Source organism: Saimiri boliviensis, chromosome 10 (assembly GCF_048565385.1).
Source record: "Saimiri boliviensis isolate mSaiBol1 chromosome 10, mSaiBol1.pri, whole genome shotgun sequence".
NCBI lineage: Eukaryota > Metazoa > Chordata > Mammalia > Primates > Cebidae > Saimiri > Saimiri boliviensis.
Window position 1 is genome coordinate 33,160,697 of NC_133458.1, and position 72,089 is coordinate 33,232,785.

The following is a 72,089-nucleotide window of genomic DNA, read 5'->3' on the forward strand; positions in this document are numbered from 1 at the left end:
CTCAAACTCTTCCAAGAAATCAAAGATAAGAAAATACTTTCAAACTCTTTTTATGAGGTATTACTCTTATATAAAAGTCAGACAAAGACATTATAACAAAAGAAAATTACAGGCCAATTTCCCTGAGGACATAGATGCAAAAATCTTCCACTATTTTTTGCCCTATTTTTCCATAGGGCAAAAATAATAGAAATCTAAATTTGACAACATATTAAAAGGATTATTCACCATGATGAAGTAGGATTTACCTGCGGGAAGCAGAATGATTCAACATAAACAGATCAATGTTATAGATCATCTTAACAATGACAGAGAAAACCAAATGATTATCTCATTCGATGCAGAAAAAGCATTTAACAAAATTCAACATCCTTCTATGATAAAAAATTTTCACCAATCTAGGTATAGAAGGAATGTACCTCAACACAATAAAGGTCATATATGATAAGCCCACAGCTAACTCACTGGTGAAAAATTGAAAGCCTTTTCTCTATGATCTGGAACAAGACAAAGACACTCACTCTGACCACTTCTATTCAACATAGTGTAAGTTCTTGCCAAAGCAATTAGGCGAAAGGGAAGTAAAGGCCTCTAAATATAAAAGGAAGAAATAAAATTGTATTAAAAGCAGACATAATGACCAATGAAACCGAATAGAGAGCCAAGAAATAAACTCATACATGTATGATCATTTGATTTTGACAAAGATGCCAAAAATACACAGCAGAATAATCTCTTCACTAAATGATGTTGAGGAAACTAGATGTCCACATGCAGAAGAATAAAAGAGGACCCTCACCTCATGTCATATACAAAAATTAACTCAAAATCGATCAAAGACTTAAACCTAAGACCTAATTCTCTACAACTACTAGAAGAAAACATGAGCGGGAAACTACATGGCATTGCTCTAGGCAGTGATATATTGGATTTGACCCCCAAAGCATAGGCAACAAAAACAAAAATAGACAAAAGTAAAATAGATCAAAGGAAAAAGCTTCTGCACAGCAAAGGAAACAATTAAGTGTGAAGAGATTGTATTAGTCTGCTCTCATGCTGCTGATAAAGACATACCTGAAACTAGGTAATTGATAAAGAAAAAGAGGTTTAATAGACTCACAGCTCCACATGGCTGGGGAGGCCCCACAATCATGGCAGAAAGCAAAAGGCACATCTTACATGGCAGCAGGAAAGAGAGAGAATGAGAGCCAAGCGAAAGGGGTTTCCCCTTATAAACTAATCAGATTTTGTGAGACTTATTCACTACCTCAAGAACAGTATAGAGGAAACCACTCCCATGATTCACTTATCTCCCATTGGGTCCCTGCTACAACATGTGGAAACTATGGGAGCTACAATTCAAGATGATATTTGGATGAGGACATAGTCAAACCATATCAGAGATAATCTATGAATAAGAAGAAAATAGTTTCAGTCTTATATTCAATATGGGATTAATACTGAAAATATGTAAGGAATGCAAAAAATACAATAGCAAGAAAACAAATAACCTGATTTTAAAGTGGACAAAGGATACAAATAAACATTTATCAAAAAAAGACATACAAATGGCTGACAAATATATGGAAAAAAATGTCCAGCATCACTATTAGAAAAATACAAATTAAAACCACAGTGACATAACACCTCACATCCATCAGAATGACTATTATTCAAAACATGAATTAAATGTGTTAACAAGAATGTGGAAAAAGGAGAATGCTTGTATACTGCTGGTTGGAATATAAGCTATTAGAGTCATCATTGAAAACTTAATAGAGTTTCCTTTAAAAACTAGTAATAGATTATAACATAATTCAGCAATCTCACTTTTGGGCATTTACCCAAAAGATCTGCAATCAGTTTATCAAAGGGATGTCTTTTTGCCCATGTTTAACATTTTGTACATGTGTGTACTTGACATATCAAGCAATAAACTAGAGGACTAAGAGCTAACACACGCAAAGAGTAAATAAAATACATAAGAAACAAAATAGAAATTTTGCACAGTAGAATATCTACATATTTTAATTAACTTGCAGTCAGAACTATTTAATTCTGAGTCACAATAAAATTTTTAGATGTGTCCATTTCTTGGTTTTGTTTTCTTTTTAATTGCAAAAGATATTCTGGCAATTGAACTTCCAAAGTTATTTGATTGAAGAGTAACTTTTTTCATCTATTTTTGTAAACCAAAAAACACTTTCACCTTTGGCAAAAAGTCAAAAAGCCATTTGTATGCGCCTTTAAATGAAGGCTTTCATTTGAAATCAGACATGTTAACTGAAAAATGGTTACATTTAAAGTGTTTTCTACAATTAATCTATATTTCTGCAAAATTCCTAGGACTTACTCAGAATACTGCACCTACTATAATGGCTTGAATACACATACAATAGATAACACTTTATAAACATTTGTTCAATTTAACTATGTAGAAAAGACATTACACCTCCTGACTTTGGCCCCTGGTAGTATGATTACTAGACATTCCAAAAGACCTTTGTACTACAAAACTGTAAGATTTTGGATAAAACATACTTCTAATGCAATGCTAGATTCAAGGATAACATGAGGAATCTGCAAATCTCTTGCCCCAGAAAATTAAAAAAAAAAAAAGTGACTCAAACTGGACTAGAGAGTATGAGCTCAAATAGCAAACAAATACTAATGGCAAGATCCCTTAAGGGCACATACCAACATCACTGTTGCCATGAGAAGATCTCTATCCTCAGACCTGCTGTACACTGATAGAGGGGAACTGAGATCGCTATCAATTTCCCATTCAAATTCGTAATCCTCATTAAGTCTGGGGCCCTCAAATAGAACTAAAGTACCTCCAGATCAGCAGAATCTTATGACTGTCAGATTAAATAAATACAAATCCTTTCCAGAAGACACCAAAATCACAAGCAAAAAAATAAAGAAAATTGATTAATTTGTCATCAATATTTAAAACGTTTTTATCTCAAAGTGCACAATCAAGAAAGGGAAAAGGCAACACATAGAATGGAAGACAATTTTTTTCAAATAATGTATATGATAAGGGACTTTTGTTTAGAATATATGAAGAACACTTTCAACTCAGTAATTTAAAAAAAATTAAAAATGGGTAAAGAATATGAATAGAATTTTCTCCACAGAATATATACACATATAGCCAAAAAAACCATATTATATTAATTTGCTAGGGTTACTAGAATAAACTACCACAGACCAGGAGGTTTAAACATCAGAAATTTTCTCCCAGTTCTCAGGGTTAGAAGTCTAAAATGATGGCCATTGGTTTTTTCTGAGGGTCTCACCCTTGGCTTGTAGGATGGCCATTTTCTCACTGTGTCTTCTCATGGCCTTCCTTCTGTGAGGGTCTACGTCCTAATCAACTCTTTGTATAAAGACACCAGTCATATTGGATGGCCTAATTTAACCTTAACCACCTCTTTAAAGACCTTATCTCAGCTGAGTGTTGTGGTTCGTGCCTGTAATCCCAGCACTTTGGGAGTCTGAGGCAGGCGAATCATGAGGTCAAGAGAGCAAAACCATCCTAGTCAACATGGTGAAACCCTGTCTCTGCTAAAAATACAAAAATTAGCTGGGCGTGGTGGTGCACACCTGTAGTCCCACAGTGAGTGGAGATCACGCTACTGCATTCCAGTCTGGCGACAGAGCCAGAGTCCTTCTTTTTTAAAAAAAAAGATCTTATCTCCAAATACAGTCACATTTTAATGTACTAGGGGTGAGGATGTCAATCTATGAATTATAATGGGATGCAATTCAGCCCATAGTGCACATGAAAAGATGATCAACTTTATTAGGTATTGGGGAAATGAAAATCAAAATCAAATTAGATACCACTTCGCACTTATGAAGGTTATTATGATAAAACATATGAGAACAAGTATTGATTAAAATGTAAAGACATTCAAAACTTCATACATGAGAAATATGAAATAGTGAAGCTACTTTGAAAAAAAAAAGTCTGGGAGTATCTTAAACGGTTAAACATAGAGTTACCATGTGACCTAACAATTGCACTTAGGCATATACTCAACGGAATAAGAATATATGTCTATGCAAAGACTTGTACCCAAATGTTTGTAGCAGTATTATTAATAATGGTCAAAAAGTGAAAATAACACAATGAAAAGAAATGAAGTGCTGATACAAAGTACAAGATGAACAAAATTTGAAAATATGCTCAGTGAAGACGTCAGTCACAGAAGACTATATATTGTATGATTCTATTTGGATGAAATATCAAGAATAGGCAAATGCATAGACACAAGAAAGTAGGCTAGGGGTTCCTTAGAATCGTTGAGGGAAAAGGTTGAAAAAAAAGTGAGTAGTGACTGCTAACAGCTGCAGGCTTTTGTGGGAAGGGATGATGAAAATGTTGTAAATTGTATTGTGTTTGTTGATGCACAACTCTATGTATATACAAAAGCCACTGAATTGTATGTTTTAAGTTGATAAATTGTATCATATATGAATTATATCTCAATAAAGCTCTTACAATTTTTAAAAAATCATCTCTGAAAGAAAGGAACCCAAATTTTGGCCGTTAGAATTCCCACAGACTAAGATCAGCAAAATATAAACTCATAATCAAAGATTGCCAAACATGAAAGTTAAATTAGCTACCATGACTGAGTCCGGCAGAAAAAAAAAAATGAAAAGAAGACTCAGATACAGTATTTTCTAATATTTAAGAAATAATATTAAATACAGAATATTAAATATCTATGTAAAGCGTATTAAAAGACTAATCACAAGAAACTATCAAGTAAGCAACAGATTTGAAAACACTGACTTTTAAAATGGTAACACAGTTATTGAAATTAAAACTTAATGTGAGTCACACAGAAGATTAGATTAGATATGGCCAAAGAGATCATTATAAAGTGAAAAACAAGTCTGAAAAAAAATGCCCTCACTGCAACCTAGAAAGATGAGGAATTATGGAAGCAAGATTAAAAGAGAATTAGGAAGAGATAATATTTGATGAGATGGTGGCCAAGAAATTTTCGGAATTTATGAAAGTCATTGATCTGCCTGTGAGAATGCTCTACGTGCCAAGCAGGATAAGAAGGAAAAAACATCCACTTAGACACTGAACCAAAACTATAGAACTCCAAAAATAGACATAACACATTAAAACGAAATAGAAAAAGATTATTTACCAAGGAAGGCAATTAGACAGAAAACAGTATTCTCAACAAAAACAACAGAAAAACACAATTGCTGTCTCCTTTTCCTTGAAAAGGGAATTGTAATTTACTTTTGAGTATCAGTAAATTTTGTTCTTCAATAAGAGAGGAAATATCAGAGTACACTGCTTAGCTCAGCAGTGAATAATATTTACACAGTTTAAAAAAATTCTGAAACTGTCTTATTCCGTTACCCAGCCTCACTGCAGCCTCAGTCTCCTGGGCTCAAGCAATCTTCACACCTTAGCCTCCTGAGCAGCTAGGACTACAGGGGCACATCACTATGCCAGTTAAAATTTTTTGCTTTTAGTAAAGGCACAGTCTTGCTTTCTTGTCCAGGCTGGTCTCGAACTCCTTCTGTTAAATCAGATGATATGTCCTTAAATAAAATGCCAACTTGAAGAAACAGTCTTTGAAATCAATGATTTAATGTATACTTTTATGTATGTTCATTCACGTAAAAACTAAATTATACTAACTTTAATTTAAATGTAACTTAAATATTCCAATAAGGAGGAAGCGTACATTGACTTTACTCCAGATCTGGTTTCCTAGCCAAATTGGAGGCAAATAAAATAATATCCTTCTGTTTATGTTGTGACATGCATAATGTCTACTTATAATACCTCTCAATAGAATTCATAGGAGAAAAAAATTGTCATAAGTTACATCTTTCTTTAAATGACTTGGCTAGAGGCCACATAATTCCCTTTAAACTCAATTATCTCACAACTGAATGCTTTGATAACTTGCTAAAAGCAGCAGACACAGTGCTATTAGTGAGCCAGGAGAAGGAGAAACCCCAGAGCAGCCATCAGCCATCTTCATTTCTCTGCAATCAGCTCCTTCATATCCCTGATAACAATGACAGAAAAACTTATCCGCCATCACTGCCAGGTCTGTATCAGATGCTTTTCCTTTCACAGTAAATTCCCCATCCTCAGAGGCCTCTATGTGGTAACTTGCAGGGTTCAAGTGAAGGTAACTGGGTGCGTTCCACATCTTCCTTATGCACCTCCCATTGTTCCTGCAGAGGTGAAGGCTGCATACCTCAGCAGCTCCGGTCACATTGACTATGTAGCTCCCTAAATCAGAACTCACAAACTGCTTCACCTTTGTACAATTGGCCTAGAAATGCAGAACGAAATCCATTTTAGTGTTTCTTCCTGGTACTGGTAGAATTAGAGCTTCTAGGCCCACAAGGTAGTTCTTTGGTCTTGATTAAAACATAATGTCTTGGTTCCAGTTGTTGAACTTGTAGGCTCCTGGCACTGTAACAAGGTCCCCAAAACAGAAAAGGGAGAGGTCTGAGGGGCGGGAGACACAGAGTACCTTAGAGTCAGGTTAAGTAACTGAACTTGCAAATGGCTCCCAGAATCAGCGCATGAGACCTCGCCTTTCTCCCATTTACATTCTTTATCCTTCCTTCTTACTCCCAAGTTAATAGGTATAAAAGAAAAAGGAACAAACCCAAATTGGGCATCTTGGCGCACTGCTGCCCTCAGGCTACCATTCAGGTATGTGGGGCCTTCCGTGGTTGTGTGAGAACCTGAATCATAGGCCATCATTTACTGTCAAATCATCATATTCCACCATTCTACCACGTAGTAGAGCCTTCTGGATTTTCCTGTTAATTTCCATTAACTGCCCTGGGTCCTATACTTCTAATACAATTCAAATACAGGAAAGCCTGCATGGCTGACTATGCAACTTTTGTATATGTGGTTCTTACTATGTTTTCTAAACAGAGGCCACCTGGGTTGTGCACCCACCTTCCTTTTCTATGTATCAGGCACTGATTCGGAATATTTATTCTAGAGCTGATGAAGCTCTTCTCAAGAGCTGCCTAGGGCCTGGGGTGAAAATATCACACCTGGAAAGTCAGGAATTAATTCTCTCAGTTTCTAACTATTTCTAATACATGGGCATAGGCATAAACAGTTTCATGAACACTACCTCGGTAGCAACAAATTGAGCCTGTGAAATTCTAAGGATAAAATCACATCGTCATGGACTTGCAAAAAAATTCAATTTAACAAGAAGTGTCAAGGGTATTCAAGGTAAAATGTGTTACACTATAGAAACATAAACAGCATCTGGAAATACGGAAGAGATTATGATTAATGGGGACTGGGGAAAACTAGGAATCTTTCCTGGAGTAAAAAGTAAGAGCCATATACATCTTTTTTTTTTTTTTGACAGAGTCTCACTCTGTCAAACAGGCTGAAGTGCAATGGCACCATCTCAGCTCACTGCAACCTCTGCCTCCCAGCTTCAAGCCATTCTGCCTCAGCCTCCTGAGTAGCTGGGATTATAGGCATGCGCCATCACACCCGGCTAATTTTTATATTTTTGGTAGAGATTGGCTTTCACCAAGTAAGGCTGGTCTCGAACTCCAGGCCTCAAGTGGTCCCACCTCCCAAAGTGCGGGGATTACAGGTGTGAGCCACTGTGCCCAGGTGTAAATATTATTATAAATGCTGTTAATTTTCAGCTGATTTCTCTATAGACAAAAAATAACTTCAATGTGGAGAATTAAGTTACCACCTGTTTCTACCTCTCAGAATAGTATATAACATATTTTCTATAGTTGTTAAATGCAAGGGATCCATCATCAAACTGTGGCTAATGCCAGCTCCTCCACTAACTATCTTAAATAGCTGTTAACCTAATTAGGTTTCCCCTCTAGTTTCACCATCTGTAAATGAGGAAGACAGTCACTACCTCGTATGACCAGTAAGTGAGAAAATCCAACTCAAAAAATCTCTTAGTACAACCTTAGCACATCATAAATATTCATCAAATGTCAGGGTTATGATTACTATCTTTATAAAAGTTAACAATATTGTTTAGCCTTTTCTATGTATCAGGCACTGATTTGGAATATTTATTCTAAACCTGGTTTGCTATGGGGGTCATGAGAGCTTTATTAGATAGAGTAAGCTCTCCAAGAAAACAGAGAAATAAACCACCTGACCATGTGTGTATTTATGCAACAATCCTGCATGATGTGCACATGTTCCCCAGAACCTAAAGTATAACAACAACAACAACAAATTTAATATAACTTCAAGATACTGACTTACCTTGGATGAAGTTAAATTCATGTCTCCCCAGATAACGATGCCTGCAGCTCCCAAGGCAGCACTTTCTCCTATGGTGCTGACTAGATCTTGCTAGATTGAAGAGAGTAGAGTTCATTATTAATTTGAATGTAAAACAGCCCACCAGGGATTAGGATTAGAGTCTGAGTTCAGTATAATAGGGCTGGTACTGAGCTCATATACTCTATAGAGACTATTTTCTGCTTTCTTAGAATGACTCAAATGCTGAATAAACCAATGCTCAAAGATCACACTCTGTAATCATAAGCAAAAACATAAAAATATTTTTCAAGACAAACATTTTGCCATGCAGGATATTATTTTGAAGACAATGAGCCTGTACATGGTTGTCAGAAATTATTTAATTAAAATAGATTGGCACACATACCCACACACCAGGTCATGTGTATGTGCCCTGAAAACAGAATCCAAAAGTTTTCCTTTTCCAAATGGAGTCCTCTTAACCAGATTCCTTTTCCACTTTGCAACACGCCCGAGTGACACTTCACCCCCACAGTGACTTGGATGGGTTTATATCATTTCAATTCCAAGGCCAGGCAAAGAAGCAACGTTAAGGGCTTGCAGGCTCTAATTTGGTCCAGCTTTTATACTTGTCCCTGAAATAAATTATCTGTGTTTAATTTCTAAGTACCTGACAGAATGGGCTTTATTTATGACTCATCCAATCATGATAAAGTCACTGGAATTTTCTGCAATATGGTTAAGACAGACAAAGTTAAGGTTTTAGCAGAGGGAATTTTGATTTTATAATATTAAAGGGTTTTTTTTTTTTTAGTGTTTAAAGATTAACTTGGATCTAGGCCATTTTATAACTAAGATTTGAGTGTATGTAGTTGATTTCCCACTTTATTAAATTATAATACATTCCCCCACTCTTTAGGACACTAAGCATTCACCTTTTACTCCAACGATGAATTTCTCGATTAAATGCTAGAAAATGTAATTAGGTGATTTGGTGGAAAATAAAAACAGAACTGTAAATGCTATTTTGCCATTGGACACTTAATATTAATACTTAAGAGATAAATCTCTTTATCTGACACTTTGATTGTCTCACACTCAAAGGTTTTAAAGTTTTTTTTTGTTTGTTTCTGGGCAGTTGTCTTGTGACTTTCAAAAAGGAAAGATATTTTGGTTTAAACTAATTTCCCTTTCGGATTAACATCAATTTTCATTCCTTATGATTATAATATCTGCTGAACAAGTCATAGCTGACATGACAGGAAGGAGAGGAGGTTTTGAGAGGCTCAAGTGAGATAGTATCAATGAAAGGATTTTGAAAATTGTCAATGGTACGATGAACAGGGCCCAGAGGAGGAGCCGCCCCGCAGTACTCAGACTGCAGACTCTGCTGAGTCCATGTTTGCCTCCTCTTTAGATAAAGACATAAGGGAGCAGAACTCCTCACTCCCTTCACTTTGAAACTTCTCTGGAAACAGTGTCATGGTAGTCACATGGTGTGATCAGGGCAGAAATCCCCAAGCTCTCCATTGTCATCAAAGGAGGATAAGGTCATAACATTTACATTTTATATCTATAGGTTGTTGATCTATAGTAAGTATGTAAGTGGCAGATATTTGTAGTAAAAGCCACAAACACCTTCTGAAGTTGCTGTCAGTTTCTTCCAAATTAGTTTTCAAATTAGTTTCTCACCAAATGAGTTCACTGTCACCTCACAGAGAACAGAGTACTGAATGAACCACAAAGCAGCTATGTTTTGGGGATCAGAAAAGCAAGGGCACTACCCAGCAAGGGAAGTCACAGATAAAGTGCCTCTGGGAGCAGATTGGAACCAGCTGAAAGCTTGGGCATGGGGGTGATGTCACATTAAGGAGAAAGAAAGGAACAAAGTAGATGTACTGAAAATGAGCCTCCCAGGTCCCAGTGTGGCACAGGGTGCTTTCATCTACCTATGATCCTTGGACCTGAATCAGGGTTTCATTAGCAGAGGATAGGGCTACTCAAGGGATTCACTCCACACTTGAGTGTCAGTCCCTGACATTTACCAGAGTGCATGTAAGCAAGGTGCCCACTGTGGGGAGCTGGAGCATTACTAATGAGCTGCCTTTGTGCCTTACCAGAGACATCATGAATTAATGACAGGGATAAACATCTTTAAATCTATAGGCAAGAAAACTCCTTTTGTTAATTTTTAAAAGCACAGCTCACAGATGGAACAGGAGGCCCTTGTCTTAAGTGAAATCACTCAGAAACAGAAAGTCAAATATCACATGTGTTTACTGAGAAATAGGAGCTAAACAATGGGGAACTACAGACATACAGAGTGCAATAATAGACACTGGAGACTCCAAAAGGTGCAAGGGTGGGAGCAGGTGAGGGATAAGTAATGCTCTGTTGGGTAAAATGTACACTTTTCAGGTGATTGGGTACACTAGATGCCCAGACTTCACCACTACTCAATATTTCCATGTAACAAAACTGCGCTTGTACCCACTAAATGTATAAAAATGAAAAAACAATAATAAATAATAAATGTTTTAAAAACAGATCATCAAGTTATATCTAGGTTGCATTCATATGTAAATAATATAGGCAATCTTCTGTGTGAAATGAGGTTTGACTGCCTTTATATTCCCCAAGCTGTAGCTACTGCCTGAGATTCCATTCTTAAAAATCCCATGTTTAAGTTTAAGGCATTGATGGCTGTTAAAAGAAGTAATAGCCATACTCCATAGGTTTCTGTAGAGCTTCACATTTTCATATGCATTTTCCCTTGTGATTTTCATAATAGTTCTGTTAGGTGAGTAGGGCAGATAATATTGTCCCATTTTGTACATTAAGACACTAAGACACTAAGTCCAGGGCGGTTAAGAGATTTGCTACTTACCAGTGAATCTTTTTTGTAATCTTAACTGTATGTGTGTGTGCATTCTAAAATTCAGACATTATTGGGAAAATCAGAAATGGAAGCCATTAACAGTCACTTAGAGTTTGGTACAAATGAATATCAGGTTTTTAATAATTATGGGCAGGGCAGGGCACAGTGGCTCACGCCTATAATTCCAGCACTTTGAGAGGCAGAGGTGGGTAGATCACTTGAGGCCAGGAGTTTGAGACCAACCTGGCCAACAAGGTGAAACCCCATCTCTACTAAAAATACAAAACTTAGCCCGGTATGGCAGCACATGCATGTCATCCCAGCTACTCGGAAAGCTGAGGCAGGAAAACTGCTTGAACCCAGGAGATGGAGGTTGCAGTGAGCTGAGATCATGCCACTGCACTCCAGCCTGGGTGACAGAGGGAAAATTCCATCTAATAAATAAATAAATATTTTAAAAAATAGGCCAATTTTTAAAGTCAATAGGGTACAATGATGGATACCCTTATAGTTTAAAATACTTGGAAATAGCTTGTCACTCAGAAAAAGAGTGCAGAATGAGATGAAACCCAAATTGTTGCTCCTTTTTCCAGAAAGGAAAGAGCATTTCTGAGGCTATCGCTACCAGAAAAAGAAGCTTAGCCCAGCTTCACAGAATGTGCAGAATGTCCCGGTAGTCTAAATTCATCTTTTGAATTGAACATTTTCTCCCTCATACTTTATTGTTTCTTCCAAAAGTCAATTTATTATCACTAAAGAATTGGTTTAGTCAAATATAGAAAAGACGTTTTATTTCAAAAGCTGGTATTTAAATTTCTACTCAATTCCAGAGTCAAGATTATTTTGTAAATACTTAGGTGACTTTTTAAAACCTTCCAGACAGTAGTGACTTTCTATTATTATTCATTCAATTATTTTTCACTGATTTTTCTGGGTGGTATGAATAGCAGTTCACAGTAAAGACATTTTTTCCTTCCTCCCTCACCTCATGAATGATGTCAGAGGCATGGCATTTACCATATTTTATACATATGCATCATTTCTCCCTCTGAAAAATGTTCCAAAGATACCTGGTCACTTTAGAGCCCTCACCTGGGTGTTTTCTATGCCTCCTCTTTAGGATGCCTAGAACTCAGAACGTCTTTATTTTAACAGATATTGGTGCGTTGAAATTTGTAATGGTGGAGAAAGGAAAAATGCCTTCGTTAAAATATATTAAGCCGCTAGTATACAGCAATACGTTAAAACATCACTGTACCACACATGTGAAGGCCCCCACAAGTCCCAAGTTTTCTCAATGTAGAAAGGTCACACAAAATTATCAATCCAAAGATTAGACGGGGCATGGTGGTTCATACTTGTAATTCCAGCACTTTGGGAGGCCGAGGCGGGTGGATCACCTAAAGTCAGGAGTTCAAGACCAGCCTGTCCAACATCATGAAACCCTATCTCTACTAAAAGTACAAAAATTTAGCTGGCCAAGGTGGTGGCTGCCTATAATCCCAGCTACTTGGGAGGCTGAGGCAGGAGAATCTCTTGAACCCCAGAGGCAGAGGTTGCAGTGAGCTGAGATTGCATCATTGCACTCCAGCCTGGGTGACAAGAACAAAAAACTCTGTCTTGAAAAACAAAAAACAAAGATTAGAATACCCACTACTTTCCCTAGACTTTTTCATGTAGTGGCTAGACTAGCAAAGAGAGAAAATGAGAGGGAAAAATCTGGGTGAAAGCTCACTTATTTTAACAGTTACCTTCACGATTTGTACGAGGTGTTTGGGAGAATATGTGGCTTGAGTAAAAATGAACAGACAAAATAAAACTAACCTGTAAGTGTGAACCTGGGTTTCAAAACTATCTCCTGGTGATTGCAGTGTTGAATTTAGAAACTCACATAACTCTTACCATCACTTTTCATTAGTTGTAGTCATAGAGGCAAGAAGAATACCCCAGATGGCTAAATCTATAGACTCACCTGCTTTTAGAAGATTCGCCACCTCTCATACCCTTTTGAAACTTTAATTTTTTTTTAATTATGGCAAAAAGCACATAACATAAATTGTACCATTTTAATTCAGTAGTGTTAAGTATATTCAGATTGTTGTAACTCTCTTATACCTTTTATCAAAGCTGGTATTATTTATTAAAAAGAAAAAACTGATCTTTTTAATCTCTTAGGTTTTGAGATGGTGAAGCCAAAATCAGCAATATCTTCAATTCTGCTTCCACGTGTATGAGCAAACACTCCATTTCAAAATATCCTTTTTGATTTTCTAACCTGCTCACTAACCATCCAAAATGACCAACTGTAAGTGAGTACAGTTGGAGTTGGTGTGTAGGAAATGTAGTAGTTGCTGATATCTACTTTCACCCTTTCTCACCTTACTTTATTCCTTAAAAGAATAGTAATAAATAAGATAATCAAAATTCAGTTTGCATAAATGAAGAGTCGCATGGCTAGTCAAGGAAGAATTATGCTCCTATACAACAGACCATCAATTGAAATCAATTCTTCGAAGAGCACAATTAACAAAGAACTGTCCTTTTAGAGATAAGGAGGAAATCCCCCACCATTGGACAAGAAGCTTCTTACCTTAGAAAGAAAAAATAAAGGCTCATCTCTGTACCCCAGCCTTGTGTAGACAAATACAGGCAGGTCATAATCATAAGATGTCATGGTGGAGATTCTCATGGATTCGTGCACCCGAAATTGGGAGAAGCGCAAAACGTTTTCACTGTCTCCAAGGGATTTCCTGATACCGATAGAAGGATATAAAGCAGCACTGCTGTTCCAGAGCCAAGAGAGCTCATTGTTCCTCAAGATTTCCTCTTCTGGACATGATCCAGTATAGTTTGGGGTATAAACGTTATAATTGTGGCAATCAGGATATAAATAATAACCCCAAAGGCCTTTGGGTCGGCTCTTAATTCCCAGTTTGATGGTTTCTTTCATAAAAGCTTTTGCACTTTCTTCAAAGGTCACTTTAGCTAAATATTCAATATCAGTAGCTGATACGTTCTTTCCCATGTCGGAAATAAACTTTCTTGACTTTTGTCTGTAGACATCTTTTGCATTCCAGTTCCGGGCCCACTGTGGTCGCCAATATTCCCAATCTATAACAGCAAGTCCACTGAAATCTTCAGCAGGGATGTAATAATTAATATCTTGGTCAACTTTTTCCAGATGTTCTTGTAAACTTATGTTCTGTGGGAGACCCCCATTAATGGGGACCCCTTTTGATGTATACCATGGATAGTATCCCAATCTGTTGACATAAAATATAGTGACATTTTGTCCCCTGGCCTTGGCCAGTGGACTTCCAATCACCTGAAACATTTTCAAATTTAGTCTTAAATTATATTTTATCAAACAATGATCTGTTGGAGCATTCCAAGCAGCTATAAAAGGCTTCCTTTGATAAATTGGAAGTCGAGCAGGTTTTAGACAAGAGATAGACTTTAGAATAAAAAATATAAGGAGCCATGACGTGAGATGTACTGGTTGAACAACACAAAGCCTTAACAGTCCTTCAGATAATGCTTTCATGGTAAGATACAAATCTTACGTTGTCTTCTGCTCTAATGCACTCTAGAAGACCTGTGGAGAGATTTAATTTTCTGTTAGTAATAATTTTGAGGAAAAAGATGCAAAAAATAAATCGATATTAACATATTATCTATTTTTAAAGTGTATCACTTAAAGGCCTTAAAGAGGCTTATAAATAAATTGAGATATAGAAGCAAATGTAGGAATAGAGCCTAGCTTCTATTCAGGGCAGGAAATGCAATTCAACAAACATTCATGGAGCACCAGATCCTACATCCAGAAAACAAAATGAATAAGATGTGGCCCTTGCCTTTGAGGAGTTCATGATCAAATAAAGATGTGAAATAATATTCACTATCATTTTAGAAAACTCATAAAATCCTTGTAATAACTGTGTAAAGCTTATAATTATGTTTCCATTTTACAAATGGGGAAACTGAGGCTTAGAGAGATGAAGAGGCTTGCCTGATATCACATTATATGGACTGCAAGGTGATGTAAAATTTAAATAAGAAAAATGCATAACAAGTACTACATGAAAATTTATTGGAGCAATTGCTTCTTCTGGGAGCAAACAGTAGGTAGGAATGGAAAGGAATGTGCCTGAGTTGCAAGAAATTAAAACCAGCCCAACTGTCCCAAAGAATAGATGTTTTGGGTTTCTTTTGAATAAACTTAGCAATTGACTCTCCCAGTGTAGAACTTAAGAAAGTTACATTTGTCTTATCTGGGTTCCTTTCTCCAGAAACCAACCATGGAGCTTCCCAGAAAGTTTCAAGGAAATGAAACTTACCAGATCATCACAACTAGACAATGAGACACCAGATGCCTCACTTGTCCTGATTGTCTAACTGACCACCTGCCTGTTAACCAACTCCTCTTTCTTATCCCTCTTTCATTCATGTTTTCCCACACATTGGTTACATTTCTTCCCTACTTTATAAAGTCCAAATTTTAATTGCTTGGGGAGATGGATTTGAGACTGATCCTTCATTCTCCTTGGCTGCAGCATCCAAATATGACCTTCTTCCTCTGCAATACTCCTTGTCTCAGTGATTGGCTTTCTATGCAGCAGACAGCAGGACCTAGACCAAACCCTTGGTGTAACAGAATGTCTCAGGGAAGAGACCAGAGTTGAAAAAGAAGATAGGTAGGTGTTTGGATAGCAGGAGATGGAAGAGGATAGTGACTACTTTGTCAAGTTGTTTTTTAGTCATCTTTTTGTAAAACTACTACAAAATTATTTTTGAAAAAGCTCATCAAAGAGTTTGATGGCATAAAACATTTTCAGTCTCGTGGATTATTAAGATGAAAATGGATTGTGGTTATGCCTGAAGCCTAGTGAGATTAAGGTGTCCAGTAGACATTTATTTTTTGGCTGTGTGCTCAGGATACAGACCCCTTTCCTCTGTAGTTAATTCTGCACCACATGTATCTTGGAAGGCAAAGCCCATATTTCATTAAATAAGCCAAAATGTCCCAGCCTTCTTTGAAGGTGTGGTGCTGGTCTATGACTGTGGTCAGCCCAATTCGATTCATCCTAATCTAGACTTTGAATTGGGATACTGATATTCAAAGAGGCTGAGATAACATTGTCAGTGGTGACAGAAATGCCCATGTCAAGGAGCAGCAAGCTGGGGCATCCAGAACCTGATGCCCATAATGTTACTGTTAAGTGGAGATATCCTCATGGGACACTGTCTTTCTGCTCAAGTAAGCAAGGTTTGTTTTGGTTGCTTACAACCAGGAACTCTGATTGATAGAGAAGTGATATGGTTTGTCTGTGTCCCCACCCAAATCTCATCTTGAATTGTAGCTCCCATAATCTCCCTGTCATGAGAAGGACATGGTGGGCGGCAATTAATCATGGGGACGGGTTTTCCCATGCCGTTCTTGTGTTGGTGAGTAAGTCTCATGAGATCTGATGTTTTATAAAGGGTAGTTCCCTGCACATGCTCTCTTGCCTGTGGCCATGTAAGCAAGCATGACTTTGCTCCTCCTTTGCTCGCCATGATTGCGAGAACTCCTCAAGCATGTAGAACTGTGAGTCCATTAACTCTCTTTTTCTTTATAAATTACTCAGTCTCGGGTATGTTTTTATTAGCAGCGTGAGAATGGACCAATTCAAGGAGCCTCTGTGGCTTCTATTTCCTCCAATAAAGCCTGTGCTACATGTTGTATGTAATTATCATGTTTAACCACCAGGTGTCACCAGCCAAACTTCACAGCATTTCTCAGGCCTCAGACATTGCTGTAAACAAAAATTTTAAGTAATTCACAAAACTTCCTCCAAAGACATTTAAGAAGTCTTAAGTAAATGAATAAACACAAAACACCAGTTTTGTTTTTTGTTTTAAGATTTAGCTTCACTCTTGTTGCCCAGGCTGGAGTGCAATGGTGCAATCTCAGCTCACTGCAACCTCCACTTCCTAGGTTCAAGCAATTCTACCTCAGCCTCCCCAGTAGCTGGAATTACAGGCATGTGCCACCACGCCCAGCTAATTTTTTGTATTTTTAGTAGAGACGTGGTTTCACCACGTTGGTCAGGCTGGTCTCAAACTCCTGACCTCAGGTAATCTACCCGTCTTGGCCTCCCAAAGTGCTGGGATTAGAGGCGTGAGCCACCGCACCTGGCCAGAACACCAGTTTTTAAGAGCTATAGAGGTAGATATTTTCATTCATTGAATAAATACTCTTCCATGCACAAAGCTAAGATTACCCCACTTAGTAGCATGAAATATATCATATTGCAGCTCTAAATTGTGGTTTGAAAAAAATAGTATTTTCAAGGGAATCTAATTTTATGAGTAAGAAAAATTGTGGTACTCAAAACTTCCCCTTCTCTTTGATTTTTTATTATATTTTTTGCCTCCAGGTAAGAAAAATAGATTTGCATAGGCATTCATTAATAGATGGGGGAAGAAGCATTTCTTTAAATCTAAAATTCAGTTCTATTGGAAAGGACTATATATGTATATCAAAAAAAGAAAAATCTACTCTGCCAGACACTTCCTGTTTTGGTTTCATTCAAAACATAGTTTTCCACTGACAATATTGTTTCCCCTTTGGTCCGCTCCCTCATCACCACCGTAAATGAACATCCTGGTTCATTTATTACAAAGTTACCAAGTGATTCTCTTCTCCTATCCTAGAATGCTATTATTCTTTTTATTCTGGTGACCTGGAGGTGCACCTTATGTGGCAGATGGCAGATTAGCTCCTGATAAAATGTGTGGGTGCACAGCCTTTTGGTTGTAAAATCCTGTGCCCGTGTCTTCTGCTTGCTGTATGTTGGGTTTCTGCTTCCTATGCCCTCCTACTTAAATGTGGCTTGCTGGGAGAAGATACCCTCACGTGATCCCTCACAGACACTGTTTTTCCTTCCGTGTCCCACCCTGCAATCTCTCTCTGTTTCTCCTGTTCTTCCTTCACTAGGGAATCTCCCCAAGCCTGCCCTTCCAAAAGCACCCTTTGCTTCAGAGCTCCCCTAGACCCCATTCGTTCACCCCACCTATGCAATCAAAATCCCCACGGCTGAGCTCTGCCTTATCTTGACTAGCTCTTGTAGCATTGCAACCTGTGCAATTATCGACAGTTAACCATGAGTCACCAGCGATAGCAATCTTCCTTTTCTTTCTCCTTTTCCACTTCCATAATCTGCCTTGGAAAACGTGCTCCTGTAAACAAACCTATAAATGACAGAATGTTCAGAAAGAGTTAGCAAGATATTGGAGGTAGACGTGAGTGAGGAATTTAACCTGGACTTGTCCCTTACATTTTATTGTACAGTTTTCTCTTCTTAGAAGTAAGGTCTGTTCTGGGAACATACATGAAGGACCAGTTCCGTTTCTTCAACAAGGAAACTTCTCTGAAGACATTTTAAAGGCCCCTGCACAAATGATTTTCAACAAAATGACATACTCCTTAAAGCCGTAGGTAAAGGGAAGTAGCTTTCTCCTGACTCCTCCCCTGGTGGAAGGAAGTGAGGAAGGTTCAGCTGCTATTATGTCCACTTTGGCTGCATAGTTCTAGTCTTTTACCCTGACCAGAGACAAACGTGACAAAAGCAGCAGACAGACAGGGCCTATTTCAAGTCAACTCAAGGACCTCACCTCATCATTGCCCCTTCTTCCTGACAGTGAAGGAGACACCAGAGAAGGTGGTAGGAGGGGTGTTCTTGTGGAGGAGACAGGAACACCACATACAGCTACAAGAGTCTGCAAAAAAAAAACCTCTATCCCCTATCCCTTACTTATTCCTATCTCCCCTCTCACTCCTTCCCCAAGGAAGCTTACTTGCTTTTGATAAATTAAAAGAAAAAAAATGAGAGCAACCCCTGGCATTCAGAAACCAGTAGTACTCAGAGCTAGGCTGCAAAATGCTTCTCTTAAACTATGTCACAGAATACCAGTCTGGACAAGTTTACTCTCAGACCACAATAAAACGAGACAAAACAAGGCCCCTTTTAAATTCTGTTGAAGATCAGAAAAGAAGGTCACTGTGCAACCCACAAAATACCAAACATCCCTCTCTCTTGCTGAATGAATGACTGCTATTCTTTATCCAATCACAGAAACGCCTCTGCTTTCTGACAACATCTAATTCAGAGCAAATCTTTGCTTTCTTAGACTCTCCCCCAAATCACCCAATCAAAACCCAAATCATATGATAGGTTCCTCCTAACACCCTCTTACTGAGACACCCCATGGCTTCCCATGGTGTGTACCCTCCCTTCCCAGAATAAGTAATAAAGCCAACTCATTAACTGCACATGTGCTCCTGGTGGTCTCTGGGGCACTGACCTCTGTTTGAAGGCAGAGGCATTTAGTGTCCATTCGTATAAGAATTCAGAAAATTTTTATTGAGCATCTTCTGTGTACCAGGCTCCCACCTAAGTACTAACAATTTAATAGTGAACAAAACGAACAAAAGCCTCTGCTTTCACGGAGTTTAAATTTTTGTAGGGAAGGCAGATACTAAACAACATGAGTAAATAAATACTCAGTATTTTGCATAGTGATAATAACAAGAAAAATAAATAAAGCAGAGATTTGTTTCCAGATGGGAAGGCCTCACTGATCTCAAGGATAAGAGGAGGATGTCTGGGGAAGTGTGAGGGAAAGCAGGTGCAAAGGCCCTGGGGTAGAGCATGCCTGCTGTCTCTGAAGACCTTTGAAGAGGTCAGTGACTAGATAAAAGGAGCCAGAGAGGGAAGAGTGAGGGTCTTGTGGAGGCTTATAGGTACTCAGGCTTTCACTCTAAATGAAATGGGAAAGATGTGGAAGGCTTTGAAAGAAGAATGACATTATCTTCCTTGGGCTTAACTGGATTCCAATCTGGCCGCTGTGTTGAGGCAAGCCTGAAGGGGAAAAGACACAAGAGAGAAGCAAAAAGACTGTAAGAAGCTCTTGCAATAATCTAAGACAGAAATTAGAGGAGTTCAATCCAGTTATTTATAACACCATAATATTTTAAATAATCACCACAAAGGAAAAGGATATCATAAATCAATAAATTAATCCCAGTGATTTGTTTTCATTTTGATGGCAACTCTAAATGTCTGCTCTCAAACACCCAGTGTACCACAGCATAGTGATCTGGACTGATCTTTATGATCAGAATGAATGTTCTGGAAAAGTTTTTCAAAGCATAAACTTCCTTCTTAATATTCATGTATTAGTGAAACAAATTGATTTTCCAAATCTACAAGTCTTCTATTTCTTTTTTTCATGATACTGGGGTTCTGTTTTACAAACTTTAAGATGTCAAGTGTCTGCTCCTAAAATCGTTAAATTTAAAGAGATATCCTGAAGGTCAAGGTCCCTAAGAAATTTAATAAATGCAGTTTTATTTCCAAGCCCTTAAGGAAAGTACTGACCAACGTGATATTTTATTGCCAATGATGAAAAATACATAGACTCAAATACGTTTATCAGCCTGAGAGACAGAGCAGAACCATCAAGTTCAAAGCTATGTGCTCAATTTTGCAGAACTAATTGCTAACCTATTTTCTAATAAAAACTTATTACAGCAACAGCCAATAATAGGCATCTATTTTTTTCTCTGATGAACTTTTTCTTTTTTGAAACATCAATGATCTGCAAGCTGGCTCTTAAGTGTTCCAGCAGAAAAAGCAAAATACTTTAATGTTAGAGCTTTCTCAAGTAAGTATTTTGCATACATTTTTCTTAAAAATTTGTTGCATATGGGTTTACAATATAATCTGCTTTATAACAGTATTTCTTTAAGGCCCATAATTTATCATTAAATACTGAATTTTATGACAACTCTACTTTATGTTATTCTCAAAGAACACTAGCGTCCCCCCATCTGAACAAATTTTAGAACTATACTATCTTGATTGTATAAAATTGTTTCCTTTCCAGTCTTCTTAAATATAGGCTTAAGTTTTGTAAATATATGCAAATGCCTGTTTTAGCATCACTTTTGCTAATGGGAAATTCACTGTATTATTCAATCTGAAAGACCTCGTTTTTTATGAAGCAAGCAAATGTTGCAGTTTTAAGAAATGCAACCTGAAAGAGATTACAATTGTCTTTGTATAAAAGTATACACTGAGTCTTTGTCTAAAAGTATTACTTCTCTTTTAGGACTTGAAATTTCTTACAGCCAAGATCAACAGATTTCTTGGAAAAGCACACAAAGTCTTAGGATCACATTTTGAATAAAATGTTCCCTCTGTCAACCTGTTTTTAACTAAGTTCCTTAAGATAACATTAAGTTGATTTATGTCTTCAGGTTTTTAATTAAAATTGCTGAACTGCAAAGCCATCCAGTAATCTGTGAAATGTTACTTAAGTCTTTCCAATGTCCATAGTCAAAATTAAAACACTTCCCTGCCCCTAAAAATGACCCAAGCCATTGATTAAGAGTGCTGGGATATCAGGGTTATGGTTATCAGACAGAAACTAGGGATGGAATGCTGAGGCCCCAACCTCAGGCTTGAGGACCAGAATAGTATTTAAACAGGAGAGAACCCAGTTCCCTAGATCCTAGCTCTGAATGTTAGGGTACAGAGCTGGAGAGGAAAAGCAAATATCTCAGAGGCCAAAAACTGAAGCCAAAACACATTGTCCTGTGTCTGGTAAACATGGCTTCATTTCAAATTTTGCCTCAGTCCTTACAGGAGTAACTTGGAAACTGAAGTTCCCCTGACTTCGCAAATGGCAACCCATTGTCTCTCCATACAAGCATCTATATTTAAGCAGGGTAAGACATTTGAGCAAGGTGAAATGTGCAGGGATTGACTCTAACCTGTTTGCAATGCAGAAAGAATACATTCCTAGTAAAAACAGAAAACTGAAAACTTCTACCTGAATTATCAGTGAGTAAAAACTTTCATCAAGAAATTCTGCTTCTATGTAATTTATTGTACCATTTCTTATCATTAGAAAGACAAAATTAATGTCTTCCTAATTCTTACAATTAGGATGACAAAATAAATGTCTACCATAAGATAAAGGCCACATAAGTCATGGCCTTGTGTACAATTGAATACTATGTAACTATAACAAAGAATAAGGTTTCTTCTACATGCTGATATGGATACTCACCAGATATTAAAATATTCTTTAAAATACATATTTGTTTTACACATGTATCTGTACATAAGCTACAAATTTTAATAAAGTGTGTATAGATTGTTGCCATTTTTCAAATAAAGGAATATATACGTATATATATATATATATATATACACACACACACATTACAAATGTACACAATATAATAATTCGTGTACTGAGGAATATCTCTGGAGGTGTATTAGTCCATTCTCACACTGCTGTAAAGAAATACCTGAGATTGGGTAATTTATAAAGGAAACAGGTTTAATTGACTCATGGCAGGGGAAGCCTCAGGAAACTTACAATCATGGCAGAAGGCAAAGGGGAAGCAAGTGCCTTCCTCACAAAGTGGCAGGAAAAGAAGTGCTATGAAGGAGGCACTTCCAAACACTTGTAAAACCATGAGATCTTGTGAGAGCTCATGCACTATCAGGAGATCAGCATGGGGGAAAAGCTTGCATAATCCAATCACTTCCCTCTTTCCACACCTGGGGATTACAGGTCCCTCCCTTGACATGTAGGTTAATAATTTGAGATAAGATTTGGGTGGGGATACAGAGCCAAACCGTATCAGGAGGGATACTCAAGAAAGGGTTACATTGCTTGCTTCCAGGGAGGAGAACAGGATGGCTAAGTGAGAGAAGTGGGCAGGGGCAAAACTGATTTAAGGAAGTTCTGTTGGAATGTTGTACTGTGTTGCTGTAACAGCCCATTCGAAACCATTAATCCGATTTTAAAAATTCAAAGTTCTTTGGATATGTAAGAGAAGATTCAAATCAATTCTGACCGCAGTATAAGGAATCAACTTTTCCTAAAGAAAGTTACATTTCACTTTGATTTTGTTATGAAGATCATTTTTATACTTTTATTTGAGAAAGTATATACTTATCTGCAATCTGACAAAAACATCCCTTTTCATGAAATAAAAATGATTTATTTTATTGCGAGAAGCACTGTCAGCCACAGCTTTAAGTTAAGGATCTATTCTGACGTTTGATTATTAAAAGCTAATAATAGATTGGTTATTATCTATGGTAAAGGAAAACTAACAGTGGTTAATGGATTAAGAGGTATTCAGTAGGGACACTGATGATAAACTTAAAGAAACTGATTCATATTATTATTCTCAACAAAATATAATGCACAATACCAGTGAATTATTTAATAAAAGAGGAAAAATATACTTTAGGGCACGCGTCCCCAAACTACAGCCCGCGGGCCGCATGCGGCCCCCTGAGGCCATTTATCCGGCCCCCCCGCCACACTCCAGGAAGGGGCACCTCTTTCATTGGTGGTCAGTGAGAGGAGCACAGTATGTGGCGGCCCTCCAACGGTCTGAGGGACAGTGAACTGGCCCCCTGTGTAAAAAGTTTGGGGACGCCTGCTTTAGAGTAATAGGCCTCCTCTAATTGTAAACATGGCAAAACTCTAGTTAAAACAGATAAAAGTATGTGGAGAAATTGGATATGAAAAGATGATTGTTCTTTCTTATTTCTTTAACTATTTATTAGTTTGGTGATTTATCCAGCCTAATTTTAAATAACTCAGGAAGCTAGATTGCTTGTTACTTCTCCAGCTTCAGAAAACTTTTTATCTTGAATTTTCTTGAAGACTTCAATTCCATTTTATCACCCATACCTTTTTGATGAAGACAAACTTCTGGTCTTCTTTTTCGTTCTTCAATGTCTATGGCATTATTTTTATTTCTTTTTACTCTTCCCCACACTTTTCTAATTCCTTCCTCAAATCTTATTGCTTTCTTTGAAATGTGTCCAACTACTCTAATATATTTACATCACAAAATATCTCAGTGAAAGGTAAAAGAAGCCAGTAAAGAATGCAGGTTAAAATCTTACACTCTGGAGCCAGTTACCATCAACAGCACACTAGACAATGTTTCACTGTTTTACCTATCCAATTTTTATTTCTACTGTTTTAATTTGCCTTTCCAGCATATCACGATACTATCTTTTTTGGTGGAGGAGTGCAACAATAAAGAGTTATAGCACTTTTTATGTCTAAAAACAGTATTGATGTCTATTCTCTGCTTATAAAGTGAAGTCTCAGCTTTTGAAAATTATATTTATGAACTAGAACTTAAATTCTAATTTATAAATATGGGACAGGATCTTGCACACTACTGTTTCCCCATGCCTCTCTGCACCCTTGCCTCTCTCTGGTTGACATTTTCACATAAGACAGAACTTCTAACCTAGATGGCATTCCCACTATATGGCTCAATAGACATCTTAGGTCCACTATGTGATGACCGCTGCATATTTGTTTAGGTCATGCCTGAGTCTGCAATGCCTTTTGGCATTGCAACTAATGTTTTCTACCTAAAATATTTCTGTCAATCTTCATTAAACTTGACTATGAAATTTCAAGCCCATCAAATTAAGCAATCTGAGAAAATTTTGGCTTATAAAGGAAGAGCTGCTTGAATTGTGTCTGTAGATAATTTTCTTCACCTTTTGTTTTAGCTATTACGTGACTAGCTACATAGACATTTCTTTTTCTTGTTCTGTTTCTTTCTTTTTTGAGATAGGGTCTCATTCTGTCACCCAGATTGGAGTGCAGTAGCACAATATCAGCTCACTATAGCCTCAACCTCCTGGGCTTAAGCAATTCTCCCACCTCAGCCTCCCAAGTAGCTAGGACTACAGGCGTGTGCCACCATGCCAAGCTAATTTTTGTATTTTTGTAGAGACGGGGTTTCACCATGTTGCCCAGGCTAGTGTTGAACTCCTGACCTCAAGTTATTCACCTGCTTCAGCATCCCAAAGTGCTGGGATTGCAGGGGTGAGTCACCACACCCGATCTACATAGACATTTCATGTCTGCATTTAAGACCCGAGTTTTCTACTTCAGATACACCGTCTGGTTAAATGATGTTGTAACCAAACATGCCAATCAGCCTGATCATTACCGGGTTTTAATAACAAATAGTATATGTTATCATGAGACCAAGTGAATTATGTTTTGTTTCTATTGAAACAAAAAAAAAAGGTGGCTGGCAAGACAGCCCAATAGAAACAGCTCTGGTCTGCAGCTGCCAGTGAGATCAATGCAGAAGGCATGCGATTTGTGTATTTCCAACTGAGGTACCTGGCTTATCTCACTGGGACTGTTTAGACAGTGGGTGTAGCCCACAGAGGGCAAGCAGAAGTAGGGTGGGGCATTGCCTCACCTGGGAAGCACAAGGGGTTGGGGAACTATCTCCCTTAGCCAAGGGAAGCCATGAGGGACTGTCCGTGAGGGACTGTGTCATGAGGGATGATGCACTCTGGCCCAGATACTAGCTTTTCCCATGGGCTTCACAACCTCCAGACCAGGAGATTCCCTTGGGTGCCTACACCACCAGGGTCCTGAGTTTCAAGCACAAAACTGGGCAGCCATTTGAGTTGACACTGATCTAGCTGCAGGAGCTTTTCTTTTCTTTTCTTTCCTTTTCTTTTTTTTTCATACCCCAGTGGTACCTGGAACACCAGCAAGACAGAATCATTCACTCCCCTGGAAAGGGGGCTAAAGCCAGGGAGCCAGATTGTCTAGCTCAGTGGATCCTACCTCCACAAAGCTGGCAAGTGAAGATCCACTGGCTTGAAATTCTCACTGCCAGCACAGCAGTTTGACGTTGACCTAGGATGCTTGAACTTGGTAGGGGGAGGGGTGCCCACCATTACAGAGGCTGGAGTAGGCGGTTTTCCCCTCAAAGTGTAAACACAGCTGCCAGGAAGTGTGAACTTGGCTGCTGTAGCCAGACAGCCTCTGTAGATTCCTCCTCTCTGGATAGAGCATCTCTGAAAGAAAGGCAGCAGCCCCAGTCAGGGGCTTATAGATAAAACTCCCATCTCCCTGGGACAGAGTACTTGGGGGGAAGGGGCAGCTGTGGGCACAGCTTCAGCAGACTTAAACGTTCCTGCCTGAAAGCTCTCAAGAGAGCAGCAGATCTCCCAGCACAGCACTTCAGCTCTATTAAGGGATAGACTGGTCCCTGTGCCTCCTGACTGGGAGACACCTCATACAGGAGAGCTCTGCCTGGCATCTGGCTGGTGCCCCCTGGGACAAAATTTCCAGAGGAAGAAGCAGGCAGCAATCTCTGCTGTTCTGCAAACTCTGCTGGTTATATCCAGGCAAACAGGGTCTGGAATGGGCCTTCAACCAACTCCAGCAGACCTGCAGCAGAGGGTCCTGACTGTTAGAAGGAAAGCTAACAAACAGTAAGCAGTAACATCAATAAAAAAGGAAGCCCATGCAAAAACCCCATCTGAAGGTCACCAACATCAAAGATCAAAGGCAGATAAATCCACAAAGATGAGGAAAAGCCAATGCAAAAAGACTAAAAATTACAAAACCCATAATGCTTCTTCTTCTCCAAAGGACCACAACTCCTTGCCATCAAGGGAACAAAACAGGATGAAGAGTGAGTCTGACAAATGGACTGAAGTAGGCTTCAGAAGGTGGGTAATAAAAAACTCCTCTGAGCTAAAGGAACATGTTCTAACCCACTGCGAGGAAGCTAAGAACATTGATAATAGGTTATAGGGACTACTAAATAGAATAATGAGTTTAGAGAAGAACATAAATGACCTGATGGAGCTGAAAAACACAGCACAAGAACCTTGTGAAGCACACACAAGTATCAATAGCCTAATAGATCAAGCAGAAGAAAGAATATCAGAGATTGAAGATCAGCTTAATGAAATAAAGCATTAAGACAAGATTGGAGAATAAAGGTTGAAAAGGAACAAACAAAGCCTCCAAGAAATATGGGACTATGTGAAAAGATCAAACCTACATTTGACTGGTGTACCTAAAGGGAACCAAGTTGGAAAACACTCTTCAGGATATTATCCAGGAGAACTTCTCCAACCTAGCAAAGCAGGCCAACATTCAAATTCAGGAAATAACAGAGAACACCACAAAGATACTCCTCAAGAAGAGCAACCCCGAGACACATAATCATCAGATTCACCAAGGTTGAAATGAAGGAAAATATATTAAAGGCAGCCAGAGAGAAAGGTCAGGTTATCCACAAAGGGAAGCCCATCAGACTAACAGTGAATTTCTCTTCAGAAACCCTACAAACCAGAAAAGAGTGGAGAACCAATGTTCAACATTCTTAAAGAGAGGAATTTTCAACCCAGAAGTTCACATCCAGTCAAAAAAATCCTTTACAGACAAGCAAATGCTGAGGGATTTTGTCACCAAGCCTGCCTTACAAGAGCTCCTGGAGCCTTAAATATGGAAAGGAAAAACTGGTACCAGCCACTGCAAAAACATGCCAAAATGTAATGACCATCGACACTATGAAGAAATTGCATCAACTAATGTGCAAAATAATCAGCTAGCATCATAATGACCAGATCAGATTCACACATAAAAATATTAACCTTAAATGTAAATGGGCTAAATTCTCCAACTAAAAAACACAGACTGGCAAATTGGATAAAGAGTGAAGACTCATCAGTGTGCTATATTCAGGAGACCCATCTCACATGCAAAGACACACTTAGGCTCAAAATAAAGGGATGGAAGAATATTTACCAAACAAATGGAAAGCAATAAAAGCAGGGTTTGCATTCCTAGTCTCTGATAAAACAGACTTTAAACCGACAAAGAAGGGCATTACATAATGGTAGAGGAATCAATGCAATGAGAAGAGCTAACAATTCTAAATATATATGCACCCGATACTGGTGCACCCAGATTCATAAAGCAAGTTCTTAGAGTCCTACAAAGTTACTTCGATTACAATAGAATAGTAGTGGGACACTTTAACACCCACTGTCAATATTAGACAGATCAATGAGATGGAAAATTAACAGGAATATCCAGGACTTGAACTCAGCTCTGAACCAAGTAGATCTAAAAGACATCTAAAGAACTCTCCACTCCAAATCAACGGAATATATATTCTTCTCAGCACAAAATACTACAGCACAAAAATGCTACAAAAATTTAGTATTTAATCATGAATTTGACTGCATTTTTAAAAAAATCATTAGATAATTTGTTCTCTACTTTGGTTAAATTCATGTGATATGAGAACTGTGTTGCACTTGAATGTTAGTAAAGTAAGTTGAGTTCCTGAGTTAATTCATAGCAACATATATTAACCATAAAACTGAAGAAATACTTTTACATACAAATATTTTTAATTCTTTAAAAAGTTTATTTGTCCAAAACTGCTAATTGCATGCAGTCCAATTACACAAACCTTATAACTTCAAAATGTTTTGCAATAGATTTTAATTTCCAGATGTGATCCTGAGAGAATTTCCTAATACAATAAGGAAATTTGGAAATGTCCAATCATAGATTCTGGGTTAGACTAAGGACGCAATAAGGTTGTTCTGGAACTCTCATGACAAAGGCAGAGGAATTCCAGCCTAGGATTGTAGCCAGTTCTTTAACCAACCAATATATTATATCAAAGAAATATTACTCCTTAAAGAATGAGATTTGGATTTTTCACATGTATGTGATAAGAGAGAACATGGGATTCATACATTTCAGTATATTATGAACATTAGGCCCATGCTTAGCACTTAGGTAAAGAAACTTCTGTCTGTGAACAAGAAAACTACAGGTTGTTCTTATTAGAAACTCACAGTATCTGTAATTCTGTTATAAGTAGAATGGCGTGTTGGCTCACACCTGTAATCCCAGTACTTTGGGAGGCCGAGGCAGAGGGCCTCTTGAGTCCAAGAGTTTGAGACCAGCTTGAGCAACATGGTGAAACCCCGTCTTTGCAAAAAATTCAAAAAGTTAACCAGGCTGGTGGTGCATGCCTGTGGTTCCACATACTCAGGAGGCTGAAGTGGGAGGTTCACCTGAGCCCAGGAATTCAAGGCTGTAGTGAGCAGTGATCATGCCACTGCACTCCAGCCTGAGTGACAGTGAGACCCTATCTCAACAACAACAACAAAAATCTAAGTGTTACTATTTCAACAAGAGATCTTCTTTCCATCACCAAACTGAACTCTAATTTACAAGCCAGGCTGAAATAAATCATGTGACTAAGCTTTCTTAGATATCACCACAATTGTATTGCATTTATAAAAACAATAAGTATCCCAAGTAACAATGATTCTAATATGTATTACATTGATTGAAGGAATTCCCAAAGTTTGGAAACAAACAAGTCAATTCAGTGTCACTCTAATTCTACCTGATTGGTATGTAACAGGGTTGCATGCTACTATATAAGAGAAAACATATGAGAAATACAGAAAGGAAAGTTTTGTATAAACAGGTGAAATAGAGAGTCAAGTTGTTTGTTTGTTTGCGTGTTTGTGTGTTTGTTTGTTTGTGATAGAGTGTGGCTCCATAGCCCAGACTGGAGTGCAATGGCACAATCTCGGCTCACTGCAAACTCCACTTCCTAGGTTCAAGCAATTCTCCTGCCTCAGCATCCTGAGTAGCAGGAACTACAGGCACGCTCCACCATATCCTGCAGAGAACCAAATATTATGAAGATGATTCAAGTCAGCATGTCTATGAAGGAAGAAAAGTTTTGTCTTATAAGGTTTCTCTTTTGTTTTGTTTATGTACATCGTTTTAAAAAAGAAAACCTGGGCCAATTGCAGTGGCTCACACCTGTAATCCCAGCACTTTGAGAAGCCAAAGTGGGTGAATCACTTGAGGTCAGGAGTTCGAGACCAGCCTAGTCAACATGGTAAAACACTGTGTCTACCAGAAAATAAAAAAATTAGCTGGGCATGGTGGCGCATGCCTGTAATGTCAGCTACTCTGGAGGCTGAGGCAGGAGAATCACTTGAACCCAGGAGACAGAGGTTACAATGAGCTGGGATCACTGCAGTGAGCTGAGATCATTGCAGTGAGCTGAAATCGTGCCACCTCACTCCAGTTTGGGTGACACAGATACCCTGTCTCAAAGAGAGAGAGAGAGAGAGAGAGAGAGAGAGAGAGAGAGAGAGAGAATTGTAGATTATTCAGGTACTGGGGATGTAGAGGCAACCAGTTTTATTAGCTCATTATTTTTCAAATTTTCATTTTATATACATACATATAGTCACATACATAGTCACTAAAGTAAATAGCATTTTCCCCATCATTATTGAATTTCTCAACTTTAAGATTTCTCTTCAATAGGTTGAATGATTCAAGACTTGCCTTTCTTATACTGTTTTGGTACTTGTTTTTTCTTTTCCAGAAAATCTAAATCTATATATCCATATGTACATATACGTATATGTGTATTTATTAATCCTCTTCCCAATTACTAAGATTTTTCTTTTGAAATAACAGATGATTATTATCTCTAAATATTCAGTCTACTCTAACAATATTTGGAAAGAAAATGTAAAACCCAGTTTTACGATCAAAAATTATCCACTTTCTTAGCCCTTTTAAATGTTGTATGCTTCCTAAAATCTGCAATACTTATTCTAACAAATGATCCTCTTATATTGCCCATCACGACAAGTACAACTATAAAATGAGGTATGAAAAACATATTTCATTAAAGATTGTATAAAAGTAAAATGTGTCAAAAAATACACTTATGCCCTAATGGAAAACAATGTTTATAAAGTTAGCTTGAGGAATGTTTCACATCTATTGGTTCAAAAAATATTGAAGCTGTGGCTCTCTCATAAAGTCATGTTCCTATGGCTTGTTTGGAGTTAATTTACTAATCTGCTTCATGGAATACATTTTGGTGCTATCACAAGTTAAGGTTAGTAATGCAATCACAGAAACTATGCACACAAGAAAAATGAAGAAAGCCTTGAGTAGTCATTAAAGTGGGAATTATTTTCAAATGTAGATTTATTATAAATAAAAAGTTAACTGAAATTTAACTCATAACTGTCAGTGACAAATGTGTTTTTTAGGCTGCTAGGTTCATGAAAACAAACTCACATTTCAAAAGGTACTGCATTTGAAAATTAAAGTTAGACTAGAAAAGAAATTGAGTATATCAAGAAATTAATATTAGCTTTTTTCTAACTCCTCAGATTTCTAAAAACAGTTTTAAAAATTTTTACAAACAGGAAAACAAAAGTCTATTTTACCTTTGCTTTTGTTTGCTGCTGGTTCTTTAGTCACCTTGGGCAAATCAGAGGTTGAATGGCAAAGATGTCCTGTCCATGGTTCAGGAAAACATGTTATTACAGGAATGACTCAGTCCTCCAAGTTAAACTGGAGGCTTGCATTAAGTCTCTTTATAACCAAAGTCAGTTATCTTAAAAGCATCTTGGTATACATGACCATTGCTTTCTCAAAATACCCAGTGTAAATTCACTAACTTAAAGATGAAAGAAAAAACTTTGATTGACTCTTTATTTGGAAAATAGGGAAGTAAAGAAAACTGTATATGTAAGATTTCCAGAATAAAAAGAAAAAAGGGGGTTAAGTGCTTTGTGTACTCAAATGTGTATTATTTTTTTAAAAAAATAGATCCTAATGTGCTATTCTTGATAATAATGGAATTGTTGACTCTTAGTAGAGTATTAGGTATCATCCTGAGTAAATACAACATGAATTTACTAGAACTAATGGCTCAAGATGATGAGCTGAGCACACGTATTTGTTTGCTGTGTCATTTTCAGGACATATTTTAGAAAAAAAAGATATAAAGCTGAAAATGAAAAGAGGTAACGTGACTCAAAGACTGAAAACAACTAAAAGTTTATCTCAGAATTTTTTTTAAAGTAGAAAGACAAAAACAAACAAAAATCATTGTAGAAAATTACTATAGGAGATCATGGCAGACAGGAGACAGAACTAGACTGCAGCTCTCACATGGACAGACTGAGCAGTGTGTGGAGATTCACACTGTGAACTTTTGCTCCTTATATAACTACTGCAGAAACTAACCAGGAAAGCTGAGAGACACCACAGACCTCCTGAAGGAAGTAGATTGCTCCTGCAGGACCCAGGAGACACCCCAAATACAGCCCAAGCTGTGGAAGTGGGAAATGGGGATTGCCTGCCCCTGAACACACACCCTCGGTGGGGAACCTGAGGTCTAGATCATGGGAGAAGATTCTGACCTTACCTGGAGCTGAGTCAATTTACAGAGCTAAGTGAAACACAGAGGTAGAGGAAGCAGCAGGAAAAGCCCTGTGGGCTCTCTGGGTTTCCTAGGAAGCTATTTCTGCCTTGTCTCACAGGGGTCCTTGGGGAGGGCTACCAGAGGCATTGGAAAAAGACCACAGGGAGAAGGAAACCTCCAGCTGAACTTTCTAGCAATTCCAATGGAATATGAAGTCTCCCGGCCAGACCTCAGGAAGGGCATGAATCTGGTGTGCAGACTCCACAGGCAGGGAGACACAAAAGCCCAGTTTGCTTTCGCAGCTGGGAGGCTGGTAGCCTAGAGCAAGTTCTCAGCCCTGCTTGACCACTGCTTGGAAACAGATTCAGTGCTGTTTGCGGGGGACATAGTGGGAGTGAGACCAGCCTTTTCTGTTGCATGGGAGCTGGGTGAGGCCTGTGACTGTGGGCTTTCCCCACTCCCCCGACAACCTGCATGACACAGCAGAGGCAACTCTAATCTTCCTGGAAATTTAACTCCACTGGCCCAGGAACCACACCCCTATCCCCCATAGCAGCTGCCGCAAGACCTACCCAAGGAGAGTCCATTCAGACATGCCTACTGCCCCCACCTGATGGTCCTTCCCTACTCACCCTGGCAGCTGAAGACAAAGAGCATAAACTCTTGGGAGTTCTAGGGCCCTGTCCACTCCCCGATCCCCCCTATACTAATATAGCTGATGCTCTCTTCAAAGTGCCACCTCCTGGCAGGAGCCCAATACAAAAATAGTGCATTAAGCAACCAAAACTAAGGACCCTCACAGAGTCCATTTCACCCCCTGCCACTTTTACCAGAGCGGGTGCTGGTATCCATGGCTGAGAGACCTGCAGATGGTTTACATCACAGGACTCTGGCAGACAACCCTCAGTACCAGCCCAAAGCCTAGTAGACCTCTGCTAGGTGGCTAGATCCAGAAGAGAGATAACAATCACAACAGCTCAGCTCTCTGGAAACCACATCCATAGGAAATCGGGCAGAATACTACAGCAAGAAAACATCCCATGAGATTAAAAAAAATTTGTGAATAGCAGCCTTGAGCCCTATACCATCCCTCTGACATAGGCTACCCAAGTGAGAAGGAACCAGAAAAACAATTCTGGTAATATGACAAAACAACTTTTAAACACCCAAAAAAAAATCACAGTAGCTCACCAGCAATGGCTCCAAACCAAGAAGAAATTTCTGATTTTCCTGAAAAAGAATTCCGAAGATCAGTTATTAAGCTAATCAAGGAGGCAACACAGAAAGGTGAAATCCAATTTAAGAAAATTTTTTTAAATGATACAAGAAATGAGGGAAGGAATCATCAGTGAAATAGATAGTATAAATAGCCAGACATCATGGCTCACTCCTGTAATCCTAGCATTTTGGGAGGCTGAGGCAGGCAGATCACTTGAGATCAGGAGTTCAAAATTAGCCCAGCCAATATGGCAAAACCCCATCTCTACTAAAAATGCAAAAATTAGCCAGGCATGGTGGCACACTTTTGTAGTCCCAGCTACTCAGGAGGTTAAGGCAGGATAATCACTTGAAACCATGAGGCAGAGGTTGCAGTGAGTCAAGATCATGCCACTGCACTCCAGCCTTGGTGACAGATTGAGATGGACAGAAAGAAAGAAAGAAAGAAAGAAATAAAGAAAGAAAGAAAGAAAGAAAGAAAGAAAGGAAGGAAGGGAAGGGAAGGGAAAGGAAGGAAGGAAGGAAGGAAGGAAGGAAGGAAGGAAGGAAGGAAGGAAGGAAGGAAGGAAGAAAAACAAACAGCATAGCTAAAATAAAAAGCTATCAAAACTTCAGGAAATAATGGATGCACTTAAGGAAATCCAAACTGTTCTGGAAAGTCTTAGCAATAGAATCAAACAAACAGAAGAACTAACTTCAGAGCTCTAAGACAAGGTTTTCAAATTAACCTAATTCAACACAAAGAAAAAATAATAAGAAAAAAAAGAGAAAAGTCTCCAAGAAGTTTGAGACAATGTTAAATGACCAAATCTAAGAATAATCAGTATTCCTGAGGAAAAAGATTAATCTAAAATCTGAAAAACATATTTGGGGGAAAAATCAAGGAAAACTTCCCCAGCCTTGCTAGAGACCTGGACAGCCGAATATAAGAAGCTCAAGGAACACCTGTGAAGTTAATCACAAAAAGATCATCACCTAGGCACAATATCATCAGGTTATCTAAAGTTAGAGGAAGGAAAGAATCTTAAGAGCTGTGAGACGAAAGCACCAGGTAACCTATAAAGGGAAACCTACAGATTAATAGGAGATTTCTCAGCAGAAACCTTCCAAAAACCTCAGCAGAAGGGATTGTGGCCCTATCTTCAGTCTCCTTAAACAAAACAATTATCAGTCAAGAATTTTGTATCCCACAAAACTAGGCTTCATAAATGAAGGAAAGATAGGCTTTTTCAGACAAACAAATGCTGAGAGAATTCACGACGAACCCAGCACTACATGAACTGTTAAAAGGAGCTCTAAATCTTTTTTTTTGCTTTTGAGATGGAATCTTGCTGTGTTGCCCAGGCTGGAGTGCAATCTTGGCTCACTGTAATCTTGGCCTCCAGGATTCAAGCAATTGTCCTGCCACAGCCCCCTGAAGAGCTAGGATTACAACTGCCTGCCACCACACCTGGCCAATTTTTGTTTTATTAGTAGAGATGGGGTTTTGCCATGTTGGCCAGGCTGGCCTCAAACTCCTGATGTCAAGTGATCTACCCGCCTCAGCCTCCCAAAGTGCTGGGATTACAGGCCACACACGGCCAACAGCTCTAAATCTTGAAACAATTTCTGGAAACACATCAAAACAGAACTTCTTTAAAGCATAAATCTCAGAGGACCTATAATAACACAATAAATAGACTCGTATCTTACATCTCCATACTAATGTTGAATGTAAATGGCCTAAATCCTCCACTTAAAAGACACAGAATTGCAGAATGGATAAGATTACACAAACCAATGATCTGCTTCCTTCAAGAGACTCACCTAACACATAAGGAATCACATAAACTTAAGGTAAAGGGGTGAAAAAAGGCATTCCATGCAAATAGACACCAAAAGTGAGCAGGAGTAATTATCCTTATATCAGACAAAACAAATTTTAAAGCAAAAGCAGTTTTAAAAGACAAAAAAGGACATTATGCAGTGAAAAAAGGTCTTCTCCAACAGGAAAATATTACAATCCTGAATATATATGCACCTAATGCTAGACCTCCAAATTTATAAAATAGTTACTACTAAACCTACTAGATAGGTAGCAACACAATAATAATAATGAGGGACTTCAATACACCACTGACAGCACTAGACAGGTCATCAAGAAGAAAGTCAACAAAGAAGCAGTGGATTTAAACTACACCTTGGAACAAATAGACTTAAAAGATATTTACAAAACATTCACAGACCATGTATTACAACAATGACAGAATATATATTCTATTCCTCAGCACATGGAATTTTCTCCAAGACAGACCATATGATAGGCCATGAAACAAGTCTCAATAAATTTAAGAAACACAACAGAAGAAAAGAAATAACCAAGATCAGAGAGGAACTAAATGAAAATGAAACCAAAAAAATACAAAAGATAAATGAAATAAAAAGCTGCTTCTTTTAAAAGATAAATACAATTGATAGACCATTAGTAAGATTATCACAGAAAAGAGAATCCAAATAAGCTCAATTAGAAACAAAATGGGAGCTATTACAACTGACACCACAGAAATACAAAAGATCATTTCAAGGCTACTATGAACACCTTTACATGCATAAACTAGAATACCTACAGGATATGGACAAATTCCTGGAAAAATAGCCACCCTCCAAGCTGAAATCAGGAAGAATTAGATGGCCTCAACAGACCAATAACAAGCAGAGAGATTGAAATGGTATCAAAATATTACCAACAAAAAAGTTCAGGACCAGACAGATTCACAGCTGAATTCTATCATTCAAAGAAGAATTGGTACCAATCCAATTGACACTATTCCACAAGATAGAGAAAGAGGGAATCCTCCCTAAATCATTCTATGTAGCCAGTATTACCCTAATATCAAAATCAGGAAAGGACATAACCAAAAAAGCAAACTACAGACCAATATTCCTAATCAACATAGATGCAAAAATCCTTAACAAAATACTAGTTAACTGAACCAAACAACATATCAAAAAGATAATTTACCATGATCAAGTAGGTTTCGTACCAGGGATGCAGGGACTGTTTAACATAGGTGAGTCAATAAATGTGATGCACCACACAAAGAGAATTAAAATTGATCATCTCAATAGACACAGAAAAGGCATTTGACAAAAAAAAAATCCATCATTCCTTTATGATTAAAACTCTCAGCAAAATTAGCCTACAAGGGACATACTTCAATGTAATAACAGCTATCTATGACAAACCCATAGCAAACATAATATTGAATGGGTAAAAGTTGAAAGCATTTCCTCTTAGAACTAGAACAAAACAAAGATGCCCAGTCTTTCCACTTCTCTTCAACATAGTACTGGAAGTCCTAGCCAGAGGAATCAGACAGGAGAAAGAAATAACATCCAAATCAGTAAAGAGGAAATTAGTGCTTTCTGAGGAGGTGATTGTAACATAGAAAACCCTAAAGGATCCTCCAAAAAGCTCCTAGAACTGTTAGAAGAATTCAACAAAGTTTCTGGATACAAAATTAATGTACACACATCAGTAGTTCTCCTATATACCAACAGTGACCAAGCTGAGAATCAAAATAAAAAACTCAATTCCTTTTAAGATAGCTGCAAAAAAATTAAAATACCTAGAATATATGTAACTAAAGAGGCGAAAGACTTCTACAAGGAAAATTACAAAACTGTTGAGGCCAGGCGCGGTGGCTCACACCTGTAATCCCAGCACTTTGGGAGGCTGAGGCAGGTGGATCATGAGGTCAAGAGATCGAGACCATCCTGGTCAACATGGTGAAAACCCATCTCTACTAAAAATACAAAAAATTAGCTGGGCATGGTGGCACGTGCCTGTAATCCCAGCTACTCAGGAGGCTGAGGCAGGAGAATTGCCTGAACCCAGGAGGCGGAGGTTGTGGTGAGCCGAGATCGCGCCATTGCACTCCAGCCTGGATAACAAGAGCTAAACTCCACCTCAAAAAAAAAAAAAAAAAACACTACTGAAAGAAATTATAGACAACACAAACAAATGAAAACACATCCCGTGCTCATGGATGGGTAGAACCAATATTATAAAAATGACCATACTGCCAAAAGCAATCTACAAATTCAGTGCAATCCCCATCAAAATACCACCATCACTCTTCACAGAACAAGGAAAAAAAAATACTAAAATTCATATGGAACCAAAGAAGAGCCCACAATAGCCAAAGCAAAACTAAACAAAAAGAACAAATCTGGAGCATCACATTACCTGATTTCAAACTATACTCTAAGACCATAGTCACCAAAACAGCGTAACACTGATATAAAAATAGGCACGTAGGCCAATGGAAAATAATACAGAACTCAGAAATAAGCCCAAATTATTTACAGCCAGATGATCTTTGAAAAAGCAAACAAAAAAATGAAGTGGGGAAAGGATACCCTTTTTCAACAAATGATGCTGGTATTATTGGCAAGCCAAATGTAAGAAAACAAATCTGTATCCTCATCTCTCACATTATACAAAAATCAACTCAAGATGGATCAAGGACTTAAATCTAAGACGTGAAACTATAAAATTCCAGAAGATAACATTGGAAAAATTCTTCTGGACATTGGATTAAGCAAGGACTTCAAGATCAAGAACCCAAAAGCAAATACAATAAAAACAAAAATAAATAGGTGGAGCTTAATTAAACTAAAGAGTTTTTGCTTGGCAAAAGGAATAGTCAGTAGAGTAAACGGACAACCCATAGAGTGGGAGACAATCTTCACAATCTATACATCTGACAAAGGACTAATATCTAGAATCCATAACAAACTCAAAGAAATTACTAAGAAAAAAATAATCCCATCAAAAAGTGGGCTAAGGATATGAATAGAAAATTTGAAACATACATTTTTTGGCCCGGGTATATCTTCTCTTGAAAATTTGAAAATGTATCCTCTTTTGAGAATTTGAAAATATATATTTTTTTGAGAATATGAAAAACTGTTCAATATCACTAATGATGTGGGAAATGCAAATCAAAATCACTGTGTGATATCACCTTACTCTGGCAAGAATGGCCATAATCAAAAAATAAAAAATAAGAGATGTCAGTGTCAATGTGGTAAAAGGGAACACTTCTATACTACTGGTGGGAATGTTAACTAGTACAACAACTATAGAAAGCAGTGTGGAGATTCCTTAAAGAACAAAAGTAAAACTACCATTTGATCTGGCAACTCCAACACCGGAGATCTACACAGAAGGAAAGAAGTCATTGCACATGCATGTTTATAGCAGCACAATTCACAATTGCAAAAATATGGAACCAACCCAAAAGCCCATCAATCTACAAGTGGATAAAGAAATTGTGGTATTTACATATGACGGAAAACTTAGTCATATAAAGGAATTGACCAATGGCATTCATGGCAACCTGCATAGGCTTAGAGACTATTATTCTAAGTGAAATAACTCAGGAATGGAAAACCAAACATTTATGTTCTCATTCATATGTGGAAACTGAACTATGAGGATGCAAAGATATAAGAATAATAAATAGACTTTGGGGACTCAGGGAAAGGGTGGAAAGAGGGTAAGGGATAAAAGACTACAAATCGGGTTCAGTGATTACTGCTTGGGTGATGGGCACACCAAAATTTCATCAATCACCACTAAAGAACTTACTCATGTAATCAAATACCACTGGTTCCCCAAAAACCTTTGGAAATAAAATAATTTTTAAGAAAAAAAAGTTACTCTAGATGTATGAGCTGTTCCCTCCATTAGAAAGAGAAACTCTAATATTTAAAAAATGGAAATGGGTGGAGGGCAAAATATCAGATGACGTAAAGTATTTATTTCAACATAGCAGCACCAGTTTGATTATTTAACTTACCAGAATATGCAGAATGGCAAGCAAGAGAAACATTTGACCCCAAGACATTTAAGTAGAGAGAAAGCTCTTCCTATACAGGTTCAGAGTTTGTATGTTGAACCAAATATAAAAGCAGACCTAAAATGAATATATCTGAATCTTTCCAGTGGGCACAGAAGGGATAGAAAAAGGAAAAGCTGCTCAGCCCAGGAGAGAATCACACTCCTTTTCCATGATAATTTCCTCCTTACTTTAATAATTATGGGGTTTTCTACTAACCTGCCTGTTTTCTAATCATCTATTATAGATGCACTCTTACTTGTCAATATGTCCCAACCACTTTCAGAGTCTACAGGCCATCCTCCCTCTGCAGGCTGGGAAATTCAAGATCCTGGCCCTGGCTTCTGGTGAGGGCTTTCATGCAGCATCATAGCATGGCAGAGAAGGTCAAAGGGGAAGCAGACATGTATAAGGAGGCAAAATGCAAGGGGCATCCTGGCTTTATAACAATCCATAGTCAAGGGAACTCATCCATTCCTATGAGAATTAATCCAGTCTTGCCAGACCAAGAACTCAGTACCACAAGAATTCCACTAAGCCCTTTATGAGGGGTCCACCTCCAAGATCCAAACACCTCCCATTAGGTCTCACCTCCCAACACCACCACATTCAGAATCAAATTTCAACATGAGTTTTTGTGGGGACTGATAAACCATAGCCAAACCATTGCAGGTACAGAACAGACTGGTATTCTAGAAAAAGAGGTGAGCAAATCTGTAAGACAAGACAGAAAAGATAAAAACTTAGAAATGTGAGAGGAAAGCAACACAGGGGTACAGATGTAGAGAAGCCAAGGTCTACCTAATAGTAATTTATAGCTAAACAGTGAAAATGATCAAACTATTTGAAAAAAATCAACAGCAAATTATATTGAGCCAAAAATGAGAATCTAAATTAGAAGGTAAAGTCAGAAGACTTTGTAAAGAATGTCTCCAATATAAAAATAGCCATGACATAAATCTACTAAAGACCAGAAAAATGGACTATAACATATTGCTTCTGAAATAAAGACATACATCCCCTCTGATTCAAAAAATGATGTGTTCGTATAAGACTGGGAAAAATAAACGTCCCATGAAAAAGTTTATGTCTAGGTGAAAAGTGTTGCGTTGTTTTTTTTAAAACAATAATGGGAGGTAGAAAACAAAACTACCCTAAAGAGTAGACAAAATTGTCATTTTTCAGGTAATTCAGGACAGAAATAAGCCCTCTTTGGGTTTCTAACAGGTACTACCTATCGGAAGGTAGATTTTATTTGCTAAAGTGATTTGTGGTATTTATAAGATATTTTGCTTACAGGTATACCCTTTACTAATTTCTCTTGGAAAATTGTCATAGGCATAGGAAGAGTTTAAATTTTGATTTCTTATTTTAGAAAAAAAGTTTGTCTTAGCATAAGACATAACTGATGATACTCATTTTTATAAGACAGTTGACAAAGTATTATAGTCTAGAAGTCCAAAATCATACCAGTTAAAATAAATTACAAAAAAACCTGAATGCTTTTCATGATCTGTTTTTAACTTGAAAGAGTGCTTGTTTTTTTTTTTTTTACAAATTAAAACTTTGAAGATTCCATTACTATAAGTGTGGCAGTTTCTTTGGTTTTAGTTTATTTTACTTGCTATTAAAATTAAGTGAAATAAAATTCAATAATCTTCTTATTTAGAAAAAGTTAAATGATTATCTGTGGTTAATAGAATTGCAGTGTTTCCTAATTTTTTCTATGTATTTAGGTATATTTTCTCTTTTTCTTTCATCTACCTTGAATCTTATTATGTCCTGATTATTTGAAGGCACTGTAAGGTTAAACAGTGGCCTGATATGTATCCTATCTATCTTTGAGGTATTCATTGATTGTTGGACAAAATTGGCTATGCCTCTTATTCTCTTATTTTCTCCATCTTCAAGATGGTAATAATAATATTAATATTGCTTCCTTTATTGGAGTTCATTGAATATCAAAACCATGACCTAATAATTGTTGAAAAACTTATCATCACTATAAGGACAAAAGGAGCCATTTCTTTTCACTTATTGAGTCTTAATACCAACTTTACTCATTGTAAAAACAAGTCACAGTTGGACACAAGAATCTACTAACTAACTCAAAGTACAGCCTTGCTGCAGCAGAACACCAATAAAATAGGAAAACTTATCAAATAGCCCACAATTTAGTTTGCTATATATCACTGCCCCTTTTAACTTTTACTTCTCCCCAAAAATGAATGAATAAATCATGAATGAATGCACAAGCAAATGAATCAAAATAGGAGTTTGAGTGTGATCTGTCTATCAAAGCTCTCTATATATGCCAGCATGCAATATATGTAGATGCCCAATATTTGGAAAGCATCAGACTGGGAAGTATCTTCCCTAAACTAAGGGGAGAAATAGCATTGGGGACATTATAATATCTTTTGAGTCTTTATGATAGAAGCTTATCTGGAGTTCAACTAGATCTGATTAAGTGACCACATGAATTGCATGCATTAAAAGCTTACGAACTACTTAGATAGAGTACTTAGATACAGACCAACAAATATCACATAAAAGAATATCTCATATAAATTATATTTTATGGGAGCCTAATACAATTTATCTTCTGATATTGATGATTGCTAAATGAATTTCCAAGGGTGCTGGTGATACTGGGTAAAGTTGAACCCCACAGTATTCAGTATAGATTCACTTTCACACAGATAACTTGGCATCCTGGGATCACTTATAGTATTTAGGGATTCCAAGTTACTGGAGCAAATTTGCTTTTGCATTTGCTATTCCCTATTCCAAGAATGCATTTCCTTGGTTGTATTTGTGACCTGCTCCTGCCTTCAGGACATCTCATCAGAGAGGCTTTGACTCCCTTGTGTAATATTTCCAGTGTTCTCTCACACTCCCTAATCCTTTTACCCCCTCCTTATTATTCTCCAGAGCACTTATGACTGTGTGTGTGCTTCTTGGTTTATTGGATTTTTAAAAATATTTTTTTAAGACAGGGTCTCACTTTGTCACTCAGGCTAGAGTGCAGTCACACAATCATAGCTTTTGCAGCTTCGATCTCTGAGCTCAATGATCCTTCCACTTCAGCTTGCCAAGTAGCTGGAACTCCAGTCCACACCACCACACTCAGCTATTTTTTTTACATTCTTTGTAGAGATGGGGTCTTGCTATGTTGCCCAGGCTTGTTTATTGCTTACTTATCATTGTTTATTTTCCCACAAGAATTTAAGCTCCCTGAGAGCAGGTATATTCACCTTCTTTTCCCTATTACCTTGCATAAGGTAAACACCCAATAAATAATTGCTATATCAATGAATGACATCAATGACTATCTTTTTTATTTTTTAGTTTTTTTACTTTAAAGCCAATACATACTTTGGGAGAGGCTTGAAGTTGAAAAAAAAATCAACATTTGCTCAGTAGTTCAGGGAAAAATTGGCATTGTAGTAAGGGCTAAAAAAACTTTTAGCAGAATCACAGAAAAAGCCATACTGAGAAAAACTAATAAATTGAAGTTAATAGTAGGAGCCTTATTCATCTCTCTCAGGAGATCTGAAGAGTGATCCTGACAAGATGGTCCATGCCAGCCATAATAGCAGTGACACGCAAATCCATTCTTCATGTCTGTTATTGTCTTCTCCTTATTGTTTTTAGAAATGATGAATCTGAAACTCTTATTTAGAACATATTTCTTACCACTGCTTTCAGGCATATGCAGATAGAAGGAGGACTCAGGCGTTTTTCGAATACATCTTCCATGACTGTTACATAGACTCTGACTACAGAACTTGGCTGCAGATGTCACATTCACAGCATAATGGCCCAAAGGCCCTTGGATAGACTGTTGCACAGATAAGCAGTTCTCCTGTAGGAAAAACAGAAATCCACTTAAAGCACTCTCAAACTATGATTCCATTATCCAGGTAGTATTAACGCCTGAAGTTTTTTATTTGGTAAGGAGGAGGAAAAACTGCATTTCTGTGGATTAGTTATTTAAATGAAGGACTAAGCCTCTATAGGGTCACGTGAGTAATGAGCTGTGCCTTTAATGGGGAAGACTATGATCCAACCAAATTCATACCATTTCTAAGGGAAGATGACCTCACAGTGTCCCAGCAGAGGCTGTTCCCTAATGTAAAGATATATTTGTAGTAATACTTTTAAAAGATGTCATTAATATGAGATGATTTGTTAAAATTTAAATTTAATTGTGAAACATTTTCAATGCTGCTACTCAATATATTTTAACATTAGCCAGATTTTTCAAAAACTACCAAGTCATCCTATTATTCTTCCTACCTCTGAAGAGATAACAATCTCCTAAAGTTAGTGAGTTCTAACTTTAGGAGACTCATCCGTGTTTTTAAATTATACCTTTCCTAGAGGGGTGTGTGTGTGTGGGAGGGGGGAGATTATGAACTATAGGTAGTATTATTTTGTGCTTTTCAAACATGTACATAAATATATATCATGTACGATATTTTTGCAACTTGTTTTTAGTACTTAACATTTTCCATTTTTTATGATAATACATGTAGCATTTTTTCATTTTAATTGCTATTCAGTATTTCATAAATATAACATACTTAACCATCAGTCAGTTTTTAGGAGGTAGAATATAAAATGTTATTATTTACAATCAAATACTAGTGTTACCTCTACATTGTATATAGGGTCCAATGATAGTAGGTAAGAATAAGAATGTCTTCCCACAAGTCTACCATTGGGTATTTCACTAATGTGTATATAGCATTGGCTTTAACTCTGGGACACATTTCTACAGATTAATGATCACACTATTCAGCTAGCATGGGCAAGCCTAATTGAAATGATGTTATCAGCTAACCCGGAAGAGCCTGGCTGGAATCTTGATAAATGCTTGCCTTGATCCATACAGGTAGGACCATGGAAAAATTCTAGTAGATTAATAAGTAACATAAATTGAGATTTCTATTAGCATTTAGTTATTTTATCAATATTAAAACTAATGCATAATTAAAAATCAATTAAGTTTAGAACAGTGGGATATTTTCTCAGTGAGAGGAGGCCACAGAACCGTGAATCCATCTGGTAAAGATTTGGGAAATTCAAACTGAAAGTCACAAAGCAGAATAAAGCTCTTAATTGACAGGTAGTTTAACAAGGCCAGCACTTTGGCAATAGCATAGCAAATTCTGAAGATCCTGTAAGCAACATTATTTATTACAGGAACATTCAATCTGGGGCAGCCTCATTCTATATTTAGAAACACATGCTGTTTTTAACCAAGACAAGACTCCTTGTCTGAGGCATCTGAGGAGGTTTCTAGGAAAGACACAATAAAATAACAGGGAAACGATTGAAGCAAAGGAAAGAAGAAAGGGGCAAAGGGGCCCTGGGAAGGAAAAAGAGGAAGGAAGAAAGAGCAACCAAGAAAGACAAAGGTTGGGAGGAGTCAGAAAAAGACAGCATCGAACACTGGCAAATACAATCAACTTCAACTTGGGCATTACCTGTTCTGTCGCAGCCTTCCTCCTTGAAATACCTTCTTCACTTAGCTTCCGGAATAGCACATCCCTGTTTTGTCCCCAACCTTACTAGATGTTCCTTCTCAGTCTTCTTTACTGGCTCCTGCTCATCTTTCCTACCTAACATTGGAGTGCCCTCGGCTTAACTCTTAGACCTCTTTTCTTCTATAGCTATACTCTTTCACTCGATAAACCCATCCCATCTCATTACTTTAAATAGAACTCCAAATGTATATCTGCCAGACCTTATTCCTGAATTGATTGTATACCCCCCTATCTACTTGACATCTCTACCTGGATGTCTTACAAGCATTTCAAACTTAACATACTCCAAATTAATCAACTGACCTTCTTCCCAGACTTCCCCATCTCAGCACAAGCCAACTCCCTCTCTCCAGTAGCCTCAGGAGCAAAAGCTTGGAGTCATTCCTCACTCCTTTTTCCTCTTACATTTAATCCATCAGCAATTCCTCTTCCATCTACTTTCAAAATACAACCAGAATTTAACCCTTGCTACCATTCTGGTTCAGGTCACTATTAGCCCTCACCTGGATGATTACTTTCCAACTAGTCTCCCACAATCTGTTCTAAATGCAGTAACTATACATATGTTTCTCTCCATAATTAAATAAAATTCTAGTTTTTTACAGATTAAAAATATCCTCCCAAGTAGTAATTTGGTCCAAACAGAAATTTTTTTTAAGTTACAATTTCACATTAATTAGAAAAATACAAACAACTGTAATACAACATATTAAAATGTGTTAATACAACCAAAGTACTTTTCAGTGTTAAATGCATAGTTATAAATGCTTTTTTTGACAGGCCAATCCAATTATCATACCAGAAACAAGGCATTTTGGCATTGGCTTTCACCCGGACTCCCATTCAGCTATACAGCAGTGCACAGTGGTAGCTGATGGGATATTGAGTGACATGCTTCCACTTACACTTTGGTCTATGCTTCCTGCTCCCCCAACTCTCTGCATCCTCTCAGTCACTTTTCCACTCTTATAAGCTCCACCTTAGTTGCTACCTGCTTCATTGAATCAGTGCATTTCCTACCTCTATCTCATTATCAGAAGCTGGTCACCAATTTCCTAGCACCCAGCAAGTGACATTTTACCCATCATGGCAAACTTTCTTGAACTTTAGTGCATCTGGAGCTTGTAGCTAGCTAAATTTCTAAAATTAGCTCCTAATTTTAAACCTTTATCTAAAGAAATATGCACCTTTTTGTGGAAGTTTGTCTTCTACTCTGTCTTTGGATCTGAAAAAAAAGTCCTAACATTTTAAAGCATACTAATACTAAATGCAAAAGTAACACTTTTTATTGCAATATATCTTTGATTATTTAACAAAGAGGAATAAAATAATAAATTAAGCATTCAATTCAAGAAGTTAAAAAATAATTTTTTAGAAAGAATCTCATGAAAGGAAATAATAAAGTTAAAAGTATAAATTTATGAATTAAAAAACTGAATTCATAAAGAGTAAGTCTTCAAAGAAAGAAAATCATCAAACATTTATATCTGACAAGCCTAACTAATCAAAAAAGGAAGAAAAATAAATATGAATGAGAAAAAAAGTAGAGTTAAAGCTTCAGAGGTAAATTTTTAAATTGTGAGTTAATATGGTATATATACGTTTATGCTACTAAATTGAAAGTTTGATGCTAAGTTACAAATTGATTCAAGAGATAGAAAACATAATTAAAAGGAATCATCAAATTAGAGGAAAGACGTATTACCACCAAAAAGTTTTCTAAATCGAAGTATTTTTGTGTTTTAGTTATTTGCAACTTTTAAGGATTAGATAATTTTCGTGTCATAAAATTGTTTCAGAGCATAAAAAAAGAAAATGAAAAGTTGTCTAATTTCTCTTTAAATCAGTATAACCTTGATATAAAAACAGAACAAAATCACAGGACAGTTTTACTAATGAATGTAGATGAAAAATCTAAGTTTAGCCCCAAACCTCAAATGGCTACATGGGCGGATAAGGAACTGGCATGAAACTCCATGTAGTGGAGACATCTACCTTTTAGAGACAGTGAAATCTGGGCTATCAGCTACACATCTTGAGTTTTCAAGAGATGTTTTAAAGCACTTTGTTTTGTGATGTCGTTTTTTTTTCTACAATGGGATGTGGGCAATGCGAAACACATCTCATGCCAAATTTTTTGTGCACAGCCCCCATGTTTGTTATTTCAGATCTATATAAATACAATGAGGTTTATGTCTATAAACCAAGAGTTAGCCAAAATACAAAGTCTCAGGACACAGTCCTGTGCAAGGTCACCCTCACTTCTGACGTTTGCTGCAATGTAAGTGCACAGGATTCCCTAAATCAACTTCAATTTCAATGATTCCCTAGAAGACCTCACTGAAAGCTAGTATACTCATGGTTATGTTTTATTACAGTAAAAGGATACAGATAAAAATAAGCCAAAGGAAGAAATGCATAGATGAAAGTCTGGGATAATTCCAAATGCATAGCTCTCTCTGTTCCCTGCCATGGAGTCAGTACCCTTCCAATACTGATGTGTAACAATACAGAGTATTGCAATCAGGGAAGTTTGCCTGAGCTTCAGTGCCCACAGTTTTTTATTGTGCCTTTATTACAGTCATGATTGATTGATTGATTAAGCGGTCAGTTTCCAACTCATTGATAATGCATGGCCCAAGGCATCCACCCCATTGTTTTACCCTTTCTGACATGGTTGATTCTTCTGTCATATCAGCTCTCATCATAAAACTATTAGAAACTATTAGGTGTGACTATATCCACCCTAAACAAAGATACCCCAAGATTACCACCAAGAAGCCACGGACAAAGGCCAAATCTCTCTTTGGGCAAAGTTAGATTCTTTATAACTCATTGTCTCTCCATCTCACTACCATGCCATCATCTAAAAATCAAATTTGGAGGACAAAGTTGTGATTTACTTTAAAAATAGGTTATATGGTGGTACAAAGAAAAATAAATGTTACTTTGTGGAATCCTAGAAGATACCTAAAAGAAATAACACTTATTCTCCATAGCAGCAGAAACTCACAGCCTGCAACTTTACTTATTAAGAAACTGTGAATAGAGGGAATCATCAGTGGTTTCTGATATGAGCACTAAGGTGCAAATCCAAAGTGGAATATTCCATATAGCAGATGTTGGTTTACAATAAAGTTTATTTTCACATGGTCAGCTCCATGAAGCAGAAGACACTTATGTAGCTTGAGTTTTCCCAGACATCACTGAATAATAAAGATAATGTGCATACATGCAAATTTTTACATAAGAAATTTTATTGTTTAGAAAGGGAATTGCTCAATTAAATTATGACAAGTAAAACAACAACAACAAAGAAAACCCTCCAAAATGACGTACTATATTATTCAGTTATACAAAATTCTTGAAATGATAAAATTATAGAAATGGAAAGTAGATTGATGGTTACAGGTATTGAAAGGGGGTTGGGGTGGGAGGAAAGTGAATGTTATAAAAGGGCAGCATGAGGGATCCTTGGGGTGATAAAACTGTTCTGTATCATGATGTGCCAAGGTTAGTAACATGATTGTGATCTTGTACTGCAGTTTTCCAAGACATTACATTTGGGGAAAACTGAGTAAAGAGTACAGAGGATCTTTTGTATCATTTCTTACAATTGTATGTGAATCTACATTTATCTCAAAATGAAAAATTTAATTAAAAAGCGAGGGGCATGTAGCAGATCAGTAGGGAGGATCCTTATGTATGTAGGAGAGAAAGACAGGAAAATATTGAAACAAAAGATATGCAGCAGCTGCCATTAGTATGAAACTTTGGGGAAATTCAATAATAGAAATATTTCAAGGGGGTCATTAGGAAGTTTAGTTACATGTGAAAACCTCCTCTTCTATTTTACTATGAAAGTTTTGATTATATCAATCTTAATTATTGCTTCTAGAGTTGGATTTGTCAGTCTTTTGGATGTAATTACATGGCTATTTCAGCTGCCCTTAGGAAAGATCATCTGTCTTTAAAGATTTACATCAGGAACCTAAAAGAGAATTTTGTGTATTGACAGCTTGGATTTAATCAGACCATCCCAAATACTTGCTTCAATTAGGGGAAACCTGTTAAACCATTTATATGCAATGTGGCAAAAAAAGGACATGAATTTTACATATAATTTATAAAAATCTAAATACATAATATATATCATATATTTTTATATCTACATTTATCATATATATATATAGAGAGAGAGAGAAAGAGAGATTTCACCTGAAACCCAAAGCTGAAGACAGGTGGTTGACAACTAAGGAGTTAGAGACATTTGCCCATCTCCAGCATATATAAAGAAATGGCTAGAAATTCTCAGGGCAGAAGGAATATTCTATTAAAGGAATTTGAAGGAGTAGAGTGCACTGTACTAAAACCCATGGGAACAACGGGAGCATGGAGGCTGACATGTTCATTTATTCACTCTGCAAATATTTATTCAGCATATATTGTTATGTGCAAAGCTCTGCTACAGGTTCTTGGAATAAAGACATTGAGGAGAGATGACAGCAATGAGAGTGGCCTGCCTTCATGTAATTTAACAGAGCAAGGGTATAGGAGCATTTTCATGATCCAAGTGGATTTACAGAGGTAGCCAGGCATGCACCTTCCTGAAAGACCAAGGGGAAAGGGAATGTAGGTGGTACTTCAAGGGAAGAAGTAAAGGGGAAGCTTCAAGGTGGTAGCTAAAGCCTGCATTGTTCAAATCAGAAAATGATGTTTTGCACAGGGATGATGGGGGTGATGGTGAGAGTTATTGGGAGAGGGGGGCTTCCTGTAACCAAATTGCAGCAGTCTTTCATGTAAGAAAAAGTCAGTCACTAAATGGCAGCCATATCAAAAGGCTTTCAAAGGAAAGGTAATTACAAATGTCATTAAATAAATAAAAATTATATTGCCACTCTTTCTCACCCTATCCCCACCTTCTAAACCCATCTTTGAATTGGCTGAACAAAAGAACTTACCATACCCTGTTTCCCCCATAGCTCAGATCTGGGCTGAAGTAATAATCAACACCATGTGGCACTTGCCACCTGCCATGTACAGTTTTAAATGCTTTACATCTATTAATAGTGTAATTCTCGTAAAAGTCCTATAAGAGATACTATTATTTCCTTCATTTTACAGGTAAAGAAATTGAAAAGTCAATTACTTGATCAATGTCACACAGCTAGTAGGTGACAAAAAGTGAGCATTGAAACTCAGGCAGTCTCATCACAGGACTGCTGCTCTTAACAATGCTGACATTCTAATTTGTGTCACACTGAATGAAAAGAAATTGCTGTTTTTGTATTTTGTAAGACTGAACATTTTAATTCCTGAAAATGAGAGTGTTTGTTAACACCTGAAAGTGAAGAAGAGCTGCAGTCTCAGAATTTTCACTTAGGCAGTGGGATGGGTGAACACACTCAAAGGCAGTTGTAGAAAAGTAGCACAGTTATTTTATGAAAAGTGGTAGAGTAATTTTGTGTATACTATCTAGGTAACTTGAGATAACCTTGAAGAAATTTGTATATACTTAGATATATATATATACAACTCCAGAATTAAAAATGAAAAAATAGACTATCTGAATAGACCAATAATGAATATGGACACTGAATCATTAATCAAAAACCTTGCAACGAGAAGAGCCCCAGACCAGAAAGCTTCACCAGTGAATTCTGACAAACATTAAAAAAAAAAAAAACATAATGCTAATCTTTTTCCAACTTTTCAAAAAAAATGGAAGAAAAGGAAATGTTTTCAAACTCATTTTATGATGCCAGCATTACCCTGATGCCAAAGCAAGGCGTAGATGCTATAAGAAAAGAAAATTAGGCTGGGCACGGTGGTTCACGCCTGTAATCCCAGCACTTTGGGAGGCCGAGGCGGGTGGATCACGAGGTCGAGAGATCGAGACCATCCTGGTCAACATGGTGAAAACCCATCTCTACTAAAAAATACAAAAAATTAGCTGGGCATGGTGGCACGTGCCTGTAGTCCCAGCTACTCAGGAGGCTGAGGCTGGAGAATTGCCTGAACCCAGGAGGCGGAGGTTGCGGTGAGCCGAGATTGCGCCATTGCACTCCAGCCTGGGTAACAAGAGCGAAACTCCATCTCAAAAAAACAAAAAAACAAAAAAACAAACAAACAAACAAAAAACAAAGAAAAGAAAATTACAGGCCAATATCCCTGATGAAATTGGATGCAAAAATCCTCCACAAAATACTAGCAAACCTAATTCAACAGCACATTAAAAGTATCATACACCATGATCCAATAGGATTTGTCCCTGGGATGCAAGGATGGTTCAACATGCATATATATAAATAAATGTGATATACCACATAAACAAAATGAAAAATAAAAATCATATGATCATCTTACTAGCTGCAGAAAAAGCATTTAAAAAAATTTAACACCCCTTCATAGTAAAAACTCTTAAAACAATAAGTGTAGAAAGAATGTACCGCAACATTTAAAGGCCACATATGACAAGCCCATAACTAACTTTATAGTCAGTGATGAAAAGTTGAAAACTTTTTCTCTAAGATCAGAAATAACACAAGGATATTCATTCTAATCACTTCTCTTTCATTCATTTTAATTAAATTTCTTTAAGAGATGGAGTCTCACTCTGTCACCCAGGCTGAAGTGCAGTAGCATAATCATAGCTCACTGTAGCTTTGAATTTCTGGGTTCAAATCATCCTCCTGCCTTAGCCTCCTGAGAAGCTAGGACCACAGGTAGACACCACCACACGTGGCTTTCTTTTTCACTTTTTGTAGGGACTGGGTCTCACTATGTTGCCCAGGCTGGGTTTCTACTCCTGGCCTCAAGCAATCCTCCTGCCTCAGTTTCCCAAAGTGCTGGGATTATAGGCATGAGCTATTTCATCCAGCCAACTCTGACCACTTCTACTCAGCATAGTACTAGAAGTCCTAGCTAGAGCAGTTAGGCAAGAAATAAAAATGAAACTAAATGTAAAATTATCCTTGTTGCAGAGGACATAATTCTATAGGTAGAAAATTCTAAAGACTTCACAAAAATGTCATAAGCAATAAAGAAAGAAATTATAAAAATGCAAGTTACAAAGTCAACATAAAAACTAGTTGAATTTCTATACACTAATTAGTGAATCATCTGAAAAGAAAACAGAAAACAACTCTATTTACCATACCATTAAAAATAATAAAATAGGAATAAACTTAACCAAAAAAAGTGAAAGACTTGTACTCAAAAACTACGTAATATTGATAAAAGAAATTAAAGGAGACATAAATGAAAGACAACCTATGTTTATGGATAAAAAAACATAATATTGCTAAAATGTCAATACTACCCAAAATGATCTGCAAATTTGATGCTATCTTCATCAAAATCCCAATGGCATTTTTTGCAGAAATAGAAAACATAAAACTAAACTTTATATAGAACCACAAAAGGCCCAGTATATCCAAAGTAATCTTGAGAAAGAACAAAACTGGAGGCTTCACATTTCCTCACTTAAAAATACATTACAATTCTACAATAATTACAACATTATGTTACTGGTATAAAAGAAGACATACAAGTCACAGGAACAGAATAGAGTCCAGAAGTAAACCAACACATATATGATCAACTGATCTTTGACAAGAGTGCCAAGAACACAGTAGAGAAAGGATAGTCTCTCCAACAAACAGGGTTGAGAAAACTGGATATCCGTAAGCCCATAAGTGAAATTGGACCTGTATCTTATACCACACACAAAAGTCAATTCAAAATGGACTAAAGACTTACTTAATATTAGACCTAAAACTGTAAAACTCCTAGAAGAAAACACAGGGGAAAGCTTCTTGACACTCGTGTTGGCAATTATTTCTTGGACATGACACCGAAAGAACAGACAACAAAAACAAAAATGGACAAATGGGATGCATCAAACTAAAAAGCTTTTGCACAGCAAAAGAAACATCAGTGTGAAGAGACAATCTATGGAACAGTAGAAATATTTTCAAACCATATATCTGATAAGAGGTCAATATCCAAAATATATAAGGAACTTCTACCACTCAGCAAAAATCCAAATAACACAATCAAAAATTAAGCAAACGACTTGAACAAACATTTCTCCAAAGAAGACATACAAAGAGGTAACAGATATATGAAAAGAAGCTCAAAATCATTAATTATCGGAAAAATGTAAATCAAAACAATGAGCTATCACTTCACACCTGTTAGGATGGTTATTATTTAAAAAATAAGATAACCAGTGTTGAAGCTGTAGAGAAATGAGAACACCATACCCTGCTGATAGGAATGTTAAAAGGTACAACAGCTATGGAAAACAGTATGGAAGTTCCTCAAAAAATTCTAAATATAACTACTATACGATTCAGCATATAGGCATATATACTTCTGGGTACATAAAATAAGTGAAATCACAATCTCAAAGAGAGGTCTGCATTCCCATGTATTTTGCAGCACTATACACAATAGCCAAGAAATGGAAACAATCCAAGTACCTGTTGACAGATAAATGAAGATAATTCAGTATATACGTACAATGAAATATTAGCCTTTAAAAAGAAGAAAATGCTGTCATTTGTGACAACCAGATGAACCTGAAGGACATTATTCCTTGTGAACTAAGGCAGTCACAGAAGGACAAATGCTGCATGATTCCACTTACAAGGGATCGAAAATAGTCAAACTCATAGCAGCAGAGAATACAGTAGTAGTTGTCAGGGGCTGAGAGTGGGAGAAATGGGAAGTTGTTATCTAAAAGTTGTAAAGTTTCTGTTATACTAGATAAATAAATTCAAGAGGTCCTATACAACATAGTGCCTATAGTTAATAATGTATTAAGCATTCCAATATTTGTTCAGGGAAGATTTTATATTATGTATTACGTGTTCTTATAACAAAAGAAAAGAGTAGATCGTTAATAAATCTTTATATACAAATAGATTTTTCCCATATGCATTTCTATAATAGGTAATTAGCAAAGTAAACCATCATTTTTGGGCGAGGTACAGTGACTCACACCTGTAACCCCAGCACCTTAGGAAGCTAAGGCAGGCGGATAGCTTGAGGTCAGGAGTTTGAGACAAGCCTGTCCAGCAAAACAAAACCCTGTCTCTACTAAAAATACAAAAAAATAAAATAAAATAAGCCAAGCATGGTGAAACAAGCCTGTAATCCCAGCTAGTCAGGAGGCTGAGTCACAATAATCACTTGTACCTAAGAGGCAGAGGTTGCAATGAGACGAGATCATGCCACTGCACTCCAGCCTGGGTGACAGAATGAGACTCTGCCTCAAAAAACAAAAAAGAATAATTTATCATTTTTGGAGAATATGCCCTCCTTAGTGCAAATGAAATGATTATTCATTTTTAAAATTTGTTATTTTTTTCTTTGTCACATATGTATTATGCCATTTAATCTACCAAAATCCTGCAGAGGAGATTTTATTTTAGTCTGTTTTTTTAGATGAAGAAGCTGAGACTAAGAAATGTTAATTAACGTGCTCAAAATTACACCCTTAGGACGTAAACATCAGTTTCTCACTTAGCCGTCTGATTAGAATGACTGTACTCTTTCTATCCTTCTACTAACCACAATGGCTGGTATAAAGTAGGTGCTCACTGTTAGACCCTGTACGTTTTGAATTTCACTAAGGTCGAGTAAGCAGATAATCAGTAATCATTTGGCTCTGATGCGAAAAAAAAAAAATTTTTTTTAATCAATCTCTAAAGTACATTCAAGTTGCTGAAAGAAAATTCATTGCTTACCTTTGAAGCAGAATATTCATATCCTCCCCACAATATTACTCCTGCTGCCCCCAATGCAGCACTTTCGCCAATTGTATGCACTAAGTCCTCCTAGGAAAGAGAAGAATCAGAAGTAGTTTCCAAGTCAAATTTTGTCACTAATAATGCAATAATAAGACTCAACCCCTTAAATGCGGTAAGGAACACATTAATAATGATATCTTTGTTTCTAAAATAAAAGGTAAATACTGCATGATCTCACTCATATAGAATCTTAAAAAGTTGATCTCGGCCGGGCACAGTGGCTCATATCTGTAATCCAACACTTTGGGAGGCCAAAGCAGGTGGATCACAAGGTCAGGAGTTCAAGACCAACCTGACTAATATGGTGAAACCCTATCTCTACTAAAAATAAAAAAATTAGCCGGCGTGGTGGCAGGTGCCTATAGTTCCGGCTACTGGGGTGGCTGATTCAGGAGAATCGCTGGAACCCAGGAGGCGGAGTTTGCAGTGAGCCAAGATTGTACCACTGCATTCCAACCTGGGTGACAGAGTGAGACTTCGTCGAAAGGAAGAAAGAAAGAAAGAAAGAAAGAAAGAAAGAAAGAAAGAAAGAAAGAAAGAAAGAAAGAAAGAAAGAAAGAAAGAAAGAAAGAAAGAAAGAAAGGAAAAGAAAGAAAAAGAAAGAAAGAAAGAAAAAGAAAGAAAGAAAGAAGGGAGGGAAGGAAGGAAAAAGAAGGAGAAAGTTCAAGAGAAGAAGTTCAAGAGATCTATTGTATAGCATGGTGTCTATAGGTAAAGACAGTATATTGTATTTTGGAAAATGCTAAGAGCGTGGATATTAAGTGTTCTTTCCACGAAAGAATGATAACAATGTGAGGTCATGAATTTGTTAATTAGCTAGATTTAACCATTCAATAATGTATTTGTACTTCAAAACATTGTGTTGTACATGATAAATACATACTACGATTGTATATCCCAATTAAAAATTTTAATACACAGAAAAAAGTATTTCTTTTAAATAAAGCTGTCATAAAAAAATAAAACAAAATTGGAAAAGGTGACACTGCCTTGGATTCTTATATGTATTTGATAAATGTTTATAATGTTCCAGATAATATTCTAAACACTGCAAATATAAAAACGAAATAGATTTCAATTCCTGATCTTTGAAAGAGTGCTTTTTAGTCTAACGGTTGAGGCAGACATATAAACAAGTGACTATAATATAATAAGATAATTTTTATATTAATAGCATTCACAAGGCATATATAAATTAGAAGTGTTTAATACTACTTGGAAAAGTCTGGGAAGGCTTCCTTGAACAGGTTAAATTTCAGATGGGTCTTTGAGAGTGAGTATGAATTCACAAGACGTCTAGAGAGAGCAGAGTTTTATATCCACAAGAAGAATACTCAGATCCAGACAGAATCACATTCCATCCAGAGAACTCCCAGTACTTCCTTGTGGTAAAGCACACAGAATTTGGGAAGTAAAAGCATATGAATTCCTATGTATAAGCAGAATCTAAAATAAAAAGAAAAAAAATGCTATTTTAAAGTGTTAAGACAACTGCCCAGGCGCAGTGGCTCACGCCTGTAATCTTAGCACTTTGCGAGGCCAAGGCGAACAGATTACTTGAAATGAGGAGTTCAAGACCAGCCTGGCCAACATGGTGAAACCCCATCTCTACTAAAAATACCAAAGTAGTTAAGCATGGTAGCGTCTGCATGTAATCCCAGCTACTCGGGAGGCTAAGACAGGAGAGTTGCTTTAAACCGGGAGCTAGAGATTGCAGTGAGCCTAGATTCTGCCACTGAACTCCAGCCTGGGCAACAGGGCAAGACTCCATCTCAAATAAATTAATTTAATTAATTAATTAAATGTTAAATATTTAGTGCTGGAAGACACAACCTTGCAACTTTGATTTTTTTTTTTTCTTTTGGCATTTAAAGAATGCCTTGGAGGGGAAGGTCAAGATACTACAGGCAGGAACACTAATTAGGAGGTGATAGAAATTGTTCAGTAAGAAATGATGATGCCTCAACAAAGGCAATGTCAGTCCTTGTAAAGCAGAGGGGCCAGATTGAACAGTTTTTTAGAAATAAAGGTGGATGAATTTTAGTTACCTATTGGATAATGGACAGAGGAGAAGGGAGGCAGCCAAGTCACTTTCAAATTAGGTGACTAAATAGATGACAATTCACCAAGATAAGAAACTGAGGAGGTTATGCTAATGAATATAGGTCAAAAGCAAAGAAGTAGGAAATAGGGAGAGATGGGAGATAAAGGGGATGGCTGATGGAGCAATCTGCATTCTTTACTCCGCTACAAGTTATGGAGAGTCAGAGATTCAGTGCAAAGGTGGAGTGCTCACAGACTGCAATGAGTAAACTGTCACGCCACTGTAAGCTTTCCTGCATTACAGGAAGGTTTCAGCAATACTACTGCTTATGTTCTGCAATTTGTCTAAGTAATACAAGAAAGGAAATCATTCTTCCATTATACTGACTAGTATCACATTCCTTAAACCTAAATGTAGTCCCTTATTTAAATTGAGACACTCCTAAAAGAAAATACCAACTCAGAACTAGTTTTAAAAAAATGCATTGGAAAGTTATGTAATTTAGACAAAAGGTGAGAAAAAACCCATACTGTTTTTTGATATGTGATAAATGGAAGACAATAGGAAAGCATTAAAACAATTCAATATAATGCTCAGGTAATTCTATATATTTTGGTGAATAGAGAATGCAGCCTACTAAATTCTAAAGTAAAGATCAGAGGTGATACTTAGCCTATAATTTATTTCAAAAGTCTGATGTACCCACAAAAATTTAAAATAAAAAAGATTTAAAAGTCTGATAGCACAAAAAATAGGAATGCTACGCACAAGACTTTTATGAAAATGTGGCTCATCTCATTCTCCCATTTTCTCTCAAGGTGAACTCTTTGACTGCATGAATTATTATTTTCTACTGTTATTACTAATAACATGTTATTCCTGATACAACATAGGCAATCAAGAATTTCAGAATGAATAACTATAACCCACATTTTTTTTCTGAAAAGGATTTAAGAAAGTAACATGATTTGAGAAAGCTGGCATCACTTGAGGAATATCTTAACGAGAAGACTTTGGTAGGCATGACTGATGCCCTAAAATACCTGGACAACTAGCTTTTGAAAGAAGGATTTGATGTATTCTATGTTGCATCAGAATTAGAACTAACAGTATGAAGTCATTAAGAGCAAAGTAGATTAAATATACTCAAAACTTTCTAGGAATTAATATTTCCCCCAAATGGCAGTTTTCCTTCTAATATACAAAGTGCCCCATCAAAAAGTGTTAAAGCAGAGGCTGGGTAAGTAAGGGTTTGTATTTGGGTGGGAGATGGATTAAGTACCCACGAGATTCTTCCAAAGTTTTGGCTTAATGCTGTAGTTCTTTTCCTTCTAAACTTATTCAGAATGAACAGCCCATTCTGAATAACACTGAGTAATCCTGCAAAGATGAATACGTCAAGTCTAATTAATAATATTTGGATTAATGGATTTTATTCTGAAATATTTGAGGAAAAATTGCTACTGCTTTTAAATGACATTATCTCAAACCTAAGTGGCCTAAGTGAGCTGTGTATTGTCTATACAACAGCTTTGCTTCTGTGTTGGCTCTCAGATATGGATGGAGATTTGAGAGTTTTCTTATGTAGCCACCCATCCAATGATTGAATTCTTAAAATAATGCCCTATGTGACAATTAAGTTAAAGTTTGATCACTTGCCATGTCTGTAAACTTACTATCTTCTAAACAAACTCATCCCCACATCTGCAGGCTTCCAGCTTTGCGATCAGTCTAAAGATAGTATCTTTCTCCTTATATAAACGAGTTTTAATACCTTGACAATAACCACTAGATTGCATTGTAGACTCTTAAAGACAAAATCAAGAGGATCTGTGTAAATTTTTTGGTTAGTCTAACTAATTAAAACACACAAATGCAATATAATGAGAAATGTAGTTGCTTAATAATATACCCCAAGCTCTAAGTTGTATGTTTTTGATTTGGAAAATTGCTGCTACCCTTTCATATTAAGAAGTTAGTTCTAAAATTTCTCTCTGGCTAAAATTAATCTATCTATTACATTATTTAAATCTCAAGCTTAACATCTGTAGGAAACTCCTGTGAATGCTAACCTGGTAAGAATCACTGTCCAAAAGTGTTCAGTGCACATCTAATTGTCAGGGACATTTTTCAGAATTGAGTTGACATTTGAGGAAATATACATGTTTAATAGCATTGTATTGCTAAGGGAAAATAGGCATCCTAAAACATTTATGTATAGGCTTTATATAGTTATTCTACCAAATTTCCATTTTTTTAAAAATGTGAGTGACTGTGCTTTTCCTTACCTGTGACAGAGCTTCAGTACTGTGCAAATAAAATGGTCTGGAAAAAATAAAAACTGGCAAAACATAGTTATGTCTAGCCATTTCAGCAATCCTCATGGCTTCTCTAACTCGATAATGAACAAATTTCAAAGCATTTACACTTGACTTCAGTATTTTATCCAAATATATTGAAGGATAAAGTGCTGCGCTTTTTTCCCACAGCCACAGGAGTTGGTCATTGCGGAGAATTTCATCATTTGGACAGTTACCTGTGTACATCTCTGGATTTATTCTGTAATCATAGTTGTAGCAGTCTGGATAGAGATAAAAGCCCCATAAACATTTTGGTCTCATTTCTAAAGCCAGTGTGAGAGTAGTGTTCATGAAATTCCTTCCAGCATTTTCAAATTCCTCTCGGGCAACTGTTTCCACTTTCATTTCTGACCAAGAAGGATGGTGGTTTCTAGTGAAGGCTAAAGAGTGGTTGTTATATATTATTCTGCTGCCCCGATTTCTATCCCATTGGGGTTTCCAACTTTCCCAGTCAATAACTACAAGTCCTTCTGATCTCCACCAAGGGATAGCTTCTCCAATGTCATCAGCAGTTTTCCTAAGGTGTTCAGAAAGGCTCACGTTCTGCGGTATTCCTCCATTAAAGGATTTTCCATCTTGAGAGAAGTAAGGGTAATACCCTAATTCATTTGGATAAAATATGGCAATTTTTGACCCACTTTGAGTCTCTAAAGGATTTGATATAATGTTAAATAATTGAAGATTTATATCCACGTTGAAGAAAGGCATACAATACATTGTTGGGGCTGCCCAGAAAATGTTGAAAGGCTGGTTCTTGATCACTGGAGGTATTGCTGGTTTGAGGGTTGCCTGAGTTAACAGGATAAAGGGTGGCAGCACTCCTAACCATGCCACCCATGGATTACACATGGCTTGAAGTTTTCAGCATTACAGCAGTCTCCTTAAAAATAATAAGCAAAATATCATACATAATGAAGTCAAATGTCCCTTAAGTTTTGTGATATACAATAAATAGACCAAATATTATAAAATATCTTTGAGGTTTATTAATATCTAGGCCAATGTATAGTTTCATCTGAACAAGGGAGGATAAGTGAGACTTTTTTTTTTTTTACTTGAAATGTGAAAAAAAAATCTAGTGAATGAAAACTATAAAAAGTTTCACACATTCGTCAGCTATGCAAACTCTACCTGCTAGCCATTCTGGTTTTAATTTCCTATGATTCTGAATACACTAACTCAATTCTTCTTGTACTGACAAGGCTTTACTAGCTATAAGAGGAAATAGAAAGAAAGTCTGAATGGATTGTCATATCTTCTTAATCATTACTCACAAAGTGACTCCACAAACATGCCCACTTAAAAATTAACATATATTGGGATTTGAACAAATATTACACAGAACAAAAAGAACCGTACTAACAGCAAGTAATACTTTACATGCAATTTGAAATGCACTGGCCTTAAATGTTTGTTTTTCAAACAGAGAGCAGTTACCCTTGCAACTAGCAAAGGCTGAAATAGAAAACAAGTAGAAATGTTAATTACCCTTTGTTGATCATGGATTTTGGTGCTATCATGTTCTTTTAAGCAAATAAACAAGCCTAAAATCCTATTCGTCCTTTAACTCCCATGGTTTTCCCATAAAGAAACTGGAGTGTATTTTCAGCAGTTAAATCCTAAATAAAACTTGTCTCTTTAGGCCCCTCTAACTAGTCCGTTGGGAAAAAAAACTGCCAAAGAATCTTTCCAGAATATAAGGACTATCTAATAATTGATGCGTTCTGGCCAACAAGATCTCATCCCAAAAGCAATATGGTTGCAGTTACATATAAAAATTATTTTATCATATGGATTTTTTTAAATAAATTTATTTTAAACAGATTTTTCTCTGATGTAATTAAACACAGGTGTTTGTTTGTTTGTTTGTTTTTAGAGATGGAGTTTTGCTCTTGTCACCCTGGTTGGAGTGCAGTGGCACTATCTCGCTCACTGCAACCTCCACCTCCCAGGCTCAAGCGATTCTGCTGCCTCAGCCTCCCGAGTAGCTGGGATTACAGGTGCCCAACACCATGCCTGACTAATGTTTGTATTTTTAGTAAAGACAGGATTTGGCCAGGTTGGTCTCAGACTCCTGACCTCAGATAATCCCCCCTACCTTGGCCTCCCAAAGTGCTGGAATTACAGGCTTAAGCCACTGCACTTGGTCTAACTCAGTTTCTTTTTAAGAGTCATACATTGTTTCTTATGTAGTTCTTAGTGTCTTTATTTAATGTACTAAATTCAAGAAAGACACCAACCAAAACATAGGCTAACTGTCACAACATAGCACCCCAAGTTTGTAAAACAACTTGAGTAAGTCGTAGGCTTTCTGTACACTGAATTTTTAAGTCAACAAATATGAATGATAATTTACTTTTTTAAATAAATTGAACGTCACAGAGACAATTGCCTTCATGTGGAGTGTGTATTATAGCACCAAATGAATCTCTAAGCTATCAGAGATGGTTTCTCTCCCCACCACTCTTCTCCAATCATGGGGTCTTAATTTGACTCCCACTCCCTCCACCCCCCACCCCCCGCCAAAATATAAAAGCAAATCTTCTTCATTCTTTGCTGTTGAGGGAAAATGTAAGAATGCCTGCTCTCCATAAATATTATTCTTTACCTCCCTCTGGTCATGACTGCACATTGGGTATACATGCCTAATAAACTGACACCCTTGGGGGGAAAACACCTTTTTAAAATGTCATATCACAATGAATTTTTTAGAGATAGAGGGACTAAAAATACAAAATACTGTGCTTTAGTAAAATATAGTTACAAATTTACTCTTCTAGATTTTAATTATGTTTTCCGCATATATAAATGGCATACAATCATCTATTTTTATAGCTAGCCTATAGAAAAATTATTTTGGCATTATGTTGGTCCTTAGTCTGCGTTTTATAACAAACTTCTACTATAGTAACAAAAATATGCATTATAATTGCATGAATTTTTAAATAGAATGAATTCTTTCTACATACTACTTAGATTTTATTTTTTCTAGCCATTTTAATATTCAAAATATAAAACTAGATATACATTTTTCCAGTTATAAAATAGATACATTTATACATACATATACATATATACTTGAATTTTTATTCAACAAATCTGATATGTTTCAGGCAAGCAGCCAGGGCTAGAGACGCAGTGGGGAAGTCAACATAAGTCTACACATTATAAAAAGGTATAGATACCTAGACGTAAAATATAAAACAAGAAAACTCCTAGAAGATAACACAGGAGAAAATTTAGACTACGTTAGATAAGGAAATGAGTTTTTAGACACAACACTAAAGGCACAATCCATGAAAGAAATAGTTGACAGGCTGGATTTCATTACAATTGAAAATTTCTGATCTGTGAAAGACACTGTCAAGACTATGAGAAGACAAGCCACAGACCAAGAGAAAATATTTGCAAAAGACATATCTAACAAAGAACTGTTATCTGAAACAAACAAAATCTCTTAAATTTGAACAATAAGAAAATGAACAACTAAATTTACAAATGAGCAAAATATTTGAACAGATAGCTCATCAAAGAAGATATACAGATATTAAAAGATGCTCAACATCACATGTCCTTAGAGAATTGCAAATTAAAACAGCAAGGAGATACCACTGCATGCCTATTAGAATGGCCCAAATCCAGAACAATTCCAACTACAAATGTTGGTGAGGACGTGTAACAATAGAAAACTCTCTTTCATTGCCGATTGAAATGCAAAATGCTACAGCTATTTTGCAAGAGAGTTTGGCAGTTTCTTATAAAATTACATCTACTCTTACCATACAATCTAATCATTATGCTCCTTGGCATTTACCCAAATAACTTGAAAACTTATGCCCACACAAAAATCTGCACAAGAATGTTTATAGAAGCTTTACTCATAATTGCCAAAACCCGTAAGCAACCAAAATGTCCTTCAGTAGGTGAGTAGATAAATGAACTGTGGTACATCAAGACAATGGAATATTATTCAGTGCTAAGTAGAAATGAGCCATCAAGCCCTGAAATGACATGGAGCAAACTTAATATTACTAAGAGAATTAAGTAAGCATCTTACTAAGTGAAGTAAACAAAGCTGTAAAGCTTATAGGATTACATATTGTACAATTCCAACTATATATGACATTCTGGAAAAGAAAAAATATGAAGACAATTTAAAAAATTAGTGGTGGCCAAGGGTTGGGGAGAGGAACAGATGAATAAATGAAACACAGTGGATTTGGAGAGCAGTGAAACTATTCTGTGTAATACTTTAATATATTTGTCAAAAGCCATAGAATGTACAACACAAGGAGTCAACCCTAATGTAAACTACAGACATTGGATTAGAACATGTCCATGTAGGTTCATCAGTTGTAACAAATGTGCCGCTCTGGTGGGGCATGTTCATAGCAGGGAAGGTTGTGATGTGGGAGAGAAGGGAGTATTCGACAAGTGTCTCTACGTTCTGCTCAATTTTGCTAGGAACCCAAGAGTGCTCTAAAAAGTAGTCTATTTGATACAATTGCATTCACTGCTGCTACATTTGTAATCAGAAATTCTAGAAACAACATATATGCGACCAAGAAGGAGTTTACTATATTATGAACTATATTATGATAATTCCACCAAATATTATAGTATGAAGTAATGTGGGGTTTTTTTTCCAATTTCTTCTTGTCTTTCAACTTTTTCATTTGTTTTGCCATGAAACCCTTCACAAGAAGAAAGTCAGCTTTAAAGAGCCAATTTCAGATTGACACCTGTGACGTAGACATTTTTTGCTTCTCTTGCAGCCACTGATACCCATACTTCAACCATGCAGGAGCCAGAAGCAAGCTAGTATTTGGGGGAAAGTGCTTGGCAAGAGATAGAGAGGAAGTGAAACATACCTCATCTTTTCTCCTGGCAGATTTTCTTTCATCAGATTTAATTCACAAGAAAGAAAAAAGAGTTAACTTTTATTAAATTTTGAATTTAACTTTATAAATTTAATTAGTGACTGAAGTGTTAAAATCAGGTTGTCCTGTCTAAGGATCTTTAGGTGACTATAACTTTGAGGGGTTTGATCTACTGTTCAGTTTGATCTGATGGTATATGCTTCAATAAACTGGGGATGTTCAATACATTGTTCATGGAAGGGACACTTGCTCCTTCCCTGTCCTGTGGGATATAACAGATGAGAGAGAACACAACTAGCAGGTAAGAGAGATGCAGAAGAAAAGGCCCTAGAGATGGACGGTTATGATGTTTGCAATGATATGAATGTACTTAATGCCTCAGAACTGTACAGGTAAGAATGTTTTATTATACACGTTTTGCCACAATTTTTTAAAAATGAGAGAAAGAATGCTGCAAATGCTGGGTGCAGTGCCTCACCCCCAGTAATACCAGCACTTTAGATGGCCAAAGGGGGGCAGATCACTGAAGGCCAGGAATTCTAGACCAGTCTGGCAACAAGATGAAAACCTGTTTCTACAAATAATAATAATAATAATACAAAAAACAGTCAAGCATGATGGTACGTGCATGTAGTCCCAGCTACCCAAAAGGCTGAGGTAGGAGGATCACTTGAGCCCAGGAGGTGGAGGTTGCGGTGAGCTGAAATCATGCTACAGAGCTCCAGCCTGGGCAATGGAGTGAGACTCTGTCTCAAAAAAAAAAAAAAAGAGAGAGAGAGAGAGAGAAAGAGAGAAAAAGAAAGAAAGAAAAATGAAGGAAGGAAGGAAAGAGAAAAAGAAAGAAAGAAAGAGGGAGTAGAGGAGGAGGAGAGGAGGGAAGGAGGGGAAGAGGGGAGGAGAGGAAGAAGGGAAGAGGGGAGGAAGGGAGAAGGGGAGGAAGGGAGGAAGGGAGGGAGAGAGGGACGGAGAGAGGGAGGAAGAAAGAATGCTGCATGGGAAGCAGTGCACTTGGAGGGCAGCCAGTTTTCTACTATAGCAAGAAAGTAAAGAGAAAGCTCAGAGAAGATGTATTTGATCTAGGGGATTCTCTTGATTGCAGATTTTCAGTTTCAAAGAACATAATGGAGGTTTTCAGGGTCAGGGCATGGAATGATCTTTGCTCTATTAGAGGGATTAAATAAAATAATAATAATAATAATAATAATAATAATGGCCAGGCACAGTGGCTTACCCCTGTAATCCCACCACTTTGGGCAACCAAGGCGGCTGGATCACGAGGTCAGGAGTTCGAGACTAGCCTGACCAACATGGTGAAACCCTGTCTCTACTAAAAACACAAAAATTATCCAGGCATGGCAGTGCACACCTGTAATCCCAGATAATCAGGAGGCTGAGCCAGGAGAATTGCTTGAACCCAGTAGGCAGGGGTTGCAGTGAGCTGAGATTGTGCCACTGCATCCAGCCTGGGCAACAGAGCAAGACTGTCTCAAAAAAAAGACAAATAATAACCTGGGAATTTGGGCTTCATGTGTAAAAAAACATGATGGAATGAGTTCTGGAGGATTCTTCAAGGGAGGTGAATAATCTGTTCCAATTATATCCTCCTTCTTGTCAGTGGTACTTTGGTCTGAACGTTGATGTCCTCTCAAAATTCGTATGTTGAAACCTAATCTCCAGTGTGATTATATTCACAAGAGGGCTTCTGGGAGATGATTTGGGAGGCTCTTCCCTCATGAATGGAATTAGTGGCCTTATTACAAAGGCCCCAGAGAACGTCTTTACCCCTTCCACCATGTGAGGAAACAGTGAAAAGATGCCATCTATGTACAGTGAAAAGGTGCCATCTATGAACCAAGAAGCAGGCCCTCACCAGATACCAAATATACTAGGACCTTGATTGTGGACTTCCCAGCCTCCAGAACTGTGAGAAACAAATTTCTGTTGTTTATAAGCCACCCAGTTTAAGATATTTTTGTTATAGCAGCCTGAATAGACTAAGACCATTGATATCTTAGACATTCTGTAGTGGGAAAATCTAGAGAGAAAGGCCATCAGCATTTTCTCTTGATCTTTCAGAGTTCTATGGGGTCTCTTTTCAGTTCTGCCTGCCAAGGACAGTGTCCAAAATGAGGAAGATATGGTTGTACAACTCTTTTCTTTACACATTTTCTGCAACTGAAATGTAAGCTTATTGACATGGTGCTAAACCAGAAAATACACACACACATACACATATGTAAGTGATAATATATATAAAGAGTGTGTGTGTGTGTGTGTGTGTGTGTGTGTGTGTGAGTGTGTGTGTGTTTCCATATTCCTGTGCAACTGGGAATTTCATTCAGGAAATTCAAGAATTTCAGTTACATCTGGAAGTGAGAATAGTTTAAATTTGTAAGCTGTGAAATCATTGTGCTTAAGATAAAAAATTTTAAATGTTCAATAAGAATTCATTGATATAAAGATATCATATGAAGGACTTCCTGTGGAATCTATAGCCAAGGTTTGTAGAGATTCTCACATTCAGATTCAACTCAGTAAGTATCAGCAGAGTTCACCACATTCATGACATGGTGTTTGATGCTGAAGATGAAACAAAACATGCCCGAGAAGTTCCAGGTCCAATGTGTGGGTGCTGTGTGTGTGTGTGCACACACAGAATGTATGGATGTGTATTGGATAGGAACAGGAAGGAAAGGAACATATACATCCTATTTAAAATACCAAGGAGAATAGCATGAGTGCTCATTTTTCTTTTTCAAAATTAGCTGTTATAAAATTAACAATCATTCCACAAAATATAGAAAAACATAGACAAAATTAAGATTCATTTTGTTATTACTCAAAAAGTAATCTTTTTCCTGTGTACCCCAAAGTGCTGTTTAAACGAGAATCTTTTCCCTCCCTTCCCAATTGAAGAGGACAATCAGGGCAGAAGGCCAGACTACCATATAACTGCTCTCAGAACACTGGCATTTGTAGTATTATTACACCTGTGAATCAGTAATCCCCAGTGGTGGGTAAAGTCAAGAAACATATGTGCATAACCACACTCACCATAGACTTCTTTACAAAAACAGTGTCATACTATATACGCCATTTGCTACTGTATTTATTCATATAGGGTGGACGGTGGCTTGTGAGAATAATCAGCTTTGTTAGAGAGGGGAGAAAGCCACAGTTTCTAGCATATATAGTATGTGAAAGTAAATTGTGAACTCTAGTATAAGGATAAGACAATTATATAAATAACCTATACATTATGTGAAGTAAAATAAGTTCCGTAAGCTAGACATACCCAGAATGCCATGTGAGTTCAAAACGTGGAGCCATCAAGTGTGGTTTAAAAGATCTGGATAAACTTCAAGCTGGATGTGGTATTTAAGGCTTGAAACATAAGCAGAATTTCAAAAAGCTGAAATTGCAAAGGGACTCCAGATGGAGGAAATGGCAAGAGGAAAGATGCAGAAGAAGAAAGACAAAGGACATGTACAAATGGTAACAGACACTGATTTGGGGGTGTACATGTCTTCACATGAAGATCTGCTGCAGGCAGTTAGGAATTTTTCTAGAAATATAAAATTGGGCATCTTCTGTGTTGAAGTGATGGTTGATGCAAAGGAGGAAAATATCTACAGAGCAGAGACGAGATCTGAAGATAGAATTTTCAGTATCACCTACATTTATATTGAAGAAGGAAAATGTACAATAATAAAAGAAAAAAAAGTCTTGAGAAATTGGGAGGACAGTACATTGTACCTAAAGACAAGGAACACAAACTGTGCCTTAAGGAAGGTAGGTTATGGAGGATGAAAGCCAAGAAAAGGCAACTTTGCTGAAGCAATTAGATGCTGATTAAAAATATCAGCATACAAGTATTAAAACAGTGAAGGGGCTTATGAGTCGATCAGTTTAGTGAAGACAGCATTCTTCCATATACTCAAGTGATGTCTCTGTTGCCTCCTTTTTTAAATTTTTATTTTATTTTTTAGAGACAGGATCTCATTACATTGCCCAGGCTGGCCTCAAACTCCTGGGCTAAAGCAATCCTCCTATCTCAGCCTTTCCAGTAGCTAGGACTAGAAACACATGCCACCATGCCCATGTGGCCTGTTTATCGCTCCCTAGAGATCCTTCAACTAGAGTAGAGAGAGGATTATTTCTCAAGAAGAGAATGCTTGGATGGCACAGCCTCTTGACTTGGCAGTACTCAACTGAATTTACTCCTGAAAGGCTAAGGGAACAGAATGACACCAAATTTAGAGTTGTGGTAAATAATCAGGCATATGGAGCCTAGTGTCCTTCAGTCCCGAGACACCAGCAAGGTCAGTCATGACAGATTTTAAGACATAAGGGTGGCCGGGCGTGGTGGCTCACACCTGTAATCCCAGCACTTTGGGAGGCCAAGGCGGGTGGATCACGAGGTCAAGAGATCGAGACCATCCTGGTCAACACGGTGAAACCCCGTCTCTACTAAAAATACAAAAAATTAGCTGGGCATGGTGGCACATGCCTGTAATTCCAGCTACTCAGGAGGCTGAGGCAGGAGAATTGCCTGAACCCAGGAGGCGGAGGTTGCGGTGAGCCGAGATCACACCATTGCACTCCAGCCTGGGTAACAAGAGTGAAAATCTGTCTCAAAAAAAAAAAAAAAAGACATAAGGTTGACCTTACATAGTAGTGTAATATAGTTGCATACAATTGCATATGTTTCATAATCTTAAAATATGTATCCTATATGAAATGGTACTACTTCTTTTGAAAATTTTTAAGCGATCTTATTTTTACTTGCAGTTGAAAATATTTGTTAACATTTGATTTTTCGTTTAGTATCTTTTGTTTCTGTCTTTAAAGACTCAGTGCCATACAAAGATCTATAGGGTGTTGAAAAGTAACACACACCCAAGCTATACTCTTGTGTAGCAAAGTCTTCAAAAGAAGAAAAAACAAAACAAAAATTTCCCAACTTGGGATCTACAATGTGAGATATTTAAATTTATATTAATAGTAAATGTTGCTAGAGAATATATAAAACAAAGTAAATGGAACTTGATTTGTTATCTAATATGAGCACTGTTGAATGTGCCAAAAGGCACAAATTCTATTTAAATCAAATTACCTTGATTTATTAAAAGTTGAACAGGGAATTGTCAGTAACAGAGAAGTCATCCTTGATATGCAAAAATGAGACAAAAACTCTCCTTTAAAAAGAACATACTATCTGAAGATTATTCAAAGATTTACAGTAGAGTGAGCTATGGTGAGGAAAGGAGTATGTTTAAATTTAATTTTCCAAAAGTCCAAATGGACATTTAAGTCAGAATATGATGCAAAAAAAAAATATTCTTATATAATATCAGAAACTTCTCCAACAGGCAGCTGGGGAAATCTTTTTTTTTTTTTTTTTTTTTTTTTGGAAGCATCAGGCATTATATTGGTTGCTTTGGCAATAGTTATACTTGGAGATTATAAGCTCAGTTTCTTCTCATGAACTCAGCAATCAGAAAAGTCACTTCTCCTCCCCTGGGGAGGAATAAGAGAAGAGATAAGAAAAGATAAAAGTATTTTCCATACTATTCTAGAAATTCTCTACCCTCCTTTACAACACAAAAACCATGGGGAAAAATGTGCTCCCCTCACACCTGTCTATAGGGTGACCAGACAGTCTGGTTTGCTGGGGAGAACCACAATCTACACCTGTTGCCCTGGTGTGATAATTAGTAGTGCACCTTTTAATTCCCCAAACTGTCCCAATTTAGACAATAAATTATATGAGCAGCCTAAATATGTATCAGTTTTCGACTCAATACTGAAAATAGAAGTTTCATAATAACTTCCACTTAGCCTACAAAATGAAGCAATAGATACTAAAAAAAAAAGATTATAAAATCAAACATGAAATAGAATTAATGAAATCAAATAAGTAGAAATAAATGAAATCAAACAGCTTAGAAAAAGAATAAGGTTTTATATTTATAAACTTAACTGTAGAATTTGAGTCATCTTGAATAAGTCAATTTTTACTTTTTCATCCTTTCTCCTCATGAGAGATAAGTCCTCAGGTAATTTATGGTTGAATGTAATGAGTACCTTAAAATAGTTTACCTACTTTTTAGTGAATATTAAGGTATGTGGATAGAAAACAGATCAGTACTCTTTTTCTGGATTAATAACTCAATTCTATTCCCACTCCCACTCAATTCTACATAAATTTAAAAGACAATCATTTTTTAACATTTTTTAGTAATTTAACAAGATTTATTTAAGTGCCTCAATAAGAAAATGAAAAGTGAATGAGAAATAATATGAATAATGTCTAAACTGACCATATTCTCACCAGTCAATGAGGGACAAGGAAATGAGTGGTGAGTAAAGGGAGAGAGTGAAGTCTATTGTTCAAGGCATTCTCCTTCTAGTGGGTGAAATAGATGTACAGGACAATGTTGCACAATAAATTTTATTTTGAAATTACATTGAGGTTGAGCACAGTGGCTTACACCTGTGGGAGGCTGAAAGGAGTTCAAGACCAGCCTGGAGTACATGGTAAAACCCCGTCTCTACTAAACACACACACACACACGCACGCACGCACGCACGCACGCGCACACACACACACACACAAATTAGCCAGCGTGGTAGTATACACCTGTAATCCCAGCTACTCGGGAGGCTGAGGCATGAGAATAGTTTGAACTGGAGAGGCAGAGGTTACAGGGAGCTGAGATTGGGCCACAGCAAAAAAACTAAAAAAAAAAAAAAAAAAAATTACATAGAGATTTTAAATGGGTATTACACTAAATGGAATTGTTAAAGATGCAAAGAAATGAAGTGATTGCATTCTAATTAAATCATAGAAGATGATATACTTATTTGATATTTTAGCTACCAAAAGAAAAACTTCTATTTTTATTTATTTATTTTATTTTTTTGAGACAGAGTCTCTCTCGCAAGCTGAAGTGCAGTGGTGCGATCTCAGCTCACTGCAACTTCCACTGAGTTCAAGCAATCCTCCCACCTCAGCCCCGCCTCCAGTAGCTGAAACTGCAGATGAGCCACCATGCCTAGCTGATTCTTTGTATTTTTAGCAGAGACGGGGTTTCATCATGTTGCCCAAGTGGGTCTCGAACTCCTGTGCTCAAGCAATCAGCCCACGTCAGCCTCCAAAAGTGCTAGGATTACAGGCATGAGCCACCAAGCTCGAACAAAACTTCTATTTTTAATTAATAGTGATTTCATGTACCAAAGAATGTATTTAAACAAAAATTCATATTGGAATTGAAATAAATAAGAGACCTTGTTTAAAATGCAAGTCATTCCTTGGTAGAAAAACATGTCTGATGAAAAGAACAAAAAGAACAAAAAACATGGAACCAAAATGAGTAAAAGAAAAATTATTAACAAAAAATGTCAGCAAAATGTTGCCTTCCATTGTATTATATTTTCAAAAAGATTAGAAAACTGAGCCTGCTGATAAAAAGAGAAGGGAACGGAAAAAAATTGGCTTAAAAGGAGCTATGTAATTAATTTTTTTCTGTATTGCCTTTTAACCAGAAAATTAAAGGGAAATCTACAATGAAGAAATAATAATGTCTTTACATAAGGCTATGAGAAGAAAGAGGAAACTACATTGAATGTGACTCAGTTAGAGAGAAATGGCATTACTTTAGCAATACTAAAAGAGTTTTCAGTGAGTGTACTGATAATATGTAATTAACTCTGATAAATGTGAATGCCCTGAATTATTTAACAGCCTCTTACAAGTTTCCCCACTTACACGATTGCCTCCTTCAGTCTAGTTGCAACCATAGTGTTTTCTTAAAAACTTAAGTCAGGGCCGGGCGCGGTGGCTCACACCTGTAATCCCAGCACTTTGGGAGGCCAAAGCGGGTGGATCACGAGGTCAGGAGATCCAGACCAACCTGGTCAACATGGTGAAACCCCTGTCTCTACTAAAAAACACAAAAAATTAGCTGGGCATGGTGGCGCGTGCCTGTAATCCCAGCTACT

General features: G+C 37.0%; 2 protein-coding genes across 2 annotated transcripts; both read right to left on the minus strand.

Annotated features, from left to right (window-relative positions):
• Positions 1-5,615: 5,615 nt before the first annotated feature.
• HYAL4 (hyaluronidase 4) lies at positions 5,616-56,582 on the minus strand. The gene is made up of 6 exons (XM_003921030.4): positions 56,549-56,582; positions 33,517-33,948; positions 31,343-31,411; positions 13,762-14,766; positions 8,294-8,383; positions 5,616-6,335 (listed from the first exon to the last, which is right to left on the minus strand). Exons 4-6 carry the CDS (start codon positions 14,713-14,715, stop codon positions 5,934-5,936), a joined length of 1,446 nt encoding a protein of 481 aa, XP_003921079.1. The 5' UTR covers positions 14,716-14,766; positions 31,343-31,411; positions 33,517-33,948; positions 56,549-56,582; the 3' UTR covers positions 5,616-5,933.
• Positions 42,856-60,054, minus strand: LOC101036461 (hyaluronidase-4-like). The gene is made up of 3 exons (XM_003921311.2): positions 59,134-60,054; positions 54,739-54,828; positions 42,856-43,296 (listed from the first exon to the last, which is right to left on the minus strand). Exons 1-3 carry the CDS (start codon positions 60,052-60,054, stop codon positions 42,856-42,858), a joined length of 1,452 nt encoding a protein of 483 aa, XP_003921360.2.
• Positions 60,055-72,089: the final 12,035 nt, after the last annotated feature.

Excerpts from the sequence above, each read along its gene's own strand:
- HYAL4 (XM_003921030.4), bottom strand. The coding sequence starts at position 14,715 with ATGAAAGCATTATCTGAAGGACTGTTAAGGCTTTGTGTTGTTCAACCA. Across the intron at positions 8,384-13,761 it reads CTTTATTTTTTCTTTCTAAG|CAAGATCTAGTCAGCACCAT; the intron begins GTAAGAAGCTTC and ends TCTTCAATCTAG. Across the intron at positions 6,336-8,293 it reads TGAATTTAACTTCATCCAAG|GCCAATTGTACAAAGGTGAA; the intron begins GTAAGTCAGTAT and ends CTGCATTTCTAG.
- LOC101036461 (XM_003921311.2), bottom strand. The coding sequence starts at position 60,054 with ATGTGTAATCCATGGGTGGCATGGTTAGGAGTGCTGCCACCCTTTATC. Across the intron at positions 54,829-59,133 it reads GTACTGAAGCTCTGTCACAG|GAGGACTTAGTGCATACAAT; the intron begins GTAAGGAAAAGC and ends TCTCTTTCCTAG. Across the intron at positions 43,297-54,738 it reads ATGAATATTCTGCTTCAAAG|GAGAACTGCTTATCTGTGCA; the intron begins GTAAGCAATGAA and ends TTTTTCCTACAG.